This window comes from Salvelinus namaycush, chromosome 21 (genome assembly GCF_016432855.1).
Source record: "Salvelinus namaycush isolate Seneca chromosome 21, SaNama_1.0, whole genome shotgun sequence".
Lineage (NCBI taxonomy): Eukaryota > Metazoa > Chordata > Actinopteri > Salmoniformes > Salmonidae > Salvelinus > Salvelinus namaycush.
In genome coordinates, this window is record NC_052327.1 from 42617815 (window position 1) to 42689903 (window position 72089).

The window sequence follows — 72089 nt, forward strand, 5'->3', positions numbered from 1 at the left end:
TTAATGAGAATGACAGATCTATAACTCACATTTCTATGTGCATTTGGTCAGGTCACCCAAAAAGTATAATATTGCAGCTTTAATGATAGGAAACCCCATACAGTTAAATTCAATTCTATGTAATTCTAAGTGTTCCTTCCTATGCTGTATAGGTGCAACAGGTGGTGGAATAGGACCGTAAAGGGCATGATTTATATGACCTGTCACATTCACTACATCAGACCAATAATGTTGTCAGATCAGTGACCTTTGGCCTCCAGCGAATCTGCTGTTTCACACATTAGGGTCATGATCATTATGCTGGGGGCTAATGGTGGAGGTCATTAGCTCGCTGCAATCAGAATCATTTTAGAATTTTTCATAAGACTCTAATGTGCATAAGCTGATCCTATACAACTACTTCTGTACATAGCTTTTCTATTCATATACTGTACATACTGTCTTTACACACCATTCTGTATATATATACAGTGCATTCGGAAAGTACTCAGACCCGTTGACTTTTTCCACATTTTGTTACGTTACAGCCTTATTCTAAAAAGGATTAAATAGTTTTTTCCCCCCTCATCAATCTACACACATCTCCACACAATCTACACACAATACCCCATAAAGGGGTACATTTCTTAAAAATAAAAAAATGAAATTATTCAGATCCTTTACTCAGTACTTTTTGAAGCGCCTTTGGCAGCGATTACAGCCTCGAGTCTTCTTGGGTATTAAGCTACAAGCTTGGTCACCTCCCTGACCACGACCCTTGTCCCCCGATTGCTCAGTTTGGCCAGGCGGCCAGCTCTAGGAAGAGTCTTGGTGGTTCCAAACTTCTTCCATTTAAGAATGATGGAGGCCACTGAAACTTCTTCCATTTAAGAATGATGGAGGCCACTGTGTTCTTGGGGACCTTCAATGCTGCAGACATTTCCCTACGGCCAATTCCTCGACCTCATGGCTTGGTTTTTGCTCTGACATGCACTGTCAACTGTGGTACCTTATTTAGACTGGTGTGTGCCTTTCCAAATCATGTCCAATCAAATTAATTTACCACAGGTGGACTCCAATCAAGTTTTAGAAACATCTCAAAGATGATCAATGGAAACAGGATCCACCAGAGCTAATTTTCGAGTCTCAAAGCAAAGGGTCTGAATACTTATGTAAATAAGGTATTTTTATTTTTTTTATAAATTTGGGGTCATTATGGGGTATTGTGTGTAGATTGATGAGGACATTTTTTTTATTTAATCCATCTTAGAATAAGGCTGTAACGTAACAAAATGTGGAAAAAGGGAAGAGCTCTGAATACATTCTGAATGCACTGTATTGTAACGGTCGTCGTAATATTCCTCCTCCTCCTCGGACGAGGAGAGGAGAGAGGGATCAGATGACCAATGAGCAGCGAGGTATGTAGACATAATGAATTTATTAGACACGACGAACACTGACACGAACTATACTTGAATATTTACAAAATAACAAACAAACAACGTAGACTGACCTGAACATGCAAACTACATATAACGAAGCACGCATGAACAGGAAAGAACGAACGAACGAACGAGACGAGACAGTACCGTGTGGTGCAATAAACACAGACACAGCGACAATCACCCACAAACAAACAGTGAGAACAGCCTACCTTAAATGTGGTTCTCAATCAGAGGAACGTCAAACACCTGCCTCTAATTGAGAACCACATCAGGCACATTAAACCCAACATAGAAACACAACACATAGAATGCCCACCCAGCTCACGTCCTGACCAACAAAACAAAGGATTAACACAATAACTAGGGTCAGAACGTGACACTGTATACAGTGATGTGAAACGTTTTTGCCCCCTTTCTAATTTTCTCTACTTATGCCTATTTTTTTGTATTGAATGTTATCAGATAACTGGTTGTGCCACCTTTAGCTGCAATGACTCCAACCAAACGCTTCCTATAGTTAGTTGTTGATCAGTTTCTCACATCCCTGTGGAGGAATTTTGGCCCACTCTTCCATGCAGCACTGCTTTAACTCAGCAACATTTGTAGATTTTCAAGCATGAACTGCTCGTTTCAAGTTCCGCCACAACATCTCAATTGGAATTAGGTCTGGACTTTGACTAGGCCCTCCCAAAACTTCAGATTTGTTGCTTTTTAGCCATTTTCATGTATACTTGATTGTGTGTTTTGGATCATGATCTTGCTGCATGACCCAGCTGTGCTTTAGCTTCAGCTCACAGACAGATGGCCTGACATTCTCTTGTAGAATTCTCTGATAAAGAGCAGAATTCATGGTTCCTTCTATGAAGGCAAGTCATTCAGGTCCTGAGGCAGCAAAGCATCCCAAACCATCACACTTCTCTGCAAACCCTAGACACTGTCGTGCATGAAAAGCCCAGGAGGGCGGACATTTCAGAGATACTGGATCCGGCGCACCTGGCACCGACAATCATACCATGCTCAAAGTCCCTTAGGTCACTCGTTTTTCCCATTCTAACGTTCAATCAAACAGTAACTGAATGCCTTGATGCCTGTCTTCCTGCTTTTTAATTGAAAGCCACGGCCACGTAACTCACTGTCTGTAGGTGCGATCCATTTTCTTGAACGGGGTGGTGTACCTAAAAAACTGTCCGTTGAGTGTATATGTATTTATATTCCGGTCTCTGGCATTGCTCGTTCTAATATTTCTTAATTATTTTTTCCTGGATTGTGTGTATTGTGTATTTTCTATTTTGTATTGTTAGCTATTACTGCACTGTTGGAGCTAGAAACACAAGCATTTCGCTGCACCTACAAAAACATCTGCAAATCTGTGTGCGTGACCAATAAACTTTGATTTAATTTGAGATGTAACAGATGTGGAGTAAATGTGAAAGGTAGAGACCGTTGACCGAACAAAGAGAACGAAGAAGGTCACTATTTGTTAACATCATTGTTTCAAAACGGGTAGAAGGACATTGACGCTGTCCTTGTACACAATGAGGAATATGATTCAAGCAGACCACTATAGTCCCTGTGCCCAAGAACATTAAGGTAACCTGCCTAAAAGACTACCGACCCATAGCACTCACATCAACACCATTATCCCAGAAACCCTAGACCCACTCCAATGTGCATACCGCACCAACAGATCCACAGATGATGCCATCTCTATTGCACTCCACACTGCCCTTTCACACCTGGACAAAAGGAACACCTACAGTTGAAGTCAGAAGTTTACATACACCTTAGCCAAATACATTTAAACTCAGTTTTTCACAATTCCTGACATTTAATCCTAGTAAAAATTCCCTGTTTTAGGTCAGTTAGGATCACCACTTTATTTTAAGAATGTGAAATGTCAGAATAATAGTAGAGAGATGATTGATTTATTTCAGCTTATATTGGGATGGTGCTTCACGGTTGGGATGGTGTTCTTCAGCTTGCAAGCCTCCCCCTTTTGCCTCAAAACATAACGATGGTCATTATGGTCAAACAGTTTAATTTTTGTTTCATCAGACCAGAGGACATTTCTCCAAAAAGATTGATCTTTGTCCCCATATGCAGTTGCAAACCGCAGTCTGGCTTTTTTATGGCAGTTTTGGAGCAGTGGCTTCTTCCTTGCTGAGCGGCCTTTCAGGTTATGTCGATATAGGACTCGTTTTACTGTGGATATAGATACTTTTGTACCTGTTTCCTCCATCTTCTCAAGGTCCTTTGCTGTTGTTCTGGGATTGATTTGCACTTTTCGCACTTCTAAAGCCATGACATCTGTTTAAAAGCACAGTCAACTTAAGTGTATGTAAACTTCTGACCCACTTGAATTGTGATACAGTGAATTATAAGTGAAATAATCTGTCTGTAAACAATTGTTGGAAAAATGACTTGTGTCATGCACAAAGTAGATGTCCTAACCGACTTGCCAAAACTATTGTTTGTTAAAAAGAAATTTGTGGAGTGGTTGAAAAACGAGTTTTAATGGCTCCAACCTAAGTGTATGTAAACTTCCGACTTCAACTGTACATGTACATATTACTTCAATTACCTCGACACCGGTGCCCCCGCACATTGACTCTGTACCGGTACCCTGTCGTGGCAGAATCAGATTTAGCTAAGTAACATAGATAGATAAGATGTTATTTTCATCATATGCTTGTGAGTTACTTGTCATTAGAATGGTGCCCTTTGGACTATAGGGTTTACAGTGCATTTTTTACCACAACAACCCCCTGTATATAGCCCCGCTTTGTTATTTACTGCTGCTCTTTGATCATTTGTTATTCTTATCTCTTACTTTTTTCTTAAAACTGCATTGTTGGTTAAGGGCTTGTAAGTAAGCATTACACTGTAAGGTCTACACTTGTGGTATTCGGCGCATGTGACAAATAACATTTGATTTGATTTGAATAGGAAAATATTCTATAGAAAGCCATTAACGTTTACTATGTAGTATCCGGAACCTCAGTTTTTCATCAAGCAGCAACACGAGGACCCTCCCTGATCTCCATCGGGACTCAGGAGGGGAAGGAGCACAGCCAAGGAGTGGAGCCAAATTGGGACTTTTCCTCTGCAGGCTTGACGCCTACAGCACTGCCTGTTTGTCCTTCTCAATCCCACTGATCCACCACAAAATCCAGCGTCATCCAGAGCAGGGCCCCTCTGGTGGCCCAGGCTAGCCTGGATTGGTGCTGCCACCCTGGGCTCTGGCAAGGTGACTGTCTGCCTTGCCTGCCACAGGGCTTGGAGGGGAATACATAAATAGTGCTCCAGAGATCAACAGTCCTCTCTCCATCCCTCTTTTCTATTCCTCTCTCTCCCTCTCTCATATCCTCTCTCTCCCCCTCTGGCATGATGCTTTATTATCATATATTTTTATTGAACCATCATTTCATACCTGCGTCAATCAACACAGCTTTACCTCTCTGGCCACAGCCATATAAAGATGTGTAGAGGGAAGAGAGCTGAGGAGAATGGAATCAAATAACACAGAGATACTGTTAACTCATGTTCATTTAAATGTGAACGTGAGCAAAGGGATGTGAGCATAAATCAGAGCCACATGAGTCCATTATTCTCCAGCTCCCCTGTGGAATCCATCACAGAGCAGTGGAGCAAGGACCAGAAGGAAGGAAGGAAGCCATTAGTGAAACAATGCCGTTCCTAGAAAATAGAAGTTGTTTCATGGACAGCGTCTTGTGTAAATAATTGCTAAAGTGGAGAGTGCATGACCTTCACATTGCAGAATCACATCCTCTGTGTTTTGTTCTCATCAAACCTGTATTAACATTTTTATGCAGATTGGTTAATTGGGTGAAGCTTGATTGTTGCCATGATGATCAACATTCAACCTATGTAACGAAGTCTCTACCTGTATGCGCGCACACTTGTCTATGTGCATACTTCTGTGTGTGTCTCCAGTGCAGACAGACAGCGGCCTGACTCACCAGTGTGGAGCTGATCAGTGTAGTGAGAGCCCTGTGTTAGACCTCATACACACCACCATTGAGGTGCCACACATGGGGCAACAGTGACACCCTCAGGAAGAGAGAAACACCCTCCCTCCCTCCATCCTTCCCTCCTTCCTCCTTTCCCTCCCTCCCTCCATCCCTCCTTCCTTACCCCCAACACTAAGCTAAACCAGACTAAATTATTATAATGAAAAGAAGCATGCTTTAGACATATTAGGCAAGGGCAAAATAATAAAATATTAATATATATATATATATATCAGGGTGTTTTGTTACTTCCATTTTAAATGGGCCAGGAGAAAACTTCCTCAGCATGTACAGTACAAATGATATGAATATTCAGTGATCCCTGGCTGGGTTTCTCTCTGTCTCAGCCTCTTTCTGTCTTTAGTCTACAACCCAGTATTGTGATTTTAAATTATCATCTGGCATCTACTTCCAAAGATCATTCTTGAAAAGGAAATAATTCCCTCCGGAGTGATAGTGTCTCTGTCATCTAATTAAATCACACACACTATCTTGGGAATCATTAAAATGATCACGTTAATAAATAAACGGACTAAAGAAGTGTTTATTAAATCATAAAGAAGCTTGGTAATAAATGCTGCCTCTCTTGTAAGAAAGTAGAACTGACCCAGGACAAAAGCTAATGATGTAGGATTGGTCTAATGCTGAGAGCTAATAATGGGAAGGGAAGGCTGCATTTCTGATTTAATGTCTGCTCTGCATTTCAATCGTCTACTAAGTTAGTAGAAAACACACACCAACATACCAATTAACAATTCCGCACACAGAGTAAATGCCACTGCTACGTAGTCATAGGGTAACTATTTTAAGTCTTTCCAATACTTTAAGCTTTTGCTTTAGCTTGCCTGGAGTGCTAGATTAGTGGGGTTTGCGACTACTCTTTTGGTTCCATTGCGCCAGGCAGGCTCAATTAACCGCAGCTAAAAGCATTTTAAATGATTAAAATAGTATTTGAACCCAGGTCTCACAGTAATATACCAAGCTGGAAGAGTTGTGATACTAGTCCCTTCCAATTCTTCTCTGCAGTGCTCTCCTTTGTGTTCTCCTCTCTCTTCACCTGGGGGTTACCTGCCGTTGGTAAGCTGCAGCTGTGGGAGGCTGGGTGAGGCTGCCTGCGGGGGCGAGGAGGGGGGTTGCCCTCCTTATCTCCCTCCCCATCCCTGGCTTCTGGTGGGGTAGCACCAACCGAAGGGCTGTGGTCACGGCCCCCATAACACACACACACACAGTACCACAGACAACAGGAGCACCTGGGGAGGGGGCCTGCTCCATCTGCTAAGGCATGGGAGTAGCATGAGATGTTTAACCGTACACAGTCGGATTTCAATTCAGTCAGCTAAGGGATACGAACTGAGACTAAGTTCCCAATGTAAAATTAAATACTCATCCTCTGCTTTCCTAGATTATATTTTCTATGATACTGTAAGCAATAATACATAAACACAATATGGTATGGACTTTAGTAAACAATAACAATATATTACTATAGTCAAGGATAAATACGCCTATAGAACTACCACATAGTATCAGCTTTCACAGAGAAGAGAGAAATAAATTGGAGCATCATACGTAGTACATACTGTGCTTTCAGAAAGTATTCATACTCCTTGACTTATTCCACATTTTGTTGTTATAGCCTCTAATTTAAATTTATTAAATAGATTTTTTTTCTCACCCATTTTCTCTCCCCATAATGACAAAGTGAATACATGTTGTTTTTTTGTGCAAATTTATTGAAAATGAAATACAGAAATCTCATCTACATAAGTATTCACACCTCTGGGTCAAAACTTTGTAGAAGCACCTTTGGCAGCCTTTACAGATGTGAGTCTTTCTGGTTAAGTCTAAGAGCTTTCCACACCTGGATTGTGCAACATTTGCCCATTATTCTTTTCAAAATTCTTCAAGCTCTGTCAAATCTGTCAATTTGGCCGACCAACCAGTGCTCCCGCACATTGGCTAACCGGGCTATTTGCATTGTGTCCCACCACCCACCACCCGCCAACCCCTCTTTTACGCTACTGCTACTCTCTGTTTATCATATATGCATAGTCACTTTAACCATATCTACATACTACCTCAATCAGCCTGACTAACCGGTGTCTGTATGTGGCCTCGCTACTTTTATAGCCTCACTACTGTACAGTATATAGCCTGTCTTTTTACTGTTGTTTTATTTCTTTACTTACCTATTGTTCACCTAATACCTTTTTTGCACTATTGGTTAGAGCCTGTAAGTAAGCATTTCACTGTAAGGTACACCTGTTGTATTCGGCGCACATGACAAATAAACTTTGATTTTATTTTATTTGAAATTGGTTTTTGATCATTGTTGGACAACCATTTTCAGATTTTCCCATAAATGATCAAGTAGATTTAAATCAAAACTGTAACTTGACCACGCAGGAACATTCACTGGCTTCTTGATAAGCAACTCCAGTGTAGATGGCTTTGGCTTTGTGTTTGTCCTGCTGAAAGGTGAATTAATCTTCCAGTGTCTGGTGGAAAGCAGACTGAAACAGGTTTTCCTGTAAGATTTTGCCTGTGCTTAGCTCCATTCCGTTTCTCCAAAACTCCCAAGTCCTGTTATTTTCACTCTGTCAATTAGGTTAGTATTGTGGAGTAACTCCAATGTTGTTGATCCATCCTGTTTACTCCTATCACAGCCATTAAACTGTGTAACAGTTTTAAAGTCACCATTGGCCTTATGGTGAAATCCCTGAGCGGTTTCCTTCCTCTCCGGCAACTGGGTGTATTGATCCACCAGCTAAAGTGTAATGAATAACTTCACCATGCTCAAAGGGATATTCAATGCCTGCTTTTTATAATTACCCAGCTACCAATAGGTGCCCCTCTTTGGACTTGATTAAACAATAATAATATATTACTACAGTCAAGGATGCATACACCTATAGAACTACCACAGTATCAGCTTTCACAGAGAAGAGAGTATTTTTGATTGAACCTGTGTTTGAAATTCACTGCTCGACTGAGGGACCTTACAGATAATTGTATGCATGGGGTACAGAGATGAGGTAGTCATTCAAAAATCATGTTAAACACTATTATCGCACACAGAGTGAGTCCATGCAACTTATTAAGACATTTTCTACTCCTGAACTTATTTAGGCTTGCCATAGCAAAGGGGTTGAATACTTATTAACTTAAGACATGTCAGCTTTTCATTTCTAATTCATTTGTAAACATTTCAGGGAAAAAATTATTCCACTTTGACATTATGGGGTATTGTGTATAGGCCAGTGACAAAAAAAAATCTACATTAAACCATTTTAAATTCAGGATGTAACACAACGAAATGTGGAAAGAGTAAAGTGGTGTGAATACTTTCTGAAGGCAATGTAAATGCCAGCTCACCCATACAACACAAGGAACCGTGTTCCATTGAATGCTAGCTTTTCAAATGTGTCTGCTCTTTAACTTTTAACACGTAACTGTGAAAAGGTCTTGTCCTCTTTAGGCTTGTTCCAACCCTGCCACCCACCAATTAAATGTGAGGTGACAGGAACATCCATTAAATATGCATTGCGTTCAGGCTGAGTAGGCTGCACACGCGTCGTGTTGCACACATTCTTCTTAATGTTTTAAAGTAAACCAACAGTCGCACTGGAAGATGTATTTTGCTTTTCTGCAGTATGAACTCAGTATGAACTTGTCAACCCCTGTCACTCTCTCACTCCCTTGCACGCACACACACTAACGCTCTCTCTTACACACACAAATACTTTAGATGTCAAATCACAAACGAACCACTGACACAACAACATAGCATTAGTTAGAGGGAATATTTGGCGTGTGCTTTTAGGTTATGAAGCCTGCTCAGTGCACCTCCCAGAGCTCTTTGTTCCAATGCAAAGGCACAGTGAGACACAGGCTGTAGCTACAGGGAATTAATTACAGTACAGGGTGTTTACCCAGTGGGGTACGAGCATGCACACACACACGTACACACAAATTACCTCTTACACACAAACACAAATACACAGCTTTTCTGCTGTGTGATGCCTGGTGGGCCAAGCCTCTATGCTCCTGTGTGTCGTCATTCATCAGTGACCAGTCTCACAGCCCAAAACAGTGTGATTATTCCTGATCCAGAGGAGACAATTCAGATAAGCTGTGCCATTAGCTTAGCACTATTTACAGTACATGAGGTCTGTGCTGCTGTTGTGTTCCTTTAAAATAGTCCTTTTCAAACACCGTTTTGGTGTTGCTCTGTTCTAATGTTACACTTAGTAGCAGGAATGACAGGAAGGATGCTGTTTTCAGGAGTGGTTTATTAGTCGAGTTAAATGGTAAGTTGGGTTATTTGATGTGGTATGACACAAGGCTCTCCCAGACAGTGGTCCCTGCACAGAGGTCATACACCAGTGTTGGACTGTGGTAGGAGATGTTTGCTAGACAGCACAACATTGTCGTAGTCAAAGTTCTCATCCAGGTTGAAAGGCAAAACCTCTTCACTGTCACTCTGTGAAAAGTCAATGACATGAATTAAGTTGCCTATACTGTATATAGACAGACCCCTCTCACATGACGCTAGCACAGAAAGACTGTGGCTTAAATAACAACACTTATGAATGCTTAACATAATTCTCAAACAAAATATACCAACTGGAAGTTCCATTTTCCTGGTCAACTAATTGCGGAGTCAACTAAGCTGTTCCTGGGGTGGGTAAATGTAATCTTCATCTTAGTGTCTTTATGTCATAGATTAGTAAATGTCCTTTCTCGTACCTGTCCCTGTGGTAGCGTGTCCTGCTGCTGTCCCCGTGTCCCCGGCCGTGTCCCCGTCCTCCTGCCTGTGGAGGTCAGGTCCAGCTGGGTCAGGTGACAGAAGGAGGGCAGGTAGGTAGGGAGTTCCTCCTCCACCTCCCCTGGTAGAACCCGAACCCCACCATCTGAGAAAAGAGGAGAGAAGACAGAGGAGAGGAGAGAGGACTCAACAGTGTCTTCTTTCTGCTTCTAGCTATCCTTCCTCAGTAACTTGAAAAAGAAGGAGAGAACATCACACAGGATTAAGACCCCTCTTTGATGGTATGTACAGTTCACGGACTGTGGCTTGAATAGGATTCACAGAGTGAGACTGAACTGACCATTAAGTTTTCACTCAGAGAAGCCAGCCTTTTCAAGTGGCACTCCTTGAAAAGTTAGATAATTTTAGTTAATTGGGATTCAATAGCTCCTGAAGATCTAAGCCAATGAATTATTTCCAGAAGATCAGAGTAAGTACATCATTATGCAAATGATTATCGCATTGGCTTTGTTCTGTGCCATCATCAAACACAATTCAGAAGTGTGACAATCAAATTACAGAAAATGAGAAGTGACTCTTTGTTCAATTAAAATCAGACTCCAGTAGGTTAGAAAGGGCTGCTCATCACCACAATTGAATTGTATCACTAGGAAATCGTGTATAGAAATTATAATTTTACGAGTAATGATTTTACCTCCTCAAGTTCTCACCAGTGGGCACTACACACTGTAACCTAATACAACTCCTGCAAACCCCAGCCGCGAGCTGTCCAGTGACGCAAGCCTACCAGACGAACTAAATACCTTCTATGCTCGCTTCGAGGCTAGCAACACTGAACCATGCATGAGAGCACCAGCTGTTTCGGACGACTGTGTGATCACACACAAAATGCACAAAACGCCAAGGTAACTTGTCTAAATTACTATCGCCTCGTAGCATTCGCATCTGTAACCATGAAATGCTTTGAAAGGCTGGTGATGGCTCATATCAACACCATCATCCCAGACAACATGGACCCACTCCAATTCGTATACCGCCCCAAAAGATGACGCAATCTCTATTGCATTCCACACTGTCCCATCTGGACAAAAGGAATACCTATGTAAGAAAGCTGTTCATTGACTACAGCTCAGCATTCAACACCATATCTCTCCAATCTCATCACTAAGCTAAGGACCCTGAGATTAAACACCTTCCTCTGCAACTGGAACCTGGACTTCCTGATTCGCTGCCCCCAAGTGGTGAGGGTAGGCAACAACACATCCGCCACACTGACACTCAACATGGGGGCCCCTCAGGGGTACCTGCTTAGTCCCCTCCTGTTCACCCACGACTGCGTGGCCGCGCACAACTCCAGCACCCTCATTTTGTTTGCCCACGACAAGGTGGTGGTGTTAGGCCTGATCACGGACAACAATGAAACAGCCTACAGAGACCTGGCAGTGTGGTGCCAGGACAACAACCTCTCCCTCAACGTCAGCAAAACAGAGCTGATCTGGATTACTGGAAACTGAGGGCCGAGCACTCCCCCATCCACATCGACAGGGCTGTGGTGGAGCAGGTCGAGAGCGTTAAGTTCATCGGTGTTCATATCACTAGGGAATTATCATGGTCCACACACACCAACACAGTCATAAAGACTGCACGACAACACCTCTTCCCCCTCAGAAGGCTGAACAGATTTGGCATGGGTCCTCAGATCCTCAAAAGGTTCAACAGCTGCACCATCGAGAGCATCTTGACTGGCTGCATCACCGCTTGCTATGGCAACTGCTTGGCATATGACTGCAAGGTGCTACAGAGGGTAGTGCGTATGGCCCAGTACATCACTGAGGCCAAGCTCCCTGCCATCTAGGACCTCTATACCAGGCGGTATAAGTGAAAGGCCCTAAAAATTGTCAAAGACTCCAGCCACCCAAGTCATAGACTGTTCTCTCTGCTACCGCACGGCAAGCGGTACCGATGCACCAAGTCTGGATACAGTCCCAAAATGGTTTGCATGTCAGCAGTCAAGTTGTTCAAGATATTTGACATTCAAGAACCAAAGTGTCACTTGACACATCATGATGATGTGTTTTGCACCATATAATACATTTTTTGAGCAAGAGACAAACCATTTTGGGACTGTATCAACACTGGACTAACGAAAAGAATAGTCGTTTTTGAGTGGAGTTTTCCTTTAATTTAGCAACTACATGCTTCACTCCATTTCAAAAGATTTTCACTCAACTGAACACGCCTCAGGAGTATCTGTCTTTCTGCTCCTCCTGTCAGACACATCCAACTAGTGTCGCACAGTATATCAAAAATAAGGCACTTTTCAGATTACTAGAACATGAAAAACGGTTCGGTACTTCTGTGAAATGTGTCTCACGGATCACGCCTGTCTATCTGCACAGCCGACCCCTTATTATAGCACGCACTGTGCCTGCTCCACTTACTCATAACACACTTGAAAAATGCAACACGGCATGTAGAAATGTTAAAACTGTTGATTACTGTTCACAAAACAATGTCCATAAAGGCTAGAACACTTTACAATGGAAGATAGCTTCCAGCTCTGTAAGCTACCGGTAGCTTTCCTTGCTAGATGACAGCTAAAGCTGACATCCATTCACTACCCTAGTACTTTGTTTGTGATAATATGCAAACCAGAAGGCAACATACGCTGATTTCAAAGCTGATTGCCACCAAAAACGTTTTCATTCACTTACTCCCATCTACCCCAAAGATGATCTATAGTGTTGAGGAGGAGGAGCCCTGTGGACCCATTTTGTCATTCATTGTTGGCATTGGTGCTCTGTAGAGTTGCTATTTTCTCAAGTCAATTAAATCGTGACATTCCTGGATTACTCATTATACTAATAAAGTCCAATTAAATCAACAAACAGTATAAAAAAGGTTAAGGGTACAAAACTGTGTACATACTGTATCTGGCTGTGTTGGCAAAATCACTAAATATACCATCGAGCCAAACGGGGAGAGGCTGCCCATTGACAGTTCCAAGACCAGTCAGAAATGACCAGCCTACCTCAATGACACCAGTGAATTTCAAAACTGAACTTGAATCTGCATTAAGTAGCAATGATATCCTTTGCCACCATTGTCTTACGACACATTTACATTTTACATTTAAGTCATTTAGCAGACGCTCTTATCCAGAGCGACTTACAAATTGGAAAGTTCATACATATTCATCCTGGTCCCCCCGTGGGAATTGAACCCTGGTCCCCCCGTGGGAATTGAACCCACAACCCTGGCGTTGCAAGCGCCATGCTCTACCAACTGAGCCACACGGGACCACACGGGACACAACAGATAGCTCGAATCAGTCATGACTATTCAACAAAAAAATAAAATATTTTATTTCCATTGAATTTCTTAGTTACATGATTGTATAACTAGCAACAACGTTTTGATGTTGAGGGTGCAGTATTTAGGAAGTTTAGCAATGAGGATGAAAACTAGCATAGTTCAGCTAGCCAGCTAGTTTAGCCAGGGAAAACAAGAGTGGGACAGGATATAGCTGGGCGCACATGCACACTAGGCTAATTCAGGGCACAGACTTGAGTTTTTATGCCATGATATCAGGAGCTGGCGGTGAAAAGTTCAATTATAAACTGGGTGGTTCGAGCCCTGAATGCTGATTGGCCGACAGCCGTGGTATATCAGAGCATATACCACAGGTATTTACTGATCTAATTAAGTTGGTAAACAGTTTAGAATAGCAATAAGTCACCTCAGGGGTTTGTGATATATAGCCAATATACAGGGCTGTGTCCAGGCACTCCGTGTTGCGTCATACATAAAATAGCCCTTAGCTGTGGTATATTGGCCATATACCACACCCCCTCGGGCCCTATTGCTTAATTATACAATTCAGAGACTGAAACAAATCCATCAGATGACAAATATTTAATGAGAGCGATTCGATATATAATCCCAAAATCAGCAGTAACTGTCAATAGTAAAATAAAGCTTAAAACGATGTTTGAGTGAACCTGAATCCAGAAAATGAACTCTATTGTCTCAGCGAACTGACTGTGCTCTGACATGCCGCACCCCTCTTGCCTCATGAATGACGTCATTACTGTTTAAAGACACAGCGCACATTTTTATAAAATAAGCTACTTCTATGCAAATGTTGTTGGTCAGTACAATAAAATAAGTCCTAAATGAAAGGGATACAGATTGTTTGTCATCTGTAGCCTCATGAAATAAGCCAAAACAAGCTCAATAACTCAATGCATGCACACACTCCTATTGAATATGGATTCACCTGTATTGTGGATAGGCCTAGGCTACCCAGTATATCAACAGATTTACCATTCAAATAAATGATTACCATTACGTTGTTATGTAGTTAGATTGGTAAAAACAAAGTCAAATTGATTGTAAAGTTGATTCATTAATGCATGAATGAAAATTTTTGACATAAAACAATTCAAATGTAATGAACACATAAAATGCCCAACAATTGAACAGAGCAGTAGCTGAGTTTATCTGTCTGGATCAAGTGCCATTCTGTGTTTTTGGCTAATATGCCTTCTTTTTTTGCCGTGGTATCGTTCTGGTATAATTTTAGTATTGAGAATCGTGATGGTATAGAGCAGGGGTGTCAAACCCATTCCACGGAGGGCCGAGTGTCTGCAGGTTAAGACCTAGACAACCAGGTGAGGGGAGTTCCTTACTAATTTGTGACCTTAATTCATCCATCAAGTACAAGGGTGGTGCGAAAACCCGCAGACACTCGGCTCACAACCAAAATTCTGGTATCGTGACAACACTAATCCAAACAGGACACTAAGCCTGCTGTAACTCTGCAGTGAAACGAATCTCTATCAAAATGCAAAGCCACACTATGAACCCATATTTCCTCTGACAGTTTCTCCAGAATACAGATCCTGCAGCACGCAGCAGGAGGACTCAACAACAGCATGAGAAAAAGGGTCATAGACAACAGGTGAGGGATGGTTGGCTGGCTGGCTGGCAGGCAGGCATATGAAAGACATCAATGGGGCGGAGGAGATTTAATCTGAATTAAAAAGGCCTTGGTCGGCTGTAATCATCTCTGCCAGCCAGCTAATATAACCCACATCCAGAGAACACAGAGATGAGAGAGAGAGAGAGGAGCCTCAAATAGCAGGACCCAAAACACGCTCCTGATAATAAGACCCTGACCAAAACATCAGGGCGATGGAGAGCGATCAAACTGAAAAGGACAGGCCTAGACAACTGTCAAAGAGAGGGTAGGTATACAATTATGTGTCTCCATGCGTTCATAAAAGGGAATTTAAATCAATTAGAGAGGAGCAGACACCATTAAATATTGACACTTCTCCTTGGCTTGGCTTGGCAGCCACAGGGCCGGTGTTGATCCTAATTAAACAGCTAATTACTCTCACTGTGAAAGTCACACTGGGATGGGAGGATGGAGCAGGGGAGGGGAGGTGGAAGGAGACGAGAGGCGAGGATAAGGAGGAAGCAAGACAAAGTATGAGTTGGTGAAGGGACACCACCTTGTGTATTATGTGCAGATGAGAAAGTCACACATTGAGCACGGTTACATGCACACAATAATACGAGTCAGATTAATATACATTTGTTTCAAACATTTAGATGCTTTGCAAGAAGAACAATTTCCCTAATAATCCTGTTTACATGGGCACATCTGAAATCAGGCTCCCGATGGGACTTTTGATGCAGAAAATCGTCAATCAAAATAAACGTTCTACCACAGTGACCATGTTATATTTGCGAAGCCTATTTGATTCTGAGTTCGGACATATAAAGTTTGTATATGAAAACTATTTCTAAGATGCATACTTTTAGTTTTTGCGAACCCTCTTCACTCACGCATAAGAGGAATGCTTGTACTACCAGTGCTGCCACATGCGCAGATCAAATACACCTCTGGAACACCAATTAAGCGGTTTACATGTCCTAATAATTAGAACGATTTCTCAGAAAACCAGGTGTTTTAATCGGTGTATGCTTACTTTGATTTTGACCTTACACCGAGTAAGATAAGCAGAGCAAGGTTTAATATCGAATTATTAGTGTGCATGTAAACTACATATAGGTAAACAAGTACTCTCTAAGGATGTTTTACCTAAAGACAAAAATCACCTGGAGAACACAGCTACAGTGGTTTGTTATGTCTTGGAGACACCTTTAGTCAGTGTCAGAATGGGTAATCAAAAATAAACGGGTCTTAAATGTGACCCGTTTCAGGAAACTAGGCGTATGCCACAAGTCACGACTTCACAGGAGAGCCTTTTGAATGGTTTTTTATCAAAATGCATTTTTTGGCAGAAATGCCTTCTGGAGCATGTGAACTTTCATGTGCCTAAATAACACACTTGCATGCCATCTGTAAATATGAATACAATTATTAAATTACGAGCCTTGTTGGTTAAGCCACAGAAAAAGTGAGCAACCTTCCCAGTAACCATTTGGCTGAGATAATGAGTGGGCTGGACATGCCGAGAGAGGGGTTCGGATTGGTCTGCCATATAGAGGGCTTCTGTCTATTTCAGCTGGTCAGTCTGTGTTGGTAATCTTGTCTAACGCGGCTTTTTTTTAATGTATTGTGTAGTGGAGCTGCATAAGTGTTGCTCTCCACTTTCTGGAGGATCGAGTTTTGAAATCAGTAGTATTAGGAATATTTCTTTGTTTTAGTGTAGGAGATGAAGAAAAAACCTGTCTCCGGATTACATCTTCAAACTAAGGGCAACCGTGGCATGGCATCCGTGACAGGGAGACTCGTCCATGATGTATACGGCGGGTAAGATAGTCTAGCTAGCTACATTTTCAGATATTACACGTTTGACAGAAAGTGGTTCCATTTCAAGCTAAAATGTACTGTTAGCTAGCTAGCTAACGTACGTGTATGACATTATTATTCGTATCCCAGAACCGTTTGCTTTGCTAGTTAGAGCCTAATGTTAGCTAGCTAACATTTAAACCTGGTTAGTTAGCTCCCAGCAGATTCATGCAGGGTAGTAACAACATGATTTGGCACTATGTTCATTGTTGTTTAACTAGCTAACGTTAGCTGGCTGGCTTGTTAGCCAACGTTACGTGATGTGTGGGATCTTACATATTGTTTACCTAGAGCTAGGTTCATTGTTTACATAGCTAGCTAGCTAGCTAGCTAGCTACATGTTTCAAGCTAAAGTGTACAACACCGTTGAATATGGCCGGTGTCAGTAAAAGTCGGCAAAAAAGCGTAATGAAATTGTTGCCAGCGTTTTTGACACAAAGATCAACTGTACTGGTTGTTCATGCTCTGATCTTGTCCTATCTTGATTACTGTGCGATTAATATCGTCAGGTGCTTGCAAAGAAAGACCTAGCAAAACTGCAGCTGGCTCAAAACAAAGCAGCATGCCTTGCCCTTAACTGCTTGCCCTTAACAGCACGCACAGAACTAACATCAACAGCATGCATGATAGCTGTTGATAGGTGAAATAAAATTTAAAATTATATATATTTTTTTTAAATACCCCACCAGACACGCCACTATGGGTTTCATCACGGTACTCAAACCAAAACAAATGTAATGCTTCGCTCAGTTATGTGTATGTCACGTTCTGACCATAGTTCTTTTGTGTTTTCTTTGTTTTAGTGTTGGTCATGACGTGAGCTGAGTGGGCATTCTATGTTGTGTGTCTAGTTTTCCTGTTTCTGTGTTTGGCCTAATATGGTTCCCAATCAGAGGCAGGTGTTAGTCGTTTGTCTCTGATTGGGAGCCATATTTAGGTAGTCTGTTTTGTGTTGGGTTTTGTGGGTGGTTGTCTTCTGTCTTTGTGTTCTATGCACCAGATAGGACTGTTTTGTATTTTGTAGTGTTCACGTTTTTTGTTATTATTAAAGATGATGAACACTAACCACGCTGCGCATTGGTCCTCTCCTTCGTCCACCACAGAAGAAAGCCGTTACAGTGTAGAGCCATATCACTGTGGAATGCTCTGCCACCAGATGCAAAAAGCAAGTTTAGCTAGAAAAAATAAACATATTGTATCACAGCGCTTCTCCTCTGTCTAAACATCTAATTTAACTGTAATAATTATATAACAGTGTGTGTATATATGAATAGTGAGTAAATAGTATTTTTGTTGTCTGCTGGTGTCTTTCCAATATACACTCGGCTGACAGTTTATTAGGTACACCACCCCTTTCACAAAAATATTTAACTCCTACAGACATTGAGTCAAGTGGCCAGGATTGGGAGTCCCATAGAGTGGCACACAATTGTCCCAGCGTCGTCCGGGTTTGACCGGGGTAGGCCGTCATTGTAAATAAGAATTTATTCTTAACTGACTTGCCTAGTTAAATAAAAGTTATATAAAAATAAATACATAAATGGCGTGGGGATTGTTTTCCTGGCACACGTTAGGTCCCTTGATACCAATTGAGCAACGTTTGAACGCCATACCTTGTAGAATCCACACCCCGAATAATTCAGGTTATTCTGGAGGAAAATTAAATTGAGCAAGTTGGAAATTGAGCAAATTGAGATTACTAAACTGCTTGGAGTAACCCTATATTGTAAACTGTCATGGTCAAAACATATTGATGCAGTAGTAGCTAAGCTGGGGAGAAGTATGTCTATAATAAAGCGATGCTCTGCCTTCTTAACAACACTATCAACAAGGCAGGTCCTACAGGCCCTAGTTTTGTCACACCTTGACTACTGTTCAGTCGTGTGGTCAGGTGCCACAAAACTAGGGCCTGTAGGACCTGCCTTGTTGATAGTGTTGTTAAGAAGGCAGAGCATCGCTTTGGCCCTAGTTTTGTCGCACCTTGACTACTGTTCAGTCGAGTGGTCAGGTGCCACTAAAAAAGGACTTAGGAAAATTGCAATTGGCTCAGAACAAGGCAGCACGGCTGGCCCTTGGATGTACACAGAGAGCTAATATTAATAATATGCATGTCAATCTCTCCTGGTTGAAAGTGGAGGAGAGATTGACTTCATCACTACTTTTATTTATGAGAGGTATTGACATGTTGAATGCACCAAGCTGTCTGTCTAAACTACTGGCACACAGCTCAGACACCCATGCATACCTCACAAGACATGCCACAAGAGGTCTCTTCACAGAACCCAAGTCCAGAACAGACTATGGGAGGCACACAGTACTACATGGAGCCATAACTACATGTAACTCTATTCCACATCAAGCAACTGACGCAAGCAGTAAAATTACATTTAAAAAAACTGATTAAAAAAACACCTTATGGAACAGTGGGGACAGTGAAGCAACACAAACATTGGCACAGACATGCATACACACACACACACACACGATAACATACGTACTATACATACACATGGATTTAGTACTGTAGATATGCGGTAGTGGTGGAGTAGGGGCCTGAGGGCACACAATGTGTTGTGAAATCTGTGAATGTATTGTAATGTTTTTAAAATTGTACAAACTGCCTTAATTTTGCTGGACCCCAGGAAGAGTAGCTGCTATGGGGATCCATAATAAATACAAATACAAAAAAAAGGGGGTACGACTCAGTACTAGATGGGTGTACCCAATAAACGGAATGTATAACTTATTTTATGTAATATCTTACGTTACTCTTGTATATAACTGTTCTGTACTTTGTCATGTATTGTATGTTTTATGTGGACCACAGGAAGAGTAGCTTCTGCATGTGCAGTAGCTAATGGGGATCCTAATACACTAAACAAAACCTTACATATACTGTTCTCAGACGCAACTAAAACCCATCACAGCAGCCATCACCCCTGACAGTCAGATTCATTCAGATGCTGCGCGGTCATCGATCCTGTCGTAAAGGCAATTACGATGTACTCAGTGTCAGAAAGACGCAGCAGAAACGCCTTCCCCAACACTCCCCTCGTCCTCTCCACCTGCTTTTACGCCCAGCACATTGATAACTATACTGTACATGCTAATCAAGGTGGGAGTTCACTGTCAGACGTTTGTGGGCATCAGCACCTTGGACTAGCAGCCAGGGTGACAATGACACCCACCCAGTGATTTTAACAATGTTTGGCACAAAACACTGATACTTACTTAGTCAACCCTCTCCTCATTACCAATCCCCTTTCCCCATCAAGTTAGGAAGGACACACACCAGGCCTGGCTGCAACCCCATTGTAAATACCCTCACAAATCAAATCAAAGTGTATTTGTCACGTGCGCCGAATACAACAGGTGTACCTTACAGTGAAATGCTTACTTACAGGCTCTAACCAATAGTGCAAAACAGGTATTAGGTGAACAATAGGTAAGTAAAGAAATAAAACAACAGTAAAAAGACAGGCTATATACTGTACAGTAGTGAGGCTATAAAAGTAGCGAGGCTACATACAGACACTGGTTAGTCAGGCTGATTGAGGCAGTATGTACATGTAGATATGGATAAAGTGACTATGCATATATGATGAACAGAGAGTAGCAGTACCGTAAAAGAGGGGTTGGGGGGGGGGGGGGGAGTTGCAAATAGTCCGGGTAGCCATTTGATTACCTGTTCAGGAGTCTTATGGCTTGGGGGTAAAAACTGTTGAGAAGCCTTTTTGTCCTAGACTCGGCACTCCGGTACCACTTGCCATGCGGTAGTAGAGAGAACAGTCTATGACTGGGGTGGCTGGGGTCTTTAACAATTTTTAGGGCCTTCCTCTGACACCACCTGGTGTAGAGGTCCTGGATGGCAGGAAGCTTAGCCCCAGTGATGTGCTGGGCCGTACGCGCTACCCTCTGTAGTGCCTTGTGGTCAGAGGCCGAGCAATTGCCGTACCAGGCAGTGATGCAACCAGTCAGGATGCTCTCGGTGTTGCAGCTGTAGAACCTTTTGAGGATCTCAGGACCCATGCCAAACCTTTTTAGTTTCCTAAGGGGGAATAGGCTTTGTCATGCCCTCTTCACAACTGTCTTGGTGTGTTTGGACCATTCTAGTTTGTTGGTGATGTGGACACCAAGGAACTTGAAGCTCTCAACCTGCTCCACTACAGCCCCGTCGATGAGAATGGGGGCGTGCTCGGTCCTCCTTTTCCTGTAGTCCACAATCATCTCCTTAGTCTTGGTTACATTTGAGGGATAGGTTGTTATTCTGGCACCACCCGGCCAGGTCTCTGACCTCCTCCCTATAGGCTGTCTCGTCGTTGTCGGTGATCAGGCCTACCACTGTTGTGTCGTCTGCAAACTTAATGATGGTGTTGGAGTCATGCCTGGCCATGCAGTCGTAGGTGAACAGGGAGTACAGGAGGGGACTGAGCATGCACCCCTGGGGAGCTCCAGTGTTGAGGATCAGCGTGGCAGATGTGTTGTTACCTACCCTCACCACCTGGGGGCGGCCCGTCAGGAAGTCCAGGATCCAGATGCAGAGGGAGGTGTTTAGTCCCAGGATCCTTAGCTTAGTGATGAGCTTTGAGGGTACTATGGTGTTGAACGCTGAGCTGTAGAAATGAATAGCATTCCCACACAAGTGTTATTTTTGTCCAGGTGGAAAAGGGCAGTGTAGAGTGCAATAGAGATTGTATCATCTGTGGATCTGTTTGGGCGGTATGCAAATTGGAGTGGGTCTAGGGTTTCTGGGAAAATGGTGTTGATGTGAGCCATGACCAACCTTTCAAAGCACTTCACGGCTACGGACGTGAGTACTACGGGTCTGTAGTCATTTAGGCAGGTTGCCTTTGTGTTTCTTGGGCACAGGGACTATGGTAGTCTGCTTGAAACATTTTGGTATTACAGACTCAATTAGGGACATGTTGAAAATGTCAGTGAAGACACCTGCCAGTTGGTCAGCACATGCCCGGAGCACACGTCCTGGTAATCCATCTGGCCCCGCAGCCTTGTGTATGTTGACCTGTTTAAAGGTCTTACTCACGTCGGCTACGGAGAGCGTGATCACAGTCGTCCGGAACAGCTGATGCTCTCATGGATGCCTCAGTGTTGCTTGCCTCGAAGCGAGCATAGAAGTGATTTAGCTCGTCTGGTAGGCTCGTGTCACTGGGCAGCTCACACACTGGGCAGCTCACACACACACACACACAACATGTTGTGGAGGTGTCTGGTTGTTACTGTTGGGCTCAGCATCAGGGTTGGCGTTAGGGCCCTGTACCGCTGTATCTAAAGCAGTTGTATGGAGATGTAGTTTGCACGCGGTCTATGTATCCCTCGTTGCTAAATGAGGACAGAGAGCAATACACCACAGAGCAGAGAGCCATTGCCCTTAACACTAATTACAGGGCCGGGGCATGTATTGAAAATGCGTAATAGATGGTAATGTATTTAAAATGAATGGCCTTGACTAGCCTTATTACAGAAATAATATGCACATGACATTAACTAAATCCTATTACAAGGTGAACTCTTAAATGTCTTCTAAGGCTTACTGGCAAACTTCTTCATGTTTCCTTCTTTACATGGATTATTAAGAATATATTCTACTTTTCACTGGAGATTTTCCTTTCTTTGAGGAAATAATGTAAGAACTCTGGAGCGCTATAATTTACTGTCAAAGAAGCTTCGATTAATGGAACCATTCTCTGTGAAATAGCATTGTGGACTCAAAGGCTCATATCAATACTGCATGGCAAGGCGCTAACTTTCTAATTCTACCGTAATCAGTAAAGATTAGGATAAATTAATGTTAATGATGATCATGCACACTCTTAAATGACTTTAGAAGAAACAAGAATGCCATTATACAGTGCCAAGAAAGTTATTTTCCACCTTGTACAATGCACTAATCTAAAATCAGTTCTGGAAACCGGAGAGTTGTGAGTGAGAGAACAAGATGCTGTACCTGGGTCAGCAGTTACATCTCCTTCCTCCTCACTGAAGTCCCCAACATCCAGGTAGTTATCCAGCTATACACAGAGAACAATGGAGAGTTACTCTTCAATCAACAATTCTCAAATCAGAAAGCAAGAGAAAGTGATTATTACTTTGTTGTGTATATTACTGTAGTAAACAATTTAGAAATCTGTATTTTGATCGATAGTAGAGACAAAGTATATAGCAGTTTATAATATGTGATCATCATGAGTCACTGTGTGTGACCCTGACTTATGTCAGTGACAAAAAAATAAATACTAAACAAATTGCAAGCAGTTTTTCTAAAAATATGCACTAACATAAATACAGTATGGAATTGGGATATTACAACAACATTACTTTAGTCCACAATATCAACCTTGAGAGTTATGCCTGGTGGACGACAGTCTCCATTTCCACAGCTGCCCATAGTCACTCCAGCACCTAGCTCCATCTGCAACCAAACCACAGTCACAAAGAGATACTCACTGCCAGATACTCATACTGTATATGACCACTGCATTTTTGCTCAAGCAGTTTGACTGTCATTATGACCTCATCAGACACTAAGAGCTCTGTGCGGTCGGGGCCACTACTCCTGTTGATTTATGGCTCCAGTTGTTACATATACGAATGTGTTTGGACAGCTGAGTGCCTCTAAGAGTCCTACAGATGCTATAGGATCTTGTGCTCACTCAACTCTTCCAAATAATCACCAGTAAGATTAATTGGAAACCAAATATGGGATCCTATCCCAGACTTTCAGTTTCAGTGTGTAACTTGCTGATGTGTAGTATCTTTTACAGCAGAGAGAACCTTTAATCAGAATCATGGTTAATTCAATAGCTGGCATAGCCTGAGGTCCTAAGCACTGTTCATGCTCCAATGTACACATCTGAAGTAAACCTACCTGCTCCTGAAACAATCCACTAATTTGGTTTAGGAAAATGGGATAACACTGAAATAGATGGAGGGAACAGAAATAAACCAAGGGAGACCGACAGAGAGAAAAAGAGAGAGAGAAATCGTATTTTATTTTAAAAATACCTTTAGTTTAGCCCAATAGTTACATAATTAAAAGCACAGAACCAAGCCCCCCCCCCCCCCCCCCCCCCCCCAATGCCCCACACCCCTACAAAGTCCTCCAGAAGGCTTGTTAGTATTGTCATAATGTAGGACTGCAGGTTTGCAAAGAGAGAGAGAGATGGGGGGAACAACTACAGGGGGAACAATTAAGCTTCGCATTAAACAGTGATAAACACTGCAGCAAGTATGATCGTCAGAACATCACAACTGTCACTGCGCCCCTTAATCAAAACCGAAATCTTGCAGGGAAGGACTTGTCAGGTATTGAAACATTATAGCGGGGACAGAAACAGGTGCTACAGCACTTTCTAATGACTCTGTTCTATCAATTATACTCTGCAAATCCCTGCATGGCCTGGGATACATCTCCATGGCTCACTGCTGAGCCTGCCACACACACACAACTGCACCGACCCAGCTGCAACATAACGCAGACCACTGTGTAGGTGCCTTAAGGAACTGACTGACTGAGCTGGTTTGTTATTCAGTGCTGATTTGGAGGTGTATTATCTTAACGCATAGAAAAAACATGCCCACAGTACCTATTCAGCTGTTAGGAATGGGGAGGAATGCTTTATTTCCTGTTTCTGGTGCTGGAGGTACCCCCCTCTAAGCAACAGCTCAAAGAGACACAGGTGCTCCGCTACTTGTTTGTTTTTGAGTTCTAACGTTCTTCCAGGCAATCGTGGTTGCAGCGTTTGTTTTGTACGCTCCCTGAGCCTTCTCACAGCCCCTCCAAAAACAAAAACATTATGCTAATGGTTGTCAGACAGCTGCTTCCAGCTCACTGTGTGTTTGTGTGTGTGTGTGTGTGTGTGTGTGTGTGTGTGTGTGTGTGTGTGTGTGTGTGTGTGTGTTCCTCTCTCTCCTCCAGTAGACTACACAAGAAGTGGTTAGGCATAATAGAAAAGGAATTCAAGCTTGAGTAGAACTAGAAATTAAAAGGAAATAAAGCTGTGCTCTTCTCTTCCCTTTCTCTTCTTTAACACAGTATAATGTAAGTCATGCATCAGGTTCAGTGTACCGTGTGAGGACATGAATCACAGTCCCACTGACTGCACATGGCACTACACACATGCCACTTAACTGTAGTGTGGAAAATGCCTAACTGTTCACAGAGGGGATAATGATGGCTCTCCAGCAAAAAAATGGGATACATACAATGAGGCCCTCTGAATGTTCCACAGCTGTAATGACACACACACACGGGGAGAGACAGGGAGCTAATGGCCATCTTCCCTTAGATGTAAAAGCAATCTGACAACAATAACGTGGCTGTACTCAGCGTAACAAAGCCAGCTTTTACACTGTCACTGTGAGGAGTCCACAGGAGGAATGTGATGGAACAGAGAGGATGAGCTGAAGAGAGGGGCTGGAAGGATTGGTGCACTACATGTGCAACTATATAAAGGGCTGGCATTTCCATTAATTGCAAACAGACTGCCTTCAAACTGTAGCAGTCACAACTGTAAGCTACCTTTGGTTCTTCAAGGTTCAATCACAAGAGCAATGACAAAACTAAAGAACAAACTCTACTGTACACAACCTATGATTACATTAACAGTGATTGTATTACCAGCTCAGTCTTATTGCAGTTTAGAGAGAGCACACCTGCCTGTCAGCAGCGGTCACAGACAGTTAACCTCAAGATCTGTAACTCATCTGAGTCAATCGAGCTTCACAAACTATGTCAACCAGTGTCTGTCTAAACAGCTTACTACTAAAGCTACACAAAGACTAGCCTAACTTATTACAACATTCCACAACACTGTTCTTCGAGACGTTCAAACAGTAAAGTTAGCTACTTCAGCAGGAGGTAAGCAATGCTGAAATTCTGCTTTCAATGGGAGATTTTACAATGATCGTAGTAACGTTAGCTATGATTAGAACTCCAATGTGACAAGAATGTCTAGACATGATCTATAGCTAGCTAGCTAGATACATTCATTGTCACATTGGAGTTATAATCATATAGATAGTTAGATATATATTTTATATATAGTATGATTGTAGAAAAGTTAGCTAGCTATTTTATGTCCTAAATTATCTCTTTGGCATAAAGACAGCAAACGTTAGCTAAGTAACTTAGCATAGCCGTTATTACTGTCTAATTGAGCAGGACATCACAATGGGACCTTACTAACTAACGTGATTAAATGTAGCAGAATGCTAGCTAGATGGTTTGCGTTGTTTATCGTACTGTTATATCAAAAATCACAGTTTCTAATCTAAACCATCTTTAGCTATATCTCTGCACATCACATCATAGATGATTATTGCCGAGGCTAATTTAGGCTAGCTAACGTTAGCTGGCTAGCTAACTTCCAACTAAGCTTAGCCAGCCAAACATGACCACAGTAGGCTACCACATATGCTATTACAATCGAAGCTGACACTTGTATCATAGTATTATGTTCATTGTTCACCAAAATCGCTAGCTAACTCGTGTTTAGGAAAAGTTGCTAGTTATAACACGAGTAAAAGGTTGACAACAGAGCGTCGATTTACGTTACCTTCGCTCGGATTTGCGTTCAGCAAGGAATGTTGGGAAATGAGTCTTTTGGCTATTTAATGGCACGAAAAGAAAGCGATTCAAAACTACACACTGGTAGGAATTTCTGCAGGTCATAAACGAATTTAGAATAAATAGTTCCTAAATAAACAACAATGAATACATTGGACTGAAAATAATTTTTTTATCCTACTTGTTCAAACATAGTAAAATGGCCTTTTCCTTTTAAGACACATGGTTCTGTCACTGATAATCATACCATATAATTAGAAAGAGCCAGACAATCCATGTTTAAAAGCTTTCAGTTCAAAACAAGCAGCAGCTGACTGAGACAATTTTGTGTTGTTGTTTTCCCACAGCCACCTGCGGTAGCATGTCTCTGCAACCACTGACTGCAGTGAACTGTGGCAGCCTCCTGCAGCCTGGCTGCTCCCTGTTACAGCTGGACGGTGACATATTTCTGTTCGGCCAGAAAGGCTGGCCCAAGCGCTCCTGTCCTACTGGGGTTTTCGGGGTACGCCTAAAGCATGGGGAGCTCAAACTGCGACCCATCTCCTTCTCCAATGACTCCTGCTACCTTCCCCCTCTGCGTTGTCCCGCCGTGACCCGCCTTGAGCCCCATGATGGACACCCAGAGGGCTACCTCATCCATGGAGGCCGAACCCCAAACAACGAGATCTCCTCCAGCCTCTACCTGCTGACCCTGGACAGCCGTGGCTGCAACCGCAAAGTGACCCTGCGATGTCAGGAGAGAGAGTTGGTGGGAGAGCAGCCAGGGCCCCGATACGGCCACACCCTCAGCATGGTGCAGAGTCTGGGCAAGAGGGCCTGCGTTGTGTTTGGGGGCAGATCCTACATGCCGGCCGGGGAGCGGAGCACAGAGAACTGGAACAGCGTTGTGGACTGCCCTCCTCAGGTGTTCATCATCGACTTAGAGTTTGGCTGCTGCTCCGCCCACACCTTACCTGAGCTCACTGACGGCCAGTCCTTCCACCTAGCTTTGGCCAGAGACGACTGTGTCTACTTCCTTGGTGGCCACACTCTGTCGTCTGACTCCCGTCCTCCTCGTGTGTTCTGCCTGCGTGTGGACCTCCTGCAGGGCAGCCCTCTACTCTCCTGTGAGCACCGGGACACCGGCCTGTCCATCACCAGTGCTATTGCCACCCGTGTGGGGCCCTCCCATGAGTACATTGTCCTGGGTGGGTATCAGTCAGAGACCCAAAAGAGGATGGAGTGCAGCAGTGTGGTGCTGGATGACTCTGGGATCAGCATCGAGCCCAGAGAGGCCCCTCAGTGGACAGGGGAAATCAGCCACAGCCACACCTGGTTCGGAGGCAGCTTGGGTGGAGGGAGCGCTCTGATCGGGGTCCCCTCTGAGGGCAGGCCAGCCCCGCCCGAAGCACATTACTTCTACCAGGTGTGCTTCCAAAAGGAGGAGGGAGGAGAGGGTGAAGACGGGAATCAGGGCTGCAGCCAGGAGTCCACAGACTTCGAGGACTCCGCCCCTCTGGAGGACTCTGAGGAGCTGTACTTCGGCCGCGAGCCCCATGAGCTGGAGGACAGCAGCGAGGGAGAGGGGGATACGTACAATGAAGAGGATGAGGAGGACGAGTCCCAGACAGGCTATTGGGTCAAATGTTGCCTGGGCTGCCAGGTGGACCCCAACACTTGGGAGCCCTACTACTCCACAGAGCTGCTGCGGCCAGCCATGATCTACTGCTCCAAAGGGGAGGGAGGCCACTGGGTCCATGCCCAGTGTATGGAGCTGACTGAGGGCCTGCTGGTGAGGCTCTCGCAGGGAAACGGCAAGTACTTCTGCCTGGACCACGGGGGCCTGCCCCGCCAGGAGATGACCCCGCCACGCCAGGTGCTGCCCCTGAAGAGGAGCCCCATGAAACCCCAGCACAGGAAGGGCCCAATGATGCCGAAGATGACACCCGCCAAGAAGCGCTTCTTCAGGAGGCTGTTTGAGTGATGTCTGACCATGCAGTATAGTTATACTTACTCATTGATCAACTGGTTCATAATATGTCATTCTAATTATGTGGCCTAAATGCCATATCATTGTTTACTGTGCCATTGCAGCAATTTACTGTTCTCAAACTTTTGAATAAGTAAACTCAGAACTATTTTTTGTGCTTGTTTTTTGAATCCTTACAGTGCTCAATATTTTATGTAATAAACTAAACTAAACTTTTGCAAGAAAAATGTATGAAACCAAATTGAATAAAAATGGAAATTAAAGCCAGAGTCTATTTGCTCCATGTTCTACCCCCACATATTACACATAGTGACTTTGTGGCTTGCTGTGTTCACCCTCGTTTTTGGCAGTCGTTATCAGAGGATGCTTTTAGAATATTTGAGGTTTGTCAAACCAAATTTTCTTTGGAAGGTAGGCTAATACTGTGTGGACTTGCACAACTGTATGTAAACCTATAGAATATAATTTATTTTCTGTGGTTGAATGTTTCTGTTGCAAAATATGTTATGATTTAAAAAAATACATTGATCAGTTCACACAGGTGTAATAACATAAACCAACACATAAGCTCAGTTATCAATGGCAGAATCAACAAATATTTTGAATAAAGTTTAATAGTGTGATAAATTGTTTGCTACATTTTTAGTACATTAACAGTATTGTAGAGAGGTATGAACAATTACTTCAGTAATCAAGAAACAATAAAAAAGGCCAATAAAACCACCAAATCAAATGAACAAACACATTAAACAAATGAACAGTGAACAAATGTGCAACAGGCATAAATATCATTATTTTCATTCAAATAAAAAAATGAGTGTTTTTGGCAGCAGTTGTAATTTTCCTGAGTTTAAATGTACACTTGAAACATGACAAAGCAGCAGATTGAATACACCGCTGATATGAGATTCACACAAACCATATCCATCATCCTTCATGTAGCAAATGCAATTTAACAATGGAAAATACATTATTTAACTTCCGTCATGTAAAACGTCATGTTATTCTGTGACTGTGACTGTTGTTTAAACTAAATATTACACATTATGAAAATCTGTACATTATCAGGTTAAAGTCATGACAGTAAAATAGAACTAGAACATTTAATGTGTCAAATATAAAAAATTGCCTGTCACAACTCAAAATGGTGTAGGCAGAGATAAACAATAACATCAATCAATCAAACAAATAAACTATCAAATAATTTCAGTTCCCCTCAAGGCTCACTTGCTTCCCTGTTTACTCTTCCCCCTTCCCTGTTTACTCTTCCTTGTTTACTCGCCCCAGAAGAGGCATAGAACCAGGGCGTGTGAGGATTCAATAAAGATCATCTAAATACATCATTTTGGCAAGCCTAAAGGTGTTAGGCCTAGTAATGGAGCTTACTGCATTTTCGTTGTGGTCAACAAAAAGGGCTGTTTATATGTTATTTTATGAAAAGAGGTAGAATGGTATTATTTCTCCTTCCCTGTGCAAATGCTAAAACAGATAAAGATGGTTTCAAAGTCACCCAGGCCCCCATTTTGGACTTCGGGGACCCGGATATAAAGCTCTAAAGCAATATTTTTTAGAAGGCAGCCCTGAAACGAAGACAATTTGAGTCTATATGATTCCATTTTGCTCCAGCACTGGAGATAAACTAATACACTGATCATAAATGTGAGCTCCTTTATCACAATTTCCATTTCATGACTTACAGTGCTTTCATTTGTTCCCATAAATATGTGTCATAACCCATGCAATACAATAAACTGTCCCACATTTCACAGGCACCCAGAGATAAAACACCAACTATCAAATCATCAAATCATTATGAACTAATGAAGTAATATAAAATACCAATATAAAATGCAACGACTTTTGGGAATTATGTATGGAAATTAAATCTAAGGTAGAAAGCCTTTTCAAATGCCCTCAGAGTAAATAATGAATCAAATAAAAAAAGTGCCACCTTTTTTGGATTATGACAATTAATAACAATGTCTTTACAGAATAAAGTATCTTCCTCTTACATCACTACTAATACATAGTTCATATTGTAGAGTAAATATTAAGTTTGAAACAGAACAGCAGGGGCGCACTGGCCATCTGGCTTTTCGTGGAAATGCTATACTAGCTGGTCCATTTTTAGCCTAGCAGACATGTCTAACTTTTATTTATTTTTTTGCACAAAATTATCATTATCTGGCTAATAATTGGGGCCTCAAGGGAAAATGTTTTGCTGGTGTGGGGGACTAGAAGAAAAAAATGGGCCGCTGTGGGGGCCTCAAGGAAAACACTGGGCTAACATGCTAGGAACAGTACAGACAGATTAGAATTATACATGCTCCTGCTAAAATATATCCCTCCTGTAATCCATGAAGTTCCAAAGAAATGTCAAATTAAAACAATTTTTTCAAAAGTCTGGGACATCCAGTGACATGTCAGCATCCTCCTGTGTCTCCTGACTCTCCACAGTGTCAATGGTGGCCTGCAGAGCTTTGGCAGAGTTCTTGTGAGCTTCCATGAACTTCTGCAGGTACTTGGATGTGTAGAGCCAGTGGTGCTTCAGCACGTCCTCCAGCTCAAAGGTCTTGGACTGGCGGGCATTCATCTTCCTGAACCGTCTGAACAGCTTGTTCCCAGACTCATTCCCCTCGCTGGCCCAGGCCCCGATGGAGCCATCCCTCTCCACAATCTCTGGCACATGGGCCAAGGTCTTGTGCAGGTAGTTGGTGATCTTTCCGTCATACCTGTACTTGAAGACGGTGGAGAGCAGCTCTGCGAAGCGTTGGGAGTTGAAGCTATACCGGCAGAGCTGGTCTGGGCACTCCTTTGCCGGGCAGGTGGAGCGCCACACAGGCTTCATCTGGATGTAGAGCCCCATCAGCTCCCTCAGGGCTTCCTGACGCTCCTCTGAGCGCACCAGCTCACACACTGCCTCCACTGCCTCCCGGGTCATCAGCTTCCGTGCATAGTTCCCATTCATCCTCATCACAGGCTTCAGCTTCATCTTCTTCCTCAGCTGCTTGTCCAGGGCGGCCCGCCAGCTCCGACGCTGCTCCCGGCTGGGGTTTGCCTTGTGATAGACCTCCCCTATCTCATCCTGGAAGATCTTGTAGAACTCAGTGGCATTGCCGATATCACAGTGCAGGGCATCCAGTGTGGGCTGGGTCTCCATGAAGGGCTTGGCAGAGACGCCTTTGACTCGGTCTCGCAGCTCTTCAGCTGACTCAGAATGAGGGTTGGTCCTCCAAAGTTCGTAGCGCTCCAGGTTCTCGTCGTGGCTGCGGGTGACAGAGTGGAGAGTCATGTTTTGGGAGGCCTCTGCCCGAGTGGAGTCACACAGTGTGCAGATGTAAGCGGAGCCAGAGGCCTCCAAACCCTCCATCTCTCGCACCATCTTCTCATCATAGCCCGTGCCCCGGAAGTGGAAGCGGAAGGAGCGAGAAAGGCCGCCCACAGACAGGATGAGACGGCTGTGCTTCATAGCGTTCCTTTCGGCCACCACAGGCCCCAGGACACCTGTGAGAGTCTCGTGGTCCGACTCGTCCACAAACATCAGGCAGAGCGGCTTGCAGGACATCTCTGAGTTGGGCTTGGGCTCCCGGAAAATGGTGATCGCCTCATCTTCTCCCTCAGCTTGAATAGAGACGGACATGATGGTGAAGGAGAAACGCACAGCCTTTTCCGGGACGGCCGGCCCTCCGCCATGCTTCTCACTGACGTCCCCCATGCCATCGCAGGACTCCTTGATCATAACGCTGAAGCCCGAGGTGCAAGCACTGTCCTCCAGGCCTCGCTCTCTCAGCCCCTCCACGATGTCCTCCTCCAGGTCCTTCAGGGCCGACACCAGGGCCACGTCGTAGCGAAACCGACGCGTGACTGTATCTGCTGGGGAATCGTCCACCGAAGCGACCCACCCTGATAGCCCGTTAATGATCCCCACATGGCAGGATGTGGACACACTCTTGAGGGCCGGCTGCCACTCAAAGGGGTGGTAGCCTGGGAGGAGCTCCTTCTCTGCAGCGCGTAAGGTGTGCAAAGGCTGGAAGATCTGGCGTCCACTGGTGGCCTTGACGGTGCGGTACATCTTGTGGTACTGGCTGCAGCTCAGGAACGTGTTGACCCGGATGGCCAGACACACAGCAGGATGCAGGCCAAAGCCCCTGCCTGGAGCCAGAGAGAGAGTGAGAGAACGATGGAGAGAAACAAAGGCAGATTTTATGTATTATGAGTACCAAGACATGTTTATGAATGAGAGAGCTGTCATCGACCTCAGTCACTAGTTAATTCTAGCACTCTGATGATAATTTCAGTATGGAATATCTCTTAATTGCACCCCTGCATTTGCTGTCATTATGAACGTTATGCAGAGGACAGCAGGGTGAATCAGTGAAGCTGCCATAAACTGATGTATTGGCTGCAGATGAAAACAGACACCAGCTGGCCTCTATTCCCCAGAGTGGAGTACGATGCTGCCTGTATAATTTGCAGATACAAGTGGTGCTGATGTTGTTGACAGGAGTTGTTATTGTGCATTAGAGAGAGTGTGAAAAGGGGAGAGAAAAGAGAAGGGGGGAGAAAACGAGAGAGGGGGTGAGAGCGAGAGAGAGAAAGCGAGAGAGAGAAGGGGTGAGAGAGGGAAAGAGAGGGAGAGGAACGAGAGGACAGAGTGTGTAACAAGATTTTCCATTTACAAATATCCCACAGAGTGGGTAGTTGTCAATGTTTATGTGAACTGCATCTGTGAACAAATGCAATACTCGAATCTCAACAATAAGTGGCTCAAATCCTGTGATTACATTAGATCATGTTTGTTGTATGTGTGAGCTACTGAATGTCCAGACTCCTACCTTGCATCATGGCCTCCAGTTCATCTGCCTGCCGGTGTTCGTTTCCCGCCCTCAAAGCTAGCAGGAACAGGGTCAGGCACACCGACTTGGTGTCTCCACCTTCTTCCTTCTCTGCAAACACCTTCACCTGGGTCTTCAGGTCCCTCAGCCGGTGCTTCTGGGCACGCCTCGTCAGTGACAAGAGATGCTGTCGGGGCCTTCCCCCTTTGTTGATGGGCAGGAAGTTGTCCAGGCAATTTTCTGCTGACTTGTGGTCCCCATCCACTTCCTCCAGATGGTGACCCAAGCAGTGGGCTCTGAAGGAGTCCAGCCGTACCCGCTCCCCACAGCTCTCTCTGGGGCAAAGCAGCGGCAGGGAGTGCAGGACCCCCAGGAAGCCCTTAGCTGGGGCAGTAAGGTCGGCAGGGCCGCAGGGCAGGGTGCAAGCCGGGCAGTGGGGGCCCAGAGAGTAGATGTATTTAGCGATGCAGCTGCGGCAGAAGAGGTGTCTGCAGGGGGACTGGACGGGCTCAGACAACAGGTGGTCACACACCTGACAGGTGACTGAGCTCAGGAAGTCCACAGGGAGGTCCTCGGACAGCAGTTTGGCACTAAGGTGCTCTTTCTGGCAGAGGGTGATGCTCTTCACCCACTGAGCTCTCTGGATGCTGGATCTCACCCAGGGTCTAAGTCCAGGTCCCTGGTGAGGATCTATCACTGTTCTCCAGGCTCTCTTCTCACCAACAGTAGCAGCGTTATCCTGGAGGTCCCACTTGGTCCTCTTGGCCAGGCGTTGGGCTCCACGAGTGGGCTTCCTCCTCTTTCTCCCTCTCCTCTGTAGTGAGGGTTTCTTGGGGTGGCAGAGGAGGCAGAGGGTGGTGTGGGGTCTCCACTCAGGGACATGGGTCCTGGAGAAGCTGCAGAAGCCCCCTCCTCGCATGGCCAATGTCCAGCAGCGCTGGCAGAAGAATGGCGGATGGACGACCTCCATGTCCCCCGCCACGTCCACTTTGAAGACCTTGAGGATGACCTCTGGCCAGCTGGTGGCCTTGCAGCCCATCCTACGCAGGGCACTCCTGCTAGTCTCGTCCAGAAGCCCCTGGACTTCATGCTCTGGACCTTTGGCTTTCCTCAGGGCCCCTCCACAGAGACGGCACAGACACCTGCACACACACATTAACATTAGGATATTACATAAACCAAAAGTTTGTCTCTCTGATCTTTCAGTATGTTTCAAACAGAGTGAAAGTACATTTCAGAGCTTGTTGCTGATTAAAAAACACTCCACTTCCTTGACTGACCTGAGGTGGTTCATGTGTGTGTCCATCTCCTGGAGTTTCAGGTCCACTCTCTTTCCCGGGCCCTCTACGTTCTCCTTGCTCTTACCCCCCAGGCAAAGCTTCATCACACTCCCTGGGAGACCCACCACATCCCCCACAGTTTCCCCCAGGGGTGCAGAGGTCACAACCCCAGACAAGGCCCCTCTCTCTAGCTGCATCTCCCCGGGCAGCGGGGCCCTCTCCATGGACCTGACCCGGAACAGCTTGAACTTCCAGTCTGAAAACTTGGAGTAGGGGTGATGGAGCTCGGCCGGCATGGAGCACCGGGGAGCATATGTCTCCAGGGTCCCCTCCTCCATAGTTTCAGCAAGGGCTCTTGAGGAGAGGACAGGACAGGACAGGACAGGACAGGAGAAGAGAAGAGAAGAGAAGAGAAGAGAAGAGAAGAGAAGAGAAGAGAAGAGAAGAGAAGAGAAGAGAAGAGAAGAGAGAGAGAGAGAGAGAGAGGAGAGGAGAGGAGAGGAGAGGAGAGGAGAGGAGAGGAGAGGAGAGGAGAGGAGAGGAGAAATGGGAGTAGAAGCGGTAGGGGAGAAGTTAGATGATCAGTCCTAGTCCAACCAGCTTAACTTAAATCTGGTGGAATTTATGTACAAAGTCCTCTGTAAACCCGTGAATAGGGTGGACATCTGAGATCTGACCCAGTTCTGTATTATACCATAAGTGGCATTTAGATCTTCTGTAAAATGCATGAGACATTCAGGGATCGATCCACTACCAAACAAACTTTATTTCTATCTTCCCCCAATCCTGGTGCTCAGGGAACTGCTGTGGCAATTTTTGCCTTGGAATTGTGAAATTGCTAAATGGACACACCTATCCCTGGAGGGCTGTCAATCACTTCTATTAGTCATTTTCTAGGCTGGAGACAGAATTGGAGCCCCAGGAGGCTCCCACTGGCATTTGGAGCACCCAGAAAAATAAAGAATTTTTCATTTCAGAAAAATAATTATACAGGAATAGGCCTATATTTTTTATATGCCACTTGAATTCAGAGGAAACTGTTCCAATTGGACCCTGAAGTAGTTATTTTGAAGGGCTAAGACTTCAACAACATCCTCATTCTCATAGTCAACTGCTCGTATACAATAATACCATGTGACTGTCAATGTACATTTGCAATGCTATGTCAACCAATGTACATTCATATACATTCAAGTAGCTCCACTATCAATACATCAATTAAACCAAAGAATAAACATAGACTCTTACCATGTCTCACCATTGGCATGCCCATAGTGTCATTTTCCTTCTCTCCATCTCTGTGTGTGTATATACCCAGTGTGATTTTTCCCTGGGTAGTTTGGAAGTCTGCTTTACTCCCAGCTCTCTCTGTATCTCTCAGACTGAACTTTCATTAGAGTCTAACAGCTGAGTCACCCACTGTGTGTGTGTGTGTGTGTGTGTGTGTGTGTGTGTGTGTGTGTGTGTGTGTGTGTGTGTGTGTGTGTGTGTGTGTGTGTGTGTGTGTGTGTGTGTGTGTGTGTGTGTGTGTGTGAGAGAGAGAGAGAGAGAGAGAGAGAGAGAGAGCTGGGCCCTTACCTTGTTTTTCAGTCTCAGCTGGCGTCGGTTCCCTTGGGGCTCCTCTCCGCATGGGGGCACAGGGGGGACTTGGAGTCACAGCCTGCACAGTGTGTGTGTATGTTTGTGTCTATCTCTGGGCCTTGGGCTAATTCTTGGCTTGGTGTGTCTCCCACTACGGATTGTTACTCCATGGGAAGGATCTCTTTCTGTCTGTCCCTCTCTTCCTCCCTCTGGTATTTATACCACGGAGACCCCAACAGACAAACACTGCCACCTGAGACACTGGCAGCTGATCAGAAAACAATATGAGGTTAACCCCAAACACACACACACACACACACAATCCTAAACAAACATAACCATAAACATCAAAACACACACCTTCAAACACATACACATACACACACACAAACACACACACACTGCCAGTACATTAACACCTCACACTCCTCACCAGGTGGGGACTCTTTTGTGTCACCCCTCCCCCTTTACCAACCTCCATCTGTGGATTCACCTCAACCAGGTGGTCCAAACTGTGAAAGGGAGAGTGGTGAAAGGTTACCAGTGCAGGGTTTTTATGGAGAACACAGTATATAGCCAGTAGAGCCCTACTTTCACACAGAGGAGCAGTTACATTGTTGTACAGTCTTGTATAGTCTAAGAATAATGGATGCTTCCTCAAGTCAGTGATACAGTCCAACTGTATCAGTAATTAAATTAAATAAGATCAGAGGGAAGAATGCAAACATAACATCGAGTGTGCAGTGAACATTTGTTAATTCATCCAATTAATGCTGGCTCCAGTCTTACCAAGCAGATAGACTGTTTTACTGTAAATGACACGATCACTGGAGTGTGAACTTGATCTTTCATTTGATTCTGTTTTTCTTTGGGGGCAAAATGGATTTTAAAGAACTGATTTTAGCATTAAAAGACTCAGGCCAAGTACCATCATTGGGCCGCGGGTGTGAAAGATTCAGCAGGCTACTGGTATTACACATCTGGCTAAAATATTATTGTAGCTCTGCTGGTTTCACTTTTATTGATAACTTTGACACCTTCTGGAAACAGAAAATACTCTACAGGAATGACGGAGTCCATCCAAATCATCTTGGCTCCTGGATTCTGTCCACGCATTTCAAGGCTGCATTGAAACAATGACTGGTAAATGATCCAAGACCAGCTCAGTTAATCCCTACCATTGTGACAATGAGTCGTCATAATGCTGCATCAAATGTACATTATCCAATGGGCGTTGGCAGACACAATGTAAGTAACTTAATTTATGTCCCCCTAATTGCCCTGAATACCTCTGTTGATCCTACAGCTATTGTATGCAGTAATCATGAGCCTATGAACCAGAGTTACACTGTTAGCACTGAGACAGTGTGCAATAGTAGGAAGACCACTTTGTGCAGCTCACCCTGCACTATCAGCTCCAATATAAATAACATGAGTAGGTCTACTTCTGATAATCTTCCCAGTAAAGCATTAAATGTCACGCCCTGATCTGTTTCACCTGTTCCTGTGATTGTCTCCACCCCCTCCAGGTGTTGCTTATTTTCCCCAGTGTATTTATCCCTGTGTTTCCTGTCTCTCTGTGCCAGTTCGTCTTGTATGTTTAGTCAAGTCAACCAGCTTGTTTTTCCTGTACTCCTTTTGCCATTCTCATTTTTCTAGTCATCACGGTTTTGACCCTTGCCTTTTTCTGGACTCTGTACCTGCCTGCCTGACCATTCTGCCTGCCTTGACCACGAGCCTGTCTGCCACTCTGTACCTCCTGGACTCTGATCTGGTTTTCACCTTTTTGCCTGTCCACGACCATTCTCTTGCCTACCCCTTTGGATTAATAAACATTGTAAGACTCCAACCATCTGCCTCCTGTGTCTGCATCTGGGTCTCGCCTTGTGCCTTGATATTTTAAAAAATCAAGCAACCCAGAAACGTGCAAAAAATAGCCCATATTAACATATGCAGCCTGAGAAACAAGGTCCATGAAGTCAATAACTTGCTTGTAACAGATTACATTCATATTCTGACTATCTCTGAAACTCACTTAGATAATATCTTTGATGATACAGTGGTAGCAATACATGGTTATAACATTTACCGAAAAGACAGAAATGCCAACGGTAGCGGTGTTGCGGTCTATATAAAGAACCACATTCCTGTAAAGCTTAGAGACGATCTAATTTTAAATACCTGTCACGTTCCTGACCTTATTTCCTTTGTTTAGTCTTTGTTTAGTTGGTCAGGACGTGAGCTGGGTGGGTATATTCCATGTTATGTGTTTTCATTGGTTTAGGGTTGTCTAACTAGCCTGATATGGTTCTCAATCAGAGGCAGGTGTTTTACGTTGTCTCTGATTGGGAACCATATTAAGGTAGGCTGTTCTCCCTGTTTGTTTGTGGGTGATTGTTGCCGTGTCCGTGTTTGTTCGCCATATGGTACTGTTTTCGTTTGTTCACGTCATTGTTCTGTTTGTTGGATCATCATTAAAATTCATCATCATGAACATTTACCACGCAACGCCTTGGTCCTCCTCTCTTCCACCTAATGACGAGCGTTACAATACCGTTGAAGTGATATGGCTACAGGTTCATCTGCCATAAAATGATTGTGGGGGCTGTCTTGTTAGACAATCTTTACTAATGACATGCCACTGGCTTTGTGTAAGGCCAGTGTGTCTATGTATGCAGATGACTGCAACACTTAACAAAGAGTTGAAGTTAGCTTCGGAATGGGTAGCAAGGAATAAGTTAGTCCTAAATATTTCCAAAACTAAAAGCATTGTATTTGGGACAAATCATTCATTAAAACCTAAACCTTAACTAAATCTTACAATGAATAATGTGGAAATTGAGCAAGTTGAGGTGATTAAACTGCTTGGAGTAACCCTGGATTGTAAACTGTCATGGTCAAAACATATTGATTCAACAGTAGCTAAAATGGGGAGAAGTCTGTCCATAAAAAAGCGCTGCTCTGCCTTCTTAACAACACTATCAACAAGGCAGGTCCTACAGGCCCTGGTTTTATTGCACCTGGACTACTGTTCAGTCGTGTGGTCAGATGCCACAAAGAGGGACTTGGGAAATTTGCAGTTGGATCGGAACAGGGCAGAACAGCTGGCCCTTAAAAGTACACGGAGAGCTAACATGAATAAAATCCATGTCAATCACTCATGGCTCAAAGTGGAAGGTAGATTGACTTCATCATTACTTGTTTTTGTAAGATGTGTTGACAAGCTGAATGAACCGAGCTGTCTGTTTAAAATACTAGCACACAGCTCGGACACCCATGCATACCCCACAAGACATGCCACCAGAGGTCTCTTCACAGTCCCCAAGTCCAGAACAGACTATGGGAGGCGCACAGTACTATATAGAGCAATGACTACATGGAACTCTATTCCACATCAGGTAACTGATGCAAGCAGTAGAATAAGATTTAAAAAGCAGGTAAAAATACACCTTATGGAACAGCGGGGACTGTGAAGCAACACAAACATAGGCACAGACACATGCATACACACACATGATAACATACACACTATACACACACGTACACATGGATTTTGTGTTGTAGTTATGTGGTAGTGGAGTATGGGCCTTAGGGCACACACTTAGTGTGTTGTGAATTCTGTAAATAATGTATTGTAATGTTTTAAAAATTGTATAACTACCTTAATTTTGCCTGACCCCAGGAAGAGTAGCTGCTGCCTTGGCAGCAACTAATGGGGATCCATAATAAATACAAATACAAATCAAGTAATACCTTTAATTTTGTTTCCAAACCGCCTCCCTCCATGTCTCCATTAAGACGGAGCACTAATTAGAAAGCACTATTTAATATGTTATCTCTGTGGAGACTAACACAGACAGACAAACAAAATTTTCCCAAGATCAGTCTTGTTTAAATTCATCCAGAGGATGAATGTTGTATCTCTTCGCCTGGGGAGCCTCTCGCTTCGCCGCTGTGCTGTATCTGCCTGCCAAGTCATTAGACACACAGTGAGCGGCCCCAGTAGAAGCAGTGGAGTTGTTTGGTCTCTGCTCATCTCTGCCTTCCACTGTTCCACAGACCTGGAAGGAGGAACAGTACTTTATAGTGGTGGTGTTTGACTGTTGAGAAGGATGTTAGTTTATGTAATTATAGTTAACTGGGATACAATGGGCCACACAAAAAGGCAGGGATAGCCATATCTGAAACTAAAAATAAATTGAAGGCAAAAGTTTAAAGATCTGCAGTTCACCATATCTGTGGACATGAAGATATATGTATAGGAACCGATGATGGATTATGAAAATATAACCCAGGGTTCAAATTAGGAATTCGGAAGTGGGAGAGACATATTTGGAGGGGTAAGGGTTAAGGTTGAACCAGGGTGTGGACATGAAGCTTTGGTTAGGATTAGGGTTGAACCGGGGTGTGGACATGAAGCTAAGTTTAGGGTTAGTGTTAGGGTTAGGGTAAGGGTTAGGGTTACTCATGTAAGTATAATGTATTACCATTCTAGGGTTAGGGTACTATTATCCAACTTTCTATCCTACTCCTCTTTGGACCCATGCGGTGCTGGAGGTTGGCTCTGGGTAGCTCTGGCTCAATTTAGCCATCGAACCCAACCCCATGTTCTGTATAGTTATAGGTGAGTACATACAGACAAAGAGACAGAAAGACAGAAAGAAAAAGCTGCAGATGTCTGTCTGTCCAATAAACAAGCAGTACCCCCTGAGACCCCCATCTCTCTGCCTCCGTTGATTGACTTGTTATTGATCAACTCAACGGCTGGTTGATGTATGCATGGAAATGCAGCCTGGCAGAGACAGACACCTGGCATGTAGCTGACTGTTATGAATGTGGATTTGGGGAGGAGTAGAAGGACTGGGAAAGGAGGAGGGTAATGGATTACTTCCTGTGTCGACCCTGTAAAGAGAGCCGTGACATGGGTGGCTTTCCATGGTGCTGAAGGTCTCTGTGGACGTCTTCTCACATGTTGAAGGTTAAGTGGTCAATCCTACTATGACACACTGCATGACCAAAAAAGACAGGCTCTGATGAAGACCATGAGGCCGACACATATGCTTGGATAAAAAATTAGAAAGAGCAATGTGCAGGTTTCTCTTTTCTTTGAAGTAATCACATTCCTACGCACCTGCAACAAGATAACTCAGATATGCGAGTGCTTTTTGAATTTCAAATATAGACTATACAATCCAGTGGAGGCTCTTCAGAGGAGGAAGGGAAGGACCATCCTCAGTGAAATTCAGAAAACATTAAATAGTGAAACATTAAAAAGAAAATGAAAAAGTGAAACATTGAAAAAATGATCATTTTCAGATAAAATTATTAAATATATTCACGTCACCGAATAATTGATTAAACCACATTGTTTTGCAATTAAGTTCTACAGTAGCCTCAACAACACTCTGTAGGGTAGCACCACGGTGTATCCAGAGGACCACTAGTTTCCGTCCTCCTCTGGATACATTGACTTCAATACAAAACCTAGCAGGCTCGTGGTTCTCACCTCTTCCATAGACTTACACAGTAATTATGACAACGTTCTAAGACAGCACTCCAAGTCCACAAGCGAAGGGAAAAGGTGAAAGGAGGAGAGTACGTAGATGCACGAAGGAATTATCCAACTATCAAAGGGAAGTTTGTATGTGGCTGCTATGAAAGTGAACTGTGTTTGAGTGTGATTAGCTGTGTATTCATTCCGCCGATTCTGTTAAAAAACTTTTCTTAAACGGAAGCAAAAGGAAGAAAACAGGGATAAACATGCAATGCTTTAGGAAAGTATTCAGACCCGCTGACTTTTTCCACATTTTGTTAAATTTTAGCCTTATTCTAAAATGGATTAAATCTGGGGGGGTTTCTCATCGATCTACACACAATACCCCATCATGAAAAAGCAAAAACAGGTTTTTGGACATTTTTTCAAATGTATTAAAAATAAAAAACTGAAATATCTCATTAAAATAAGTATTCAGACCCTTTACTTAGTACTTTGTTGAAGCACCTTTGGTAGCAATTACAGCCTCGAGTCTTCTTGGGTATGACACTACAAGCTTGGCACACCTGTATTTGGGTTGGATGGGGAGTGTTGGAGCGTAGCTCCATTCATCTTTCCCTCGATCCTGACTAGTCCCCCAGTCCCTGCCGCTGAAAAACATCCCCACAACATCCCCACAGCATGATGCTGCCACCACCATACTTCACCGTAGGGATTATGCCAGGTTTCCTCCTTACGTGATGATTGGCATTCAGGCCAAAGAGTTCAATCTTGGTTTCATTAGACCAGAGAATCTTGTTTCTTATGCTCAGCAGGCTTTGTGTGCCTTTTGGCAAACTCCAAGCGGGCTGTCATGTGCCTTTTACTGAGGAGTGGCTTCCATCTGGCCACTCTACCATAAAGGCCTGATTGGTGGAGTACTACAGAGATGGTTGTCATTCAGGAAGGTTCTCCCATCTCCACAGAGGAACTCTGGAGTTCTGTCAGAGTGACCATCGGGTTCTTGGTCACCTCCCTGACAAAGGCCCTTCTCCCCCGATTGCTCAGTTTGGCCAGGCAGCCAGCTCTAGGAAGAGTCTTGGTGGTTCCAAACTTCTTCCATTTAAGAATGATGGAGGCCACTGTGTTCTTGGGAACCATCAATGCTGCAGAATTTTTTTGGTACCCTTCCCCAGATCTGTGCCTTGACATAATCTTGTGTCAGAGCTCTACGGACAATTCCTTCAACCTCGCAACTTTTTGCTCTGACATGCACTGTCACAACTGTGGGACCTTAAATATACAAATCATGTCCAATCAATTGGGTTTATCACAGGGGGACTCCAATCAGGTTGTAGAAACATCCCAAGGATGATCAATGGAAGCTCAATTTCAAGTCTCATAGCAAAGGGTCTGAATACTTATGTAAGTACATTTTATATATTTTTTTGCAAAATGTTTTTTTTTTTTAATGTTTTTACTTTGTCATTATGGGGTATTGTGTGTAGATTGATGAGGAAAACAATTCATGTAATCTATTTTAGAATAAGGCTGTAACCTAACAAAATGTGGAAAAAGTCAAGGGGTCTGAATACTTTCCGAATGCACCGCACCTGAAATTGTCCATTAGAAACTCTCATTTGCAAGTGTTGGACTAATGATCACACCCTTGATCAGCTAGGTGCAGGCAAGATTGTGCAAGGCGGTATTGAATGTGTCAATGTCTGTCACCTTGATTACTCAAATTTCTCTCGACTTGTGCACCTATGTTGTAAACTTACATTCATAGGCTAGATTGTAGCAACCTCATGATGGGTACAGGGAAAATTTGAGTATCATGTAGTAACCTAAACTTATCAATGTTACATTGAGCTGAGTTAATGGAATATGAATGACAGTCATCCAATATGCTGTGATAGAAATAAGGCACCGACCACCACTTAAACAGCGCCGATCACCACTGATATAATCCTTTCAGGTTTTATTGAATACATGGTATTTTGTATTTTTGCAAATAGCCTATAGCTTCTGGAACACTAAACTGCATGATTAGAGAATGCTCAGTGCTTCTGCTATTAGTTTATTTTCTCTCTTACTCTATAATTACCTTAGCTCTCACACTGTCTGTTTGTACCACTCTCTTATGTATATACCCTGGCCTAAGGTTATCAAGTTTACCATCACACCCACACCATTGCAAACGTGTGTCACCTCCCTCTCTTTGTCTGTCTACTCCCTCAGATGATTTGGTTCATTTGGACTCTGATGCTCAGCCATTTATCAACACTACCTGTCAGAACAGATCCCTATCCCAACCACTCATACTGCCCTCATCCGTCTCTTCCTCTCTCTTTCCTTCTCTTTCTCCCTCTCTCTCGCTCTTGATCTTTCACTCTCCTTATCTTTCTCTGCTGTCCCCCACTCTCTTCACCCTGACCTTGCTAATAGTCATTCATGGAATGATGGAGATTCATTACTTGCTCCCTCCCTCCCTCCATCCCCCCCTCACAGGGGAGGTGAGTGATGTCTTCTAGACGCCTTGTTGGGGTTGGCCCTGCGACGTCACCCTGTGTGATGGGAAAGTGTTGGAGTCCCCTGTGGAGGGCTTCAACACAGAGCTGAAGTACACACACTCAGCATCACTACTCTTACCATGTGTCCTCAAATGTTTTACTCTCAAGTGCAAATATTGTCAATGTTAAAATACATTTGATTAATATTGCCCTCTGCCTGGTGCTCAAAGAGGTTTATGTTGATTATGTGCAGATCTTGTTCTATTACATTTTTCTGTTCTGTAGAGACTAGACAATATAGGAAACATATTTGTTCAAATAACTTATTTATTACAAATAAATCAATCCCAAGAGAAGCCTGCAGAGGTGAAAGTAAGCCGGAACGGTCCGGTAGGGAGGACAGGCAAAATAAATAGTGGGGGTACAGTTTTACACCGTACTGGTAAAACATGAGCCTATCACAATAATTAAAACAAAGATGCCAAGAAAACTGTAAGCTTACACTATTATTATCATTACGCATGTCAGTCTCATGAATAATGTGTAAATGGACTTGGAAACGTGTGGAAATACACTACAAAATTTGCCAAGGCAGAGATGAGTGGCCGAGAGCGAGATGCATGCGGACAGCCGTGGATGCATCAATTCAGGTTACAAGTGTAGGCCTATTTGACAATCACCAAATGGCATTCATAACATTTTGTGACAGATGTGTTTATGCCACATGAATAGGTTATATTTTAAAACAACAAATCTTTACTATTAGGCCAACAAAGATCCCTTAAATGGATAATTTTATGATTAGGCCCATACAATTTTTTTAAGCAAGTGAGGCACACACGCATAGGTGGTTAAAGAAGTTAAATCTACTTTCACTCCTGGAAGCCTGGTAGTATGTCTACAGACAGTACCCCACACCAGGAAGTAAAACACGGATCTGATCAAGAGGCAGACACTCCAGATGGTTCTGATCCACTCTCCGTAAAACCAAATCAAATTAAAGCTGGATTCAGGGACACCGGAGTAGTGTGGGGAATACAGCCTGGTGTCTTTAATAAAAAAAACAATGCTCTTTAATTCTGTGTTAATTAAATGTAGATTTCCCTAAGGGAAGAGAGGGGCACCAGTGCGCCGGGGGGAACTCCAGCCACATAAAACTCACTCAGAGGATTTGTTTTGTGTTTAATCGCCTCTGGGGTTTTTTAGAAACCCATACAAATGTACACAGCCAGCCCATCACCAGCACGCTAGTGTCTCCTGGAAGAACCTTTACAGGAGTGTGCTCAGTCTCTTTCAAGACAGATGTGGTGGAGCTCTTCAATGCTTATCTGGTTATTAGCAACAGTATTATGGAACTCTACAGAGGTGGTCAGTTGTGTTTGAAAAGTTGTAGCCACCCTTTCCCAGCAGAGAAAGCATAGATTCCTCCTAAACCTGGAGATATTTTCTCTTTCTTTCTCTCTTTCACCTCATCTTTCTCTCCATCAGTGTAGTGGGCAGATCCCTGACCACAGGAGAAAGGTGTGAAAAACTGTCATCCTGCTTGTCTGAGTGTGAAAAGAGCAGCGTTGTCTGTCAGCTCCAGCCCCCAGGCCCACCAGGCCCCCCAGGGCCCACAATCCCTGACAGTCCCCTGTTCTGGTCTCCACTCTCCTGGAAGATTCAAACAGCACTGTTCCCAGACATAGTTCTGGTTATTATTTTCCTGTCTTTTAACTAAAACATCCATTATGGGAAATGCCAGGACGACCGTGCCCTTTTCAGTGGAGTTGGTGTCACAGCTCAGACGGAGACAATGGCAACGTAACACACGTTGATTCAGGACTGATTTAGAGTGACTGTTCTTTAAACCAATTCACAACCTAGTGATGTGAGGGGAAGGGAGAGAGTTGGAGAGGAGAGGGAGACACTGACATCATCTGGAGGCTGGCTGGTCAAGTTGGCGAGAGAAATAACAGGCAGAATCAGAGGAAAATAAGGGTTGAGACGTGGAGAAGAGGAGCAGGAGGAGGGGTAAAGACTGCTGTCTTCTGGAGGTTGGCTGGTCCAGTTGGAGTGAGAAATTACAAGAAAACACACACACATGCACGCACGCACACACACACATGCACGCACACACACACACACACACACACACACACACACACACACACACACACACACACACACACACACACACACACACACACACACACACACACACACACACACACACACACACACACACACACACACACACACACACACACACACACACACAAACCTGTTGGTCATGAGGGTTCCCCTCTAAAGGAGGCATAGGTGTGTGGACACACCTGCTTAAAAACCTTTCTGGACTACCCATCCCGGATCCGGGATCATTCTCATCAGAAACGCTGACTAGCATAGCATAGCCTAGCGCCACAGGGATATAGTATAATATAATTTCATGAAATCACAAGTCCAATACAGCAAATGAAAGATAAACATCTTGTGAATCCAGCCAACATGTCGAATTTTTTAAATGTTTTACAGTGAAAACACAACATATATTTATGTTAGCTCACCACAATATCCAAAAACACACTGCCATTTTTTCACAGAAAAGATAGCTTTCACAAAACCCACAAATAGAGATCAAATTAATCACTAACCTTTGAACAACTTCATCAGATGACAGTCATATGACATCATGTTATACAATACATTTATGTTTTGTTCGATTATGTGCATATTTATAGCCACAAATCGTGGTTTAACATTGGCGCCATGTTCAGAAATGGCTCCAAAATAGCGAAAGTAATTACAGATAGCAACGTGAAATACAGAAATACTCATCATAAACTTTGATGAAAGATACATGTTTAACATATAATTAAAGATACACTGGTTCTTAATGCAACCGCTGTGTTAGATTTAAAAAATAACTTTAGTAAAAAGCACAGCATGCAATAATCTGAGACAGCGCTCAGCCATTCTCCGCCATGTTGGAGTCAACAGAAATACAAAATTACATCATAAATATTCCCTTACCTTTGATGATCTTTCATCAGAATGCAGTGCCAGGAATCCTAGTTCCACAATAAATCGTTGTTTTGTTTTATAATGTCCATTACTTCTGTCGAATTAGCAACTTTGGCTAGCATGTGTAGTTCACGTGTCCATCGAACTTTACGCTAATGAACGAAAACTTCAAAAAGTGATATTACAAATCGAATAAACTGGTCAAACTCAGTTGAGAATCAATCTTCAGTGCGTGGCCAAGAACTGGCAATATGCCTGACCAGTCACTCCACTGGCTCTCATCCGGTCCCACATCAAGCTATATGCTTCATTCCACGTTCTACTGTCTGTTGACATCTAGTGGAAGCCATATGAAGTGCATACAGATCCATAAATATAAGGCAATTGAATAGGCGATGCCTTTCACAGCGACCCATTTCAGAATTTTCACTTCCTGTTTGGAAGTTTGCCTGCCATATGAGTTCTGTTTTACTCACAGATATAATTCAAACAGTTTTAGAAACTTCAGAGTGTTTTCTATCCAATAGTAATAATAATATGCATATCATATGATCTAGGACAGAGTACGAGGCCGTTTAATTTGGGCACCAATTCATCCAAAAGTGAAAATGTCGCCCTCTATCCCTAAGAAGTTTTAAGAAAGTGTTTTGGGATGGGGTAGATTTGGTGGTATTGATACACCATTGCTTCCATATCAACATATTTTACCCCCTCTACCTTCCACTCTCAATTTAACTCCCTAGAGAGCGCATCATTCTAATACAAACAGACACAGAGCGACAGAGAGAGAGGAAGAGAGAGTGAGACACACAGAGAGAGAGAGAGAGAGACACAGAGAGTGAGAGACAGAAAGAGAGCGAGAGAGAATAATTGAAATTGAGAAAGATAGCGAAAGAGAGTGACACAGAGGGAGAGAGAGAGAGAGAGAGAGAGAGAGAGAGAGAGAGAGAGAGAGAGAGAGAGAGAGAGAGAGAGAGAGAGAGAGAGAGAGAGAGAGACTGTTTATTTATCAGATGGTCTAACATGGCTGGAATAGATTTGATTTGATGAGGCTGCCTCTGGGATCATGGGAGCCTGGATGTGTGTGCATGCGTGTGCGTGCATTACAATGTGTGCTAAAATTTCATCATTGTCAAGTTATTGCATCAATCTAAGCCTATCCAAAACGAACTATCAAACTCCCCCTTACATAGCGAAGTGAACTAGGCGATAACAGTGAAAAGGGAGAATACCTTTAAGACAGAACAGTGAAAAGTTTCACTTTAGGTTATTATTTTCATCACCTTTTTTAACAAATCTTTTTTTATACAAGGAAATGTCTGTTTCGATATACTTACTGTCTCCTACAACAGCTCTTTACACTATTCTAAATTACTCGCTTACACAAAACAGTAAATTCAGAAATGTTTCTGCCACCAGATTTCTGTACCTGTCTCTCTCACCACCACATCTCTCTTTCCCCAACCTTCTCCTCCAGATAGTTTTGTGAATGTGAACAACAGTGTAAAGAAAGTGTGTGACTACTTCGGCAGGTATAGGGCCAGGCCCATTATTTCAAACAGGCCTATGAGTAACTTTGCACCACGCGTCCCCAAAGCAAGCACACTCTATATGCAAAGCAGATGCATGCAGTTAAAGAAACTGGCACAGAGTGATTATATTTGTAATTTAATTTCCTTGGTCACCGGGAGATAAGGGACGGGAGACTGCAGTTGACCAGGCATGAATAGAGAGATGAGAATGGAGCCACAGGCCTACACAAAAGAGACACACTAACTAGGTGTCCATCCAATTGGCAAGAGATTTTCATGCCAATATTCTAAAATCTGCATTAAAACAATATGCGCATTTTCCCACCAGACATGTGTTTCCATCAAATAGACTTGTTGCAGATAAAAATCTGTGTGTGATGACATAGTGCACATAAAAATAACTTTTGTGGTTAAATTCCCATTTACACGTTAAATGGGTTTCCATCGCATTTTCAACTCTACTTATGGTTTTGTCACCAAAACATTTTTATGTTACATAGTGAATGTGCCCACTCTGGTCTTGGCATGTGTGTTCTAGCCAACAGCTGGCAGATACAGTGAGGGCAGGCTACCTACATATTATGCATATTATTATGGACAAAATAGAGAAATTATTTGTAATTGTCAAACGGCAGCCAATGTCACCAAAATAAGACCCTCAATATTTATTGAAAGGTGCATCAAGCTCCTCATTGTGCACTTTCACCACCATGTGAAGTTCATCATAACATATTTCATCTGTAGCCAAGTAAACTGTATGCTTTCCCGAGTCGTAGTGGGAGCCCCACACAACATATCATTGCGTGTCTCCAAGTTTACTTTGATATGATGGTTATTATATCAATATTTGAGCATAAAGGTGTTTCCACTGACTTTTCTCACATAATTAATTTTACTGGACACAAAAAGATCCCACCTTGTCTAGAATATTTTGTTTTGTTGACATTTGGAAAGTTTACCGTCAAATTTGTTGTTTCCATCAGGCCTGACATTTTTTTATCCGACATGTACTTTACATAAAAAGGTTGGATGGAAACCTGGTTACACAAACACACACACACACACACACACACACACACACACACACACACACACACACACACACACACACACACACACACACACATACACTTGCTGGGCTTATACAGAAAGACACAAACACACTCAGGCCCACACAAATAGACAAACAAAACCATTGACATGCACAATAGACAAAGACAGTATAAAGGCCTTTGGAATATCTGTACTGCCCTCATACACTGACCACACACATACGTACCTACACACATACAGACACTCACATACATACTGTCTACCAAAGGGATGACTGTGACCTTCGCCTCACAATTTCCTTTGCGCTCTCTTTCTTTCTCTCTCTCTCCTGTTGAAGGGAGTGTAATCAGTGGTCTCACTGGCGTCATGCGCCTAGGAGGCACAAAAGCGCGTGCCCTCTCATATTTGTACTGTTTCAAACATTTTCAAATGTTAAACTAATTATTAAACTTTACACTGGAGCAAAGAGATGCCTAGCAGGGTGCTAGATAATCTAGTGCAGGGGTGTCAAACTCATTCCTTGGAGGGCCTTGTGTCTGCAGGTTTTTCTTTTTTTCTTTCAATTAAGACATAGACAACCAGGTGCGGGGAGTTCCTTACGAATTAGTGACCTTAATTCATCAATCAAGTACAAGGGAGGAGTGAAAACCCACAACCACTTGGCCCTCCGTGGAATGAGTTGGAAAACGGTGCTCTAGTGCCATGCAGTATCATCAACGGAGGGGAGCGAGTGACACATAGCTTTTGATTTGATTTTAGCTGCCGGTAATGAGTAGGAAGTATGTTTGTAAATTAATTTGATCAAGCTATGTAACCTATTGATTCCTTCTTGATGAATAAATAAAACAAAAATGTTTTGTTTTTTCTCTGTAATACTAGCCACCTAGCAATTTTATGAAGTTGGCTTTAGCTAGCCAGCTACATAGGTTCCTAATCTCATAACCTTACCAGCAATTGACAACAATTACTGGGTTATGATACTATACACCAGTGTGGCAATTGTAATAAACTCCTATGGCATAAAAGTTCTTTAAAAAATCTATGAACATCATTAATTAAAAGAGGAATATATACACAGTTTTTTACATAGAATTAGGCATAATGATTATGGCTCTGGCTGTTTCAGGTGGTTGAAAAATGCAGGACCACCCCCCCTGACGTACTTCATGCCCCCTCTAAAATAATGGGTGCATGACGCCCCTTGGCGGTCTGGACGAGATGGGACACCAGTCACAAAGAGCAAAGGCACGCTTAACATTCACCAGGAGAGACGCACAGCCAGGGTCCTCCTCACAAGAAGGGAGAGCCTTTAAGGACACCAGGGCACTGAGTTTACTCTCCTCACGTCCATGTCCACCTTTATCTCTGTCTTTTTCTGTCTCTCTCTTTTACTCACTCCCTCCCTTTCTCTGGGAGACCAAACATCTTCTGATGTTTCCATTCACTTAGATACTGTAGACTGACCATTTATATTGAATGACTAAAATGTCAAATGCAATGGAATTGAAGGTAGAGAGCCCATAAGAGGGACCATAACTATTACATTATAGCAGAGAGAGAGAGAGTTAAAGAGACAGGGGAGGCAGAGAGAGTGGAAGGGAGGGAGGGAATTCTGATGGGCATTTTATCATGACAGGTCTGTGACACAACACAATTCAAACATTTGGTAGACTACAATGAAGAAACGTTAAACCATCTTCTGACTTCTCAAATCCTCACTCCCTCTCTGCCTCTCCACCATCTCATAATTTCCACCTCTGTTTCTCCCCTGCTGTTTTGTATTTCTGCATTTCCCCTCAGTGTCTCTGCTCTAACATAACAGCATTTAACTGTCAGAGAAGTTACAAATATGCACAATGAATTATAGAAACCACAGAAAAATACAACTGCAGAGAACACTGAGTTCCTACTTTATTTCATAATTTATCATCCTCCAAGACGGAGACAAAGCTGAATAACAGCTGACTTATTAAATTGACCGCCGCATCCTGGCTCCGACCAAATATTCCGAAATATTGTTCTGGATACTTCATCAGGGTTTTTCAGGGTTTGTCTGTAATATATCAAGGCACCCGCAAACGTGTGTGCACTCAGTCACACACATGCACACACGGACACATCATATGAGTCCATCTTCCGTCATTTCATTACTCATCAAATGACAACAAAAATATAACACGTTACACTAGCACCACCAAAAGGCCAAGTTGGCAAACAACACTAAACCACCCTCTCGTCCTCTCTCTCCCTTTCCCTTCATCCTAAGCTATTATTTTTTTCTATATTACTCTATTTCTCCTTTGTCCATCGCTCTTTCTCTCGCTCCATCAGACTCTGTCTCTCTCTTACCCTCGCTGTTTCTGTCTCTATCTCTCAGGTTGGGGTGAGAGAAAGGTGAAGTGGGTAGAGGAAGTAAGTAGTAGAGGGGTTAAGTGCTACTGTATACGGGTTATATAGAGGGGCAAAGTCACACGATAAAGGAGTCACACTCCCACTATAAAAGCTGCCATGTCTTTTTTTACAGTCAGGCCCAAGTCTTAATGCTATGTAGGTATGTGTTAGTGTTTTTATGCAATACTAACAAGTAATTGTTCAAATATATCTTATTTAGCAAAAAATCTCAAACTAGTGCTTGGTAATTGAGTCACAGCCAGTTAACATCTTTTTTTTTTCACACCTACATAACGTTCTGTTTTTTGTGATAATCCATTAATGTAACATATCATCTAATTAAATAGCATATTGCAATACAATTATCTGTGGATATGTATTTTTAGGACAATTTCCTGATGCAAAATGTTATATCTATCATGGAGCCATATGGGAGTCATAAAATGCATACAAATGATTTAAAGTAAGATGCTTTGTTTTGTTTCTGGGCAGCTGTGACTATCATCCACCACTAATAGTTTTTTTGCATGACAGATACAGTATATTTGAACAATTACTTGTTAGTATTGCATTAAAGGACTAACAAATACCTTCAAATACATATATAGCATTAAGATTTGGCCTTGATTATAAAAAAACATCTGCATATTTCTATAGTGGGAGTGTCACTCCGTTACCACATGCCTTGCCCAAAGGTCTCAAAGGGCCAGGCAGAGAGCCTCAGCTGTGGCTGATCAAATCAAATTAAATCATATTAGTCACGTGCGCCGAATACAACAGGTGTAGACCTTACAGTGAAATGCTTACTTACGAGCCCCTAACCAACAATGCAGTTAAAAAAAATATGGATAAGAATAAGAAATAAAAGTAACAAGTAATTAAAGAGCAGCAGTAAAATAACAATAGCAAGACTATATACAGGGGGGTACCGGTAGAGTCAATGTGCGGGGGCACCAGTTAGTTGAGGTAATATGTACATGTAGGTAGAGTTAGAGTTATGAAGGGCCCTGTTCTACTTAAATGAAGAGGCCAGGGAAGGGTCACATCTCCATGTACAGTGGGGCAAAAAAGTATTTAGTCAGCCACCAATTGTGCAAGTTATCCCACTTAAAAAGATGAGAGAGGCCTGTAATTTTCATCATAGGTACACTTCAACTATGACAGACAAAAAAAGAAAAAAAAATCCAGAAAATCACATTGTAGGATTTTTAATGAATTTATTTGCAAATTATGGTGGAAAATAAGTATTTGGTCACCTACAAACAAGCAAGATTTCTGGCTCTCACAGACCTGTAACTTCTTCTTTAAGAGGCTCCTCTGTCCACTCGTTACCTGTATTAATGGCACCTGTTTGAACTTGTTATCAGTATAAAAGACACCTGTCCACAACCTCAAACAGTCACACTCCAAACTCCACTATGGCCAAGACCAAAGAGCTGTCAAAGGACACCAGAAACAAAATTGTAGACATGCACCAGGCTGGGAAGACTGAATCTGCAATAGGTAAGCAGCTTGGTTTGAAGAAATCAACTGTGGGAGCAATTATTAGAAATGGAAGACATACAAGACCACTGATAATCTCCCTCGATCTGGGGCTCCACGTGGGGTCAAGATCTCACCCCGTGGGGTCAAAATGATCACAAGAACGGTGAGCAAAAATCCCAGAACCACACGGGGGGACCTAGTGAATGACCTGCAGAGAGCTGGGACCAAAGTAACAAAGCCTACCATCAGTAACACACTACGCCGCCAGGGACTCATCCTGCAGTGCCAGACGTGTCCCTCTGCTTAACTTCTTATGGCTGCAGGGGCAGTATTGAGTAGCTTGGATGAAAGGTGCCCATTTCAAACGGCCTGCTCCTCAGTCATAGTTCCTAATATTTGCATATTATTATTAGTATTGGATAGAAAACACTCCAAAGTTTCTAAAACTGTTTGAATTATGTCTGTGAGATATTGGCAGGCAAAATCCTGAGTTGAAATCAAAACAGGAAGTCAGAAATCTGAGCTTGTCTGTATTCACCAGAGTCCCTTAAGAAATCCAATTGTGTTATGAATGATGTTGCACTGCCTAGGGGTTCCACTAGATGTCAGCAATCAATAGAAATTCCAATGAGACTTCTATGATGTTGTGGGAGAGAATGAGAGCAGAATCAGTCAGGTGTCCATCAAGCAGCCATGCCCTGCTCATGCCTTTTCTTCATGCACGACACTGACGTTCCATTGCTCACGCAGACAAGAAGGAATACTCCGGTTGGAACTTTATTGAAGCTATATGTTAAAAACATCCTAATGATTGATTCAGTACTTAGTTTGAAATGTTTCTTCGACCGGTAATATCACATTTTGAAGTTTTTGTCCGATATAACGCTGACCAGAATTAACGTTTGGATATGTAAACCAGACGCGCTAACAAAAGAAGGTATTTGGACATAAATAATGGATTTTTTCGAACAAAACAAACATTTATTGTGGACCTGGGATTCCTGGTGTGCTTTCTGATCCTAATCAACAAAGATAATGGAATATTTATCATGTATTTTATTGTTTATAGTGACGCTATCTTTGCAGCTGTGGTATGCTACTTTGAGCGCCGTCTCAGATTATAGCGTGCAATTATTTTTCCGTAAAGTTTTTTTGAAATCTGACATAGCGGTTGCATTAAGGAGAGGTATATCTATAATTCAATGTGTATAACTTGTATTATCATCTATATTTATGATGAGTATTCATGTTGAAATGATGGGCTATGCAAAGTCACTTGACGTTTTTGCATTTAGTGAATCTTGTAGCCTCAATGTAAACTCAGATTTTTTTATATAAATATGAATTGAATCAAACAAAAAACGCATGTATGGTGTAACATGAAGTCCTATGAGTGTCATCTGAAGAAAATAATCGAAGGTTAGTGATTCATTTTATCTCTATTCTGGTTTTTGTGAAGCTATATTTAGCTGGGAAAAATGGCTGTGATTATTTTTGGTTTTATGGTGACCTAACATAATCGTTTGTAGTGCTTTCGCTGAAAAGCCTATTTGAAATCGGACACTTTGGTGGGATTAACAACAAGATTACCTTTAAAATGATATAAGACACATGTATGTTTGAGGAATTTTAATTATGAGATTTCTGGTTTTTGAATTTGGCGCCCTGCACTTGGACTGGCTGTTGTCATATTGGTCCCGATATCGGGACTGCAGCCATAAGAAGTTTTTAAGCCAGTACATGTCCAGGCCCGTCTGAAGTTTGCTAGAGAGCATTTGGATGATCCAGAAGAAGATTGGGAGAATGTCATATGGTCAGATGAAACCAAAATAGAACTTTTTGGTAAAAACTCAACTCGTCGTGTTTGGAGGACAAAGAATGCTGAGTTGCATCCAAAGAACACCATACCTACTGTGAAGCATGGGGGTGGAAACATCATGCTTTGGGGCTGTTTTTCTGCAAAGGGACCATGACGACTGATCCGTGTAAAGGAAAGAATGAATGGGGCCATGTATCGTGAGATTTTGAGTGAAAACCTCCTTCCTCCATCAACCTCCATCAGCAAGGGCATTGGAGATGAAACGTGGCTGGGTCTTTCAGCATGACAATGATCCCAAACACACCGCCCGGGCAACGAAGGAGTGGCTTCGTAAGAAGCATTTCAAGGTCCTGGAGTGGCCTAGCCAGTCTCCAGATCTCAACCCCATAGAAAATCTTTGGAGGGAGTTGAAAGTCCGTGTTGCCCAGCAACAGCCCCACTTTTTTGCCCCACTGTATACATAATGTCAAAAAGTGGAAACCCGATCTCTTGAAGAGCAATACAGCACAAGGGAGGTATTCACATCATCAATATCCTAACATTCAGTACAGCTGGGTGCACTACACACACAACACTACACAAGACCCAACAATACACAACACACACAAACCGACACTACACACGCCACAACACAACACAGCACCACAAAATCACAAGACAAAATACGCCACAACACAAGACAACACAGCACCACGCTGCATGTTTGTTGTCTATGTCGAGAGAAAGAGAGCACTTGATCTTATGCATGGATCACACTCTCTAGCAAGACAACCTTCAATGACATTCCACTCTCATTCCAACACAAATTAATCTCTACCCTGTTGATAAATTGAAAAAGAGACTCAAATCCTTGGTGGATTTAATAACACACTCATTAGCAGGCACCAACAGGGCGGAACTGCCTTTTAATTAGAGCAACACCTGATTAGCGGCCAATTAACAAAGCCAGAGCCTGTTAATTCTCCCCTACTTTAACAAGGATCAGGACGTAAACATGGGGCATGATGGCAGGCAGGCAGCCCACTCTCTCCTCTCCTGTTGGGGAAGTAAGAGAAGAGAGAAGACTGAGAGAACTAAAGAAGGGCTGTGAGAGAGACTGGTAGACAGTAGCTGTCACGACTTCTACCGAAGTCGAAGCCTCTCCTTGTTCGGGCGGTTCTCGGTGGTCGACGTCACCGGTCTTCTAGCCATCATTGATCCATTTTTCATTTTCCATTGGTTTTGTCTTGTCTTCCTACACACCTGGTTTCAATCCCACTCATTACCTGTTGTGTATTTAACCCTCTGTTTCCCCTCATGTCTTTGTCAGAGATTGTTTGATGTTCAGTTTTGTGTTGTTTGTATTGGTGCGGGACGGGTCCTCGTACCCACTTTGTTTTATTGTTATTATAGTTTTGGAGTTATGTTTTATTTATTGTTATAAAACAACTCCATTACCTTAAGTTTGATTCTCCTGCGCCTGACTTCCCTGCCACCTATACACACGACTCTGACAGTAGCTTGGCAGTGCTGAGTAGATGGCTGGCATGAGTCAACTGTACTGCTGTATGTGATGGTTCTACTGCTCATAGGGGAAGGGGCGTAATAATAAGGCTTTCTGTGGGAGTGGAGTGTGCTATCCAGTGGCTTGGCACTGGCAGGGGACTGTTCTCTGGTGATGCCAGGAAGACGTCTGGAGCCTGGTAGAGATACTGGTAAACAGGGTTGAGTAAATAAAAGCAGCAGTTTATTCATCTGTTTTTTAAAGGTACAATATCAATAATATCACAGTCCCACTGCAAAAACTTTGATATCAGTTACTTTATAGTGGTGATGAGTATCAAGCTTACTGAGAAAATGCACATTCACATAGGACTGTCTTAGAAGTATTAGTTAAACTGTTAAACTGTAAATGTATGTATCACTTTCATCTAAATTCAACAAGTAGTGATCCCACTTTGTACACAAACAACCAAAATGTGTGACTTTCCACTTATTAATGTTGAATACTTGCGAACAGAACACTGCTGCCAAGCTGTATCAAAAATAGCTTTTTCAACATCAAACCTTGGTCATACTCACCACATGAGGCTGCTATTGTAGAATAAATATTTCCTTTACTACACAGAATCTTACTGAAAGTGTGCTTGGCAACAAACAACTACAAATAATGAATTGTTCTTTGCTTGACAAGAACCCTTTATCTCAGCATTGACACTTTTTGTCACATTAATAATGTTTACATACTGTTTTACCCACTTTATATGTATATACTGTATTCTATTCAAGGCTTATCCTATATATCTACTGCTGTACCCAACTTTTCTATTCATATACTGTCTATACACATACCATTATATATGTGTATGTATATATACACTACCGTTCAAAAGTTTGGGGTCACTTAGAAATGTCCTTGTTTTTGAAAGAAAAGCACATTTTTGTCCATTAAAATAACATCAAATTGATCAGAAATACAGTGTAGATATTGTTAATGTTGTAAATGGCAATTTTAGCTGGAAGCGGCTGATTTTTTATGGAATATCTACATAGGCGTACAGTGGCCCATTATCAGCAACCATCACTCCTGTGTTCCAATGGCACGTTGTGTTAGCTAATCCAAATTTATCATTTTATTGTACTTGTCCTCTTGCTCAGTTGTGCACCGCGGCCTCCCACTCCTCTTTCTATTCTGGTTATAGCCAGTTTGCGCTGTGAAGGGAGTAGCACACAGCGTTGTACGAGATCTTCAGTTTCTTGACAATTTCTCGCATGGAATAGCCTTCATTTCTCAGAACAAGAATAGACTGACGAGTTTCAGAAGAAAGTTATTTGTTTCTGGTCATTTTGAGCCTGTAATCAATACCACAAATGTATACCATATATATATATATATTCCGGACTCTGACATTGCTCGTTCTGCTATTTCTTAATTTCGTTATTTTTTGGATTTGTGTGTTTTGTTTTGTTAGGTATTACTGCACTGTTTGAGCTAGAAACATAAGCATTTCGCTGCACCTGCGATAACATCTGCAAAATATGTGTGTGCAACCAATGAAATTTGATTTGATTAGTCTAATATTACATATTCTCAGAGTGCGTCTGTAAACATTCTCCTACAGTGGAGAAATCTCTGATACAGACACAGACTAGAAGCTCCGCTCCCTGGTGAACTGCTAGTGTGAACATGGACCCCTATCAGCTGTGTGCCCAGTCCAGTCCAGTTCTGCAGTCAGCTCAGTCTCTGAGCCTGAAGAAGGTTACACTAATACTCCATCACTGTCCTGTGTCCTCTCTATTCCTCCTCTCAGGGTACAGACATGTACCTCCTCAGCCCTCTCGCAATGTCTTCATCACTCTGGTCTTCATGACAACGCTGGTGACTCACGATGAACGAGCACTGGGCGTACGGTACCTGGGAGGCGCCCCGCCACCCATCGGCAGCCTTCATGAGATCTGGCAGGATGTCCGGGACCACACACTGCTCCACCAGGAAGACCACAGGCAGAGCAACCAATAGCAGGGCCCAGCCCAGGGCACCCAGCCAAAAGGAGGAGCCCAGGCATGTGAAGTCATCGCTGATCTCCACCCAGTGCTGGTAGGTGAAGAGGGACCAGCTGAGGAGGAAGAAGAATCCTAGAGAGAGACAGAGAGGGAGGAGAAGAGAAGAGCGGAGTCAGTCAAGTCATCATCAGTAGATAGAAGGAGTCTAAGGAGTCTAGACAGAGGAATCTGAGTGTTTACTGAAGGCAATACACAGGCAATCCATCTTCACTCATATACCTGTGTGAAAACACTCGACAAAAGCTCCTCCAACATAAAATAGGAGTGAGCAGAAGAGAAACTAGATTAACATAAGCTGTGACAGGAAGGGGAAATCTTCTCTGAAAACATGGTTTGTATTGTATGAAGCAACATAGACAGATGCTTGCAGGATGTCAAATCAATGCGCCGAATACAACAGGTGTTGTGAACTGCTTACTTACAAGCCCTAACCAACAATGCAGTTAAAATATATATATATATATGAAAAATAAAAAATAAGAATAAGAAATAAAAGTAACAATTAAAGAGCAGCAGGAAAATAACAATAGCGAGGCTATATACAGGGGGCACCTGTACAGAGTCAAGGGGAGTACAGAGTACAGGGGGCACCGGTTAGTCGAGGAAATTGAGGTTTGGGGATAGAAGCTGTTTAGAAGCCTCCTTGAACCTAGACTTGGCACTCCGGTACTGCTTGCCATTCGGAAGCAGAGAGAACAGTCTATGACTAGGGTGCCTGGAGTCGTTGACAATTTTTAGGGCCGTCCTCTGACACCGCCTGGTATAGAGGTCCTGGATGGCTGGAAGCTTGGCCCCAGTGATGTACTGGGCCGTACGCTCTACCCTCTGTACTGCCTTGCGGTCGGAGGCTGAGCAGTTGCCATACCAGGCAGTGATGCAACCAGTCAGGATGCTCTCGATGATGCAGCTGTAGAACCTTTTGAGGATCTGAGGACCCATGCCAAATCTTTTCAGTCTCCTGAGGGGGAATAGGTTTTGTCGTGCCCTCTTCACGACTGTCTTGGTGTGCTTGGACCATGTTAGTTTGTTGGTGATGTGGACATCAAGGAACTTGAAGCTCTCAAACTGCTTCACTACAGCCCGGTCGATGAGAATTGAGGGAGAGGTTGTTGTCCTAGCACCACACGACCAGGTCTCTGACCTCCTCCCTATAGGCTGTCTCATCATTGTCTGTGATCAGGCCAACCACTATTGTGTCATCGGCAAACTTAATGATGGTGTTGGAGTCGTGCCTGGCCGTGCAGTCATGAGTGAACAGAGAGTACAGGAGGGGACTAAGCACGCACCCCTGAGGGGCCTCCGTGTTGAGGATCAGCGTAGCGGATGTGTTGTTACCTACCCTTACCACCTGGGAGCGGCCCATGAAGAAGTCCAGGATCCAGTTGCAGAGGGAGGGGTTTTGTCCCAGTGTCCTTAGCTTACTGATGAACTTTGAGGGCAATATGGTGTTGAACGCTGAGCTGTAGTCAATGAATAGCATTCTCATATAGATGTTCCTTTTGTCCAGGTGGGAAAGGGAAGTGTGGAGTGCAATAGAGATTGCATCATCTGTGGATCTGTTTGGGCGGTATGCAAATTGGAGTGGGTCTAAGGTTTCTGGTAAAATGGTGTTGATGTGAGCCATGACCAACCTTTCAAAGCACTTCATGGCTACAGATGTGAGTGCTACGGGTCGTTAGTCATTTAGGCAAGTTACCTTAGTGTTCTTGGGCACAGGGACTATGGTGGTCCGCTTGAAACATGTTGGTATTACAGACTCAGACAGGGAAAGGTTGAAAATGTCAGTGAAGACACTTGCCAGTTGGTCAGTGCATGCTCGGAGTACATGTCCTGGTAATCCGTCTGGCTCTGCGGCCTTGTGAATGTTGACCTGTTTAAAGGTCTTACTCACATCGGCTGCGGAGAACGTGATCACTCAGACATCCGGAACAGCTGATGCTCTCATGCATGTTTCAGTGCTACTTGCCTCGAAGCGAGCATAGAAGTAATTTAGCTCATCTGCTAGGCTCGTGTCACTGGGCAGCTCTTGGCTATGCTTCCTTTTTTAGTCTGTCATAGTTTGCAAGCCCTGCCACATCCGACGAGCGTCAGTGCCGGTGTAGTACGATTCGATCTTATTCCTGTATTGACGCATTGCCTGTTTGATGGTTCGTTGAAGTGCATAGCAGGATTTCTTCTAAGCTTCCGGGTTAGAGTCCAACTCCTGGTAAGCGGCAGCTCTACTCTTTACCTTAGTGTGGATGTTGCCTGTAATCCATGGCTTTTGGTTGGGGTATGTACGTACAGTCACTGTGGGGACGATGTCATCGATGCACTTATTGATGAAGCCAGTGACTGATGTGGTGTACTCCTCAGTGCCATCGGAAGAATCCCGGAACATATTCCAGTCTGTGCTAGCAAAACAGTCCTGTAGCTTAGCATCTGCTTCATCTGACCACTTTTTTATAGACCGAGTCACTGGTGCTTCCTGCTTTAATTTTTTTTTTGCTTGTAAGCAGGAATCAGGAGGATAGAATTATGGTCAGATTTGCAAATGGAGGGCGAGGGAAAGCATTTTACGCGTCTCTGTGCGTTGAGTAAAGGTGGTCTAGAGTTTTTTTCTCTATGGTTGCACATTTAACATGCTGGTTGAAATTTGGTAAAACGGATTTAAAAGCCCCTGTTCCAATACTTTACACATGCACCCTTTCTTCCTTTCAGGCCTGCGCCCTGGACCCATACTGACCTGTGGGTCCCAGAGTGAGGAGCAGCAAGACGGTGGGGTAGAGGGCCTGCCCTGCCATGAGGAGGGAGCGGGTGTTGGAGTAAGAGCGCACTGTCTGGGATGTCCAGCAGAGGGCGAACACGAGGCACAGAGCCCCCGAATTCACAGCCATGAGGAATGACAGCACCCCAAATACTTGCTCTGCCTCCAGGGCTGAAGACACACACACACACAGTGGTTATAATATGAAAAAAATGTGACACATGATTTTACAGTGACTTGTAATAATTTCTACCTCGGACAGTGTTTCTCAGTTATGTGTATGTTGAACTCTTCTTCCTCTCAGCAGTGAACTAGAGTTCATGTCGAAACCTGTCTACATCTGCAGGCTATATTCAAGTCCAACATAGAATAGAGAGCAATAACAACCGGCTATGTCACTTCTGAAAAACTCTTCAAGATCCCAATAATGATTCTGAACAGAGACGAATACAAGGGCCATTGTCAACGTCAATACAATGACAATACACAATGGCATGTATTGTCAAATTAACTGCTGATCTTTAATTCTAACATTGTCCATCTTTGATGTCATACTAAACAGAGAACAACAGTGAGAGGTCATTGATTTAATCAGATACCCTTACTGCCTCAAAACCACACTAAACAGCTAACCTAACAAACCTGTCAGGCCCTAAAAGTTGATCAATAGAAGAAAAGCCTCCACACAGCATACGTCGCTGCCGTTAATATACATTAAATGGGTGCAGGAATATAGCAGGGGAGCAGCATGTACTGTATGCAAGCTTTTCTATCTTTAACATCAGCTTTTTCTTTGCCCCAGCACTGGTGGAGGAATTTGGGATGTGTATATTACCTGTTGTACACCCTCTTCAGCCCTAAAAGTTTAACGTGACCCTCCCATCTCCCTCTCCTCCTGTTCTCTGAGAATGTGGATGATTGCTTCAGGAGCAAGTTCACACCTGTTCACATTACTGGGATTCTGAGGGAAAACTCCACAGTGCCAACCTTAAGTGTAACTAAAATGTTCAACAACACTCAGTTAAGCCACTCCTTGTACATCTGCTACCTTTAGCATTCCATTAGGTGCAACCACACACTTTGAATTAGCAACCAGGTCTCTGATTTTTATCTCAATAAGAATAACCAGGTAAAATAAAGGTAAAATAAATTTTTCTAAACAGATGGTATTACCGTGATTAATTTAAAACATTATAAATGATATTGTATAAACATGTCACTGACGTTAATACACCCTGCTTACACAGGGGTAATAAACATTTCTCATTCTGAGTCAAACAGAGCCAAAGTTGATGCTGATGGTCAATGTAGCTTCTTGACTCACCGTTAAAGATGATGCCCCCAGTCTGGTCACCATCACTGTCTGTGTTGGTGCTGTTGTTGCCTATAGACCACAGTCCCTGGTCATTGAGCCAGCGAGGGGTCCAAACAGAGTAGGTCACGCACAGACACCCTGCCAGCCCCACACATGACTCAGCCAACCTGAACTGACTCACTGAGTCTCCCACCTCTAACACCTTCATACTGACAGACTGAGAGGGCTGAGAGAAAAGAGAATGAGACAGTAGGAGAGCAGGGAGAGGGGGAGAGAAGGGGTGATGTGGCGAGACAGAGGGTGGAGCATTCACAGGTAAATCTACTACAGTATCAATCTGTTTAAAAATGTTCATCCTTATCAGTAACAGTTCAAAGTTTAAAAGGTATATAAAAGAGAAATTCAATTGGCGCCATAAATCAACAGAGCAATGTAGAGTGAATCAGCTACACGACATTAGCAACAGACAGATTGTATAGGACATTTTCATCTTACCTTTAATTTTGTTTTGTTGATACAGAGGATCAGACAATCTTGTTATGTTGAACTCTTTCTGAACTGTGGACTCCTGAATGCTGGATTAGAGTGTGCGATGAAGCTTTGTATAAATCTCCCCAGCATGAGGAGAGCAGGAGCAGGTCAGATGCGTGATGGACTACTGTACAATGAGTTCATTGCTATCAAACACTCAGATACAGTGACTCACACTACCAGTGTACCACAGTCAGGAACACACACATAGTGGTGGAATATGACACTAAATATTTTCCTCTGTGTTGCTCTCCGCCTCCCCACTACAGTGGAAACCCCCCACTCAGTGTTTGAGTTCCCCCAGCATCTCTTGGCTGTGACACAAAGGCTCATGCCATTAGGAAAGTGAAAACAGTTCTCTCTCCCTTTACCATATCCACCGTGGTAGTGAAAGGACAATAGTCAAACAACTTCTTTCTTTTTTTTTACTGTATTTATATCTGTTTTGAAGGGTGAGGACACTTTTAAAGCTTGGTCCCTGTCCCCTCACTCTGCAGGGGTGTACAAAGGACAGGTTATCATCATGGGGGGAAAAATAGCCCCCACCACACACACACAGTAACACACACAAACACTTCGTGTTTCACACCTCGCCCACAAGAGTAAGTAACATGATGCTTTCACCAGATCACAATCAACCACATGCTCACACTCAGCCATGACATTATAGCTGCCATGTGTTGGTGAACAGGGGGTCGTATGTGTGTGTGTGTGTGTGTGTGCGTGTGCGTGCGTGAACTCAGGAAAGGAAACTCCACTCTCTCACACACACTGGGTACCCCCACACAAATGAAGACCTCCAGCTTCCTTTTCTAGTCCCCAGCCAGAGCAGGGTCATCTTGGAAAAACCCCACCAACCCAGAGCCAAACTGTCAACAACAGCCTATGCAACTTTTACTGGTCAATTACTATGTATCAAAAGGCAGGCAAAACAGATTATGTTGTGGTGTCCTTGGAATATCTACAGTAACAAAAACAGGCAACATTATACTTCATTCATTTGGGTTTCAAAACTATTTAATGTGAGTTTCACTTCCTTGATTTACCAACTAAAAAATGTAGTCTACAGTATTTAGGCTTTCACTAGAATTGATTGGAAAACCACATACGGTACTTCTCCACAAGTGGTAAAAATAAGGCTTTTATTGAACGTTGACCAATTTATCAACATTAAGACTTGGTGAAATATTCAAAACCATTTACTGTACATATGTATACAGTATTAACAACAACTCTCTCTTAAAAGCTCAGGAATGGTACTATAGATGACCACGTCATAAACATATAACCATATTCAAGGTTAATCATTAAAGTGGATTACAGAACAAAAGTACAACCAGAAAATGAGTTATAATTAAAGTATAAAATGTATTTGACAGAGACTTAAACTTAACTCTGTATATTCGTTTGAGTCAACATTGGCATTCAATGAACAGAACTGCAGAGATTACAGCACAGCCTGATACACTGACTTCTGGCTGAAATAAAGACATTCTGATGTGGACAAACTGGGGAACCTATCCTGACTGATGTCCTTTCTTGCCTCCTGTCCTTTCCTTCCGCCTCCCCTCTCCCCCCTCCTCTAACCATCCTCTCCATCCCCTCCTTTCCTCTCCATCCCCTCCTCTCCTCTCCATCCCCTCCTCTCCTCTCCATCCCCTCCTCTCCTCTACTTTCTGGCTCTGTCCAGCAGGTCTTTGAACACATCCAGAAGCTCTGGGTCCTCCCCAGCAGACAGTTCCGGAGTGTTCTTCTCCAGCCAATCAGAGGTGTGGATCTGTTGCCTCAGAGCACCAATCAGGGAGTCCAGACTTTCTGTGGGGTGGGACGTCTGGCAGTTAAGCAAGACAAAGTCTTCACTGACCAATGGGATGGCATCAGGGACGTTATTATCCTTCTCCTCTGGCTCTTCTGATGATCTGTTCTTGGACAAGGATGTTGACTTAACAGCAAGAGGTTTGTGTGCGTCTGTTGTGTCCCCCTGTGTTGTCTTCGCTGTCCCTTTCTCCTCTGTGGCCTCGTTGGTTGTGCCCGTGTCAAGGGTGGATGTGGCCCCATCTATCTCCTCCAAGGCCCTCCTGATCCTCTGCATGCCTACAACAACCACATATAACACCATCCCTTTGATTTAGTTTTCATGTCATTGTATGACTTCACAGACTGAGATGAAGAGATGGGAATTAGAGGAAAACAGGACAGAAGAGAGAAGAGGGCGAAAAGGGAGGAGGAAAAAATATCAACAACTCCCTATATCTGTTTTCCTCCCCCGCTATCATGAGAAGAGAAGCATCTGAATGTACCGAGCGTAAGGTGTTGCTGTCGGTCGGTGAAGACAATGCGGAACCAGCCGGGAGTGGAGCAGTGGAAGGCTTGGCCACAGCTCAGCACCACCTTGTGTCTGAGGAAACACCTCCACAGGGACAGTTCCTCCACAAACGACGGCTCATACAGGTACTGACCAAGAGAGAGAGAGAAAGAAAAATAAAGAGAGAGAGGAGGCACCATGTCAGGAAGAACCAAAACAGCAGCTCCACACCATGCAGTAAACCCCAACCTGTTTCAGTATTCTTACCTTCCTGAGGTCAGCCCAGATGTAGAAGCCAGCAGGCCGGTGGAGGTAGGGGACTCCCAGGCTCTGTAGCTCCCCTGTCATGTACCTGTGAGCTGCCTGCATTCTCAGCCTGTTCTCTGGAAGAAACTTCCCATTGATCCAATCTACAGAGTAGAACACAGGTAGATTGAACTCCCTACTTGGATGGTATGTCCTCTCATCTAGTGTGTACCTTTGTCCTGGAGCAGGATTGCCATCTGGTGCTGTATGGGACCAGGGACACCATGGAACATCCCCAGTTTATCCAGAGCTTCCACCAAGTCCCTGTTATCAGAGTACACAGTGCCCACACGCACTCCTGCCATCGCAAAGTCCTACACAGGGACAACACACAGGAGACAATCTAACAGGATGGCCACATAACCCCCAGATAGTCCCCACAACAACATGTACGTACAAACACATTCAGACACATGCATATGCACACACACACACCCTCACTTTAAACTCTTACCTTGCTCATCCCCCACATCACATGTGTTCTCTGGGGGTCCGGCAGGCTGTAAGCACACCATTGTTAATGTACACTACCGTTCAAAAGTTTGGGGTCACATAGAAATGTCCTTGTTTTTAAAAGAAAAGCACTGTTTTTGTCCATTAAAATAACATCAAATTGATCAGAAATAGAGTGTAGATATTGTTCATGTTGTAAATGACTATTGTAGCTGGAAACAGCTGATTTTTAATGGAATATCTACATAGGCGTACAGAGGCTCATTGTCAGCAACCATCACTCATGTGTTCCAATGGCACGTTGTGCTAGCTAATCCAAGTTTATCATTTTAAAAGGCTAATTGATCATTAGAAAACCCTTTTGCAATTATTCTAGCACAGCTGAAAACTATTGTTCTGATTAAAGAAGCAATAAAACTGCCCTTCTTTAGACTAATTGAGTATCTGGAGCATCAGCATTTGTGGGATCGATTACAGGCTCAAAATGGCCAGAAACAAAGAACTTTCTTCTGAAACTCGTCAGTCTATTCTTGTTCTGAAAAATGAAGGCTATTTCATGCTAGAAATTGCCAAGAAACTGAAGATCTCGTACAACACTGTGTACTACTCCCTTCACAGAACAGCGCAAACTGTCTCTAACCAGAATAGAAAGAGGAGTGGGAGGCCCCGGTGCACAACTGAGCAAGAGGACAAGTACATTAGAGTGTCTAGTTTGAAAAACAGACGCCTTACAAGTCCTCAACTGGCAGCTTCATTAAATAGAGTTCAGAGTTCCAAAGAAAAAGCCATATCTCAGACTGGCCAATAAAAAGAAAAGATTAAGATGGGCAAAAGAACATAGACACTGGACAGAGGAACTCTGCCTAGAAGGCCAGCATCCCTGAGTCGCCTCTTCACTGTTGACGTTGAGATTGGTGTTTTGCGGGTACTATTTAATGAAGCTGCCGGATTGTACGAGATCTTCAGTTTCTTGGCAATTTCTCGCATGGAATAGCCTTCATTTCTCAGAATAGCCTTCATCTGCCGTTTCCAGCTAAAATAGTCATTTACAACCTTACCAATGACTACACTGTATTTCTGATCAATTTGATGTTATTTTAATGGACAAAAACAGTGATTTTCTTTCAATAACAAGGACATTTGTAAGTTACCCCAAACTTTTGAACGGTAGTGTACATTTAATAGGCAGAGTTTGTGTGCGTGTGTGCATCATACCTGTCCATGCTGAGGACGCTGTGGAAGGTTACTGTGTCTTCAAACACTGTCAGCATGTACACCTCATCTACAATGGCGTGCAACTTATGCCTTAGGCAGGGGGGAAGGAATGGAGAGAACAGAGAGGAAAAGATAAATCATTTATCATGAATTTCTATTGCACCGTTTTATGATGTATACTGTTCTTTATTATACAGGCAATACAAGCAGGCAGTAAAAGGCCTCTATCAGTAGGCAGCCGGAGGGAGCAGCGCATTGTACAAACGGGCTGGTTTATGGTTACTACAGCTCAGTGCAGCTCAGTGCATAGGGAGGTCTGTAGAGGGTGCTAATGCTGAGTGAACAGACTACAACAAATGGTTCTGGGAGAATCCTCAGCCCTTAACTGCACTTTAAAATACAACTACAGTCATAATACTCAGCGTTATATGCGCAAGAGGGGGAAAAATATTGTACAATATGGAAATATGATATGAGGACAAAACTCACCTCTTGGCAAACTCCAGAAAGCCAGTCATCTCCTGAGGGGAGTAGACATCAGCCAGGGGGTTATGGGGGTTCACCAGGACCACGGCCCGCACATTCAACCCCTGACAGACAGGGCCACACCAAGGGTCAGTTACACCAATGAAACATTCTAGTACCTGTATCTTCGTTTTATCAATGGATAACTATTCTGTTTTTTGGGGGGGGGTCTACCTCGCTAATCGCCTTCCTCATAGCTTCCTCCAGTTTGTCCACAGTGAGGTGGAAAGGCCGACTGCCACTGCCACTAGGCTAAAAGCACACACAAAAAGCACACAAGAAAATATATTGGCCAGAAAATGGAGCCATCAAATAACATACAGTATACAACAATACAACACAGGGTGATATTATGGTATAGGGTGTATTACGTTAAGAAAGGAGACCTACCTCACAGTCGAGATGAACATGGAAGAGCCGAACACCGCTGTACAGATGCACATCCTCAGTGATCACTCCATAGAATGGAGTTGGAATGAGGATTGCATCTAACACACACACAGACACATTGTCAGGATAAACCTCACAATATTCAATTAAATTCAACCACTGAAATCCATGAATTAAACACCATCTCTTACACAGTTTGACAAGGCATGTATGATATTTAAAACTATAATATGTGAGACATAGGTGAAACAACTGGACATACTTCTTGAGTCTACTGAGTTGAACTAACCTTCCGGGTCACAAAGCACTGCGGCTATGGATGAGAAGAGGGAGCCACAGCCATTCATCACCACAACCTGAACACACACACACAAATAAAACACTAGCTTTATGAGTGAAAACATTCTTAATAATTGAACTATTCACACCCATAGATGAATCCAGCAATCACAGCCTTATTCCCTATTGGCCAGGATAATACACTAGACTAGAGCCATTATACAGTACTACTAAGGGCTGAGGCGAGCTCAGTTCACTCACATTGTCTGCTCTCAGTGGCCTGGGCGAACCACAGTAGTGGGACAGGAACCTGGACACCTCTTCTCTCAGACTAAAGAGGGGATATCATCACCATCATCATTAACATCCTCATCATCCTTATCTTTATCGCTGCTGTAATCAACATCTTTCTTAAATGTAATAAACATGTTATTGAACTGAACTTCAATTATCTCTAATGAATACATGTACCATAACCATCCTTTTCCACATGACATATGAAGTCCTCATACAAGGTAATTGCTTACAAGCGGTGGCCTTTCCAGTCAGGATACTGCAGCAAGGCTGGGTCGATATGAAGCATGTCAGGCTGGGTCATCTGTGGCAGGGAGGCAGGGGCACAAAAAGGGTTTTGGTTTATGGACGGAGAGAGAATGGTTACAATCCATTAGAGTGTAATGCAATATAGTTACAGTAAGTACGGAACCACATCTCCAACAGACACATCACTAGCTATAAATAATGTATCATTCTGATTGACAAAGTCAGTGATTAGCAATGTGGAGCAACCACATGAACCGCTCTCCCTCCCCTATTTTCTCCTTTTTCTTCCCCCTCTCTCACCCGTTTGTGCAGCAGATCATAGCACAGCTTGTTCTCACTGGTGCCCATGTTGATGATGCCCTGGAGATGAGAGACATCAAAATCTATCAATCTATCTTTCAGTCAATCTATCAATTGTTATTTGTCTAGCACTTTTTACAGAAACATTTGCCACAGAGTGACATGACAAGTGGTATGACACCACACACAGGTCTGGAACGACTGTTCTCAACATGCGGAGCAGCAGCAGTGTTGTAGACTCACATTGGGGTTGTCAGTGTGCTGGTATTTGTCAGCGTGGTACTGGGTGTAGCCCTCCTGTAGAATGCCCTGGTGCTGTCTAATGGAGTTGCCACGGCGAGACAGGTACACACTGTGGCCAGGGGTCTCTGCACCACTTAGTGTGGCCAGTATGCTCTCAGGTTTAGTGGGGCAACGGGCTGGGATGGATGGTGGTGGTTCTGTAGTTGGGGCAGGACAGCCAAATGGGACAGACGAAGTAGCTGGGGCAGATAGGGCGTTAAGTATAGCGGTGTGTCCAGAAGTGGCAGAAGGTACAGTTGAGTCAGTAGAGAAAGTAGGAGCAAACGGTGGAGCAGTAGGGGAAGTCTGTCTGACAGCGGCCAGGGCCCCAGCGAACATGCTGAACAGACGGAGCTCATGCTGTCTCTCCTGCTCCGCCCTCCTCTCCTCCTGCTGCTCTCGCCTCTCCTCCGCCTGCGCCTCCCTCTCCAGCCGTGCCTCCTCCAGGGAGATGAGCCGCTCCTCGGCAGACCGCTGCCAGCTTAGGAAGCTGACCAGGGCCTCATCCAGGGGCCCCCGGCCCCCACATCCACCCCCTCCTCCCCCACCAGCCCCTCTACCTGCACGTCGACGCTTCCTCTGCCTCACAGGGGCTGCAGGTCGGGAACACTCTGGGTCACGCTGGTTCCCTGTGTCCCGGCCATCAGGACCAGCAATGGAGGCCCCTGTGCCTGAGGACCCAGCCTGGTTCTGATCACTGAAACCTGAAGATGGAAAGAGAGAGAGGAGAGAAGAGAGAAGAAAGGATAATAGATCAAACACTTATTTTGCTTATTAAATCCATACTTACACGTACACTCCCCTACGTATTTATTTAGACAGTGAAGCTAAAACTTTAATTTGTCTCTGAACTACAATATTTGGGATTTGGGATCAAATGTCTCATATGAGTCGACAGTACAGAATGTCACCTTTTATTTGAGGGTATTTTCATACATATCTATTTCACAGTTTAGAAATTTGAAGGTGTCATAAGTATCTAGACAAATTCAGTTATATGTGTATTAAAGTAGTCCAAAGTTTAGTATGTGGTCCCATATTCCTAGCACGCAATGACTACATCAAGCTTGGGACTCTTTTGTCATTTTGGAGTCACTTTTATTTATATTGGATAATCATGAATGAATCCTGAATAATGATGAGTGAGAAAGGTACAGAGGAACAAAGATCATAACTCCCAACAAATGCTAACCTCCCCTGTTATTGTAGCCTAATGGTGAGAGGTTAGCATGATCTTTGTGTCTCTAACTTTCTCACTCATCATTATTATTCACAATTCATTTACGATTATACATAATCATGGTAGCATCCACATTAATGTAGAAGTGTTCAGAGACATCTTCTATTCTTATTTACAATAAAATGAGTCCAAAATGACACAAATATATTATTCACCCATTCAGTTCCTATTGGGCAAAAGATAATCGGAAAAAAAATACAAAACTGCAAATGCAGTCACAAGCTTGATATAGTCATTGCGTGCTAAGAATATGGGACCAGATACTAAACTTTTGACAACCTTAAAACACTATAAGTGAATATGTCCGAATACTTATGAAAAAAAGAAAAATTATTCAAATGAGGGGACTAGATACATAAAGTGATTTTACTTCTAAACGATAAAACAGATACGTATGAAGCAGTGGCAGTCGGTGCCGTTTAAGGTGATGGAGGACGATAATTTTTTTCATGCGCATGGCCTTATTTCTATTATAGCATATTAGATGAGTTTCATTCATATTCTATTCACCCAGCTCAATGTAACATCGATAGGTTTAGGCTACTAC

The 72089-nt window shown here is 43.3% G+C and overlaps 4 protein-coding genes across 5 annotated transcripts in view; 1 reads left to right on the top strand and 3 right to left on the bottom strand.

The window, feature by feature from the left end:
* Positions 1–9729: 9729 nt before the first annotated feature.
* Positions 9730–26660, bottom strand: LOC120066380 (intraflagellar transport associated protein). Its single transcript, XM_039017710.1, has 5 exons — positions 26625–26660; positions 23405–23479; positions 23015–23078; positions 10205–10368; positions 9730–9938 (listed from the first exon to the last, which is right to left on the bottom strand). Exons 2-5 carry the CDS (start codon positions 23477–23479, stop codon positions 9831–9833), a joined length of 411 nt encoding a protein of 136 aa, XP_038873638.1. The 5' UTR covers positions 26625–26660; the 3' UTR covers positions 9730–9830.
* rag2 (recombination activating gene 2) lies at positions 25722–28869 on the top strand. Its single transcript, XM_039017709.1, has 2 exons — positions 25722–25927; positions 26983–28869. Exon 2 carries the CDS (start codon positions 26997–26999, stop codon positions 28596–28598), a length of 1602 nt encoding a protein of 533 aa, XP_038873637.1. The 5' UTR covers positions 25722–25927; positions 26983–26996; the 3' UTR covers positions 28599–28869.
* Positions 28870–30999: 2130 nt separating this feature from the next.
* Positions 31000–35057, bottom strand: rag1 (recombination activating 1). The gene is made up of 3 exons (XM_039016954.1): positions 34720–35057; positions 33440–34581; positions 31000–32756 (listed from the first exon to the last, which is right to left on the bottom strand). The coding sequence occupies exons 1-3, from the start codon at positions 35055–35057 to the stop codon at positions 31000–31002; spliced, it is 3237 nt and encodes a 1078-aa protein (XP_038872882.1).
* Positions 35058–64825: 29768 nt separating this feature from the next.
* The window catches only part of LOC120066381 (1-aminocyclopropane-1-carboxylate synthase-like protein 1), a 10659-nt gene continuing 3395 nt past the window's right edge, over positions 64826–72089 (bottom strand). For both annotated transcript variants that reach the window (XM_039017711.1, XM_039017712.1), the window contains 14 exons: positions 70264–71006; positions 70021–70080; positions 69705–69775; positions 69439–69508; positions 69188–69254; positions 68899–68996; positions 68683–68760; positions 68473–68573; positions 67984–68073; positions 66770–66815; positions 66488–66629; positions 66277–66419; positions 66005–66158; positions 64826–65798 (listed from right to left, as the gene is read on the bottom strand). In XM_039017711.1, the coding sequence (XP_038873639.1) occupies positions 65374–65798; positions 66005–66158; positions 66277–66419; positions 66488–66629; positions 66770–66815; positions 67984–68073; positions 68473–68573; positions 68683–68760; positions 68899–68996; positions 69188–69254; positions 69439–69508; positions 69705–69775; positions 70021–70080; positions 70264–71006 (2288 nt within the window). In that variant the 3' untranslated portion in view covers positions 64826–65373. The remainder of the gene's footprint in view (positions 65799–66004; positions 66159–66276; positions 66420–66487; positions 66630–66769; positions 66816–67983; positions 68074–68472; positions 68574–68682; positions 68761–68898; positions 68997–69187; positions 69255–69438; positions 69509–69704; positions 69776–70020; positions 70081–70263; positions 71007–72089) is intronic.

Excerpts from the sequence above, each read along its gene's own strand:
- rag1 (XM_039016954.1), bottom strand. The coding sequence starts at position 35,057 with ATGGAGGAGGGGACCCTGGAGACATATGCTCCCCGGTGCTCCATGCCG. Across the intron at positions 34,582-34,719 it reads ACACACATGAACCACCTCAG|GTGTCTGTGCCGTCTCTGTG; the intron begins GTCAGTCAAGGA and ends GTGTGTGTGCAG. Across the intron at positions 32,757-33,439 it reads ACTGGAGGCCATGATGCAAG|GCAGGGGCTTTGGCCTGCAT; the intron begins GTAGGAGTCTGG and ends CTCTGGCTCCAG.
- LOC120066380 (XM_039017710.1), bottom strand. The coding sequence starts at position 23,479 with ATGGAGCTAGGTGCTGGAGTGACTATGGGCAGCTGTGGAAATGGAGAC. Across the intron at positions 10,369-23,014 it reads AGATGTAACTGCTGACCCAG|ATGGTGGGGTTCGGGTTCTA; the intron begins GTACAGCATCTT and ends CTCTTTTCTCAG. Across the intron at positions 9,939-10,204 it reads ACACGCTACCACAGGGACAG|AGTGACAGTGAAGAGGTTTT; the intron begins GTACGAGAAAGG and ends GACTTTTCACAG.
- rag2 (XM_039017709.1), top strand. The coding sequence starts at position 26,997 with ATGTCTCTGCAACCACTGACTGCAGTGAACTGTGGCAGCCTCCTGCAG.